The sequence below is a fragment of the Ruditapes philippinarum genome, unplaced genomic scaffold (assembly GCF_026571515.1).
Source record: "Ruditapes philippinarum isolate M1 unplaced genomic scaffold, ASM2657151v2 ctg6391_1_1_1_1, whole genome shotgun sequence".
Classification (NCBI taxonomy): Eukaryota; Metazoa; Mollusca; class Bivalvia; order Venerida; family Veneridae; genus Ruditapes; species Ruditapes philippinarum.
Genome location: NW_026859076.1, coordinates 1 through 54,547, shown reverse-complemented (window position 1 = coordinate 54,547; position 54,547 = coordinate 1). Strand labels below are relative to the sequence as shown.

Genomic DNA, 54,547 nt, shown 5'->3' with positions numbered 1-54,547 from the left:
CAAGCAGTGCCACAAGCGACAGTTTACATTATCTACTTATGATAATGTTATTTTATATCATTAATCTTAACTTTTGTTAATGAACTTTGAAACGACCAATTTCTGTATGTATTTCTATATTTTTATAACTTGTGATATTACATAAATAAAGGGCTTTCACAAAAACATCGGGATCTTCTATAATCGCATCTGTATTGTCAAAATCTTCAAGGATTGTCAAGAAAAGAAACATTTCAAAAAGCAAAGTTTATTTACTTTAAAAGCAACCGTAGCAGACAATCATTTCTGTTAGGTCGTCCTTAGATTTTTACTTATTTTGAACAAAGTTATTTACTATATTCCAAACGATAGCAGCGTCACTTAACACATTAACTATACCTGAACATTCTGAAAAAATGTAGTTGCAGAAATGATAAGCAAACATTTCTCTTGAGAGACGTTTTAATTTGAGTTTAACGTATTCTTTAATTTCTTAAGCTAGCGTGATAACAAGGGTTCATATGAGGGTTGTTGAATAAACAAAAATACTATATTTAAACTTTGGAAATCACTGCCAGATAGCTATGAATGAAATTAAAATAAATAATAGGACGACACGAGGTCTATTATTATCTATGCTAATACTGTAGATATTTAGCCGGAAATTTATAATTGTAAATCATCATAATTTGTGATTATGTACTATATATTCCCCTGTCAAAATGAGTAATGAGGTAATTCCATCATTCGAGCGATACAGAAATTGAAAACGAAAAGGATTCATCACAATTAAACCTGCAAAGCCGATAAAATTGTAACTTGAAGTTACTTGTTTGTTTATTAAGGTTATAAATTGACGAGAAATGCATAAATCAAACAAATTGCATATTTCTATGTTATATCTCAGTCAACCTTTTTGAAAAAATAAAACTTCAAATTTTACAAAACAAAATTGCCCTCATATTACAACTCACGATTGTATGAGCTTTAAACGTCTTCCATAGCTATCAGCATGATTTGCACATATTTTATTTGAGTGTAAGTAGATATCAAATACAGACAATAAAGTTAGACTCTTATAGAAAACTAATCAACATATTCAAATTTTAAATATTTTATGTGTATAAATTAATCAAAGATGAATTTTTCTAAATATACATTTTTTACTTTTCAAGTCAGACCTTACATTATTACATCATTACATCATTACTTCAATCATTAAGTTTACATAAATATTTCAAAAATCCAAAATATTTTTTTCCTTCTTTTTAAATTTTGTATCAAAATATAATAAATTATTATTTTGTATCGACATATAAAGAAGGGAAATAATAATCACAATCTGAGTGACATTAGATATAACATAAACAACTATAAAATATTAACAAAGACGTGGAAACAACCTGAAAGTATTTAGTTCTACACTAATTTTAATACTAAAATAAAAAAAGTGATACCCAAGTGTCATATCATCACTTTACTAGCATTTGTAATGCTAGGATTATATGTTTTTAAAATGTATAAATATAATGATGAAAGTATAATTTCAATTCAAATATGTTAATAAAATAATACAGATGAAAGATATAACCACATTTTCAATTTTGTTAATATTCACGATAATTAAATCATTAATCAATACCAAACAATACATAATTATGCAAACATATTTTTCCAGATTGGAATGGAACATTCAGAACCTTTTTGTATGGGATTATTGAAACTGTTTGTGTCCGGGTTACTTTTCACAACGTTTCAATAAAATTGACATACGTATCTTCATCTTAAGTACTGTAGGAAATTGCTCAATTCACATCATAAAGCGATAACAATAGCTCGTTTAACGCAACAGGAAAACTTAACTGGGAGAAATTCAACTGAAATGGGAACCTCAAATACCATCGAGCATGTTTGTACATGTTAGGTCTGTTTAAACTATTATTGAGCATCATTTATTCACAATTTACAGATGAAAATATTTGTTCATCAGCTTAAATTACAAGATGTTAATAAATTGTTAGTTAGTTCAATATCAAATACTAAAATACTACACTAATTACAGTAATTTCAATTATAAAAACTAATCAATAAATAAATTTTCATACGAAACAAAGAGAATGATAAAATAAAAGTTCAATTTTGAGCCAGACAAGGAACACGGAAGTAACAGATGCGATTTATTTAATAAATCAGGTAACAAATATGCATTATCCGAAATTGAAAAGTGATTAAAAAAAACAACAACGTTAATGAATATACTATGAAAAGAAGATGAACCAAAACAGATGTTTCATGTATAAAGTACATTTGCATTACTCAATATATACCGGTCAATGCTATATTTGGAAATATGTGTATATTTCTAAAGTTAATATTTGCAAACACACCATAGGATTAAATTCACATATGAGACACGTAATAGTACATCTTCGTTTTATGAAACAAAAAAGTATGACGAAGCGAAAATTCAAAGCACCTTTCTTCTATTCCAAACAGATTATTGTTTTACAAAATTTTTAATGACAATCAGTAAAACACAACATTCTTTTCAACTATCCTGCATATGCCACGTATATTCGTCAGTTTCACGAAGTCCATGTTTGGCCTCGAGATTGATGTTCTTATGTTTAAAGCGAAATAAGTCAGTATATAGCCTCGAGATAAGGATAAAGTCACATTTGCCCTAGAAAGAAGTGCATATTAGACCATACATATCCATGAGATGGATCCATATGTGACAAAAAAATGAATTCATGTATAGTCAGGAGATGGGTCAGTGTACGACCATGAGATGGGTATATGTATGACTGTTAGAAAAGTCAATGTAGGACCTTGAGATGGGTTTATGTATGACCGTTAGATAAGTTCATATACAGCCATGGGACGGGTCTGTGTGTGGCCGATAATTAAGTTCATGTAGGACCATGAGATGGCTCTATGTATGAACAGAAGATAAATCTAAGTCCATGTATGGTCAAGAGACAGGTCTATGTATTGCCGTTAGATAAGTCATGTACGACCATGAGATGGCTTTATATATGAACGCAAGACAATTTATGTTCAACCAATAAATGAGTCTATGCATGACCGAAAGATACGTCCATGTATGACCATGAGAAGGACCTATGTATGACCTTAGGATAAGCGCATGTACGACCATACGAAGGGTCCATGTATGATCAGAAAACGGGTCTATTTATGATAAGTATATATGTCCATATATTTCTTATTTCGCCCGTCGATAAGAACTATTATTCGTGGTTTGTGGAAGGTATCGAACACAACTTATCAAAGTGTCTAGAAAGAACAACCAAATCCGAGTTAATATGAAAATTGCGTTTTCTCTCCTTCGCAGTTAGTCTAGGCAAAACTAGCCTATTCGCCACACCAGCATAGCTCGTCCTTCGCAAAGATTGTATAGGCAATTGTCTCTCTGAAAAGTAAGACCGAAAACTTAATGATCCTAAATTCAATAAAACGCACAGCAATATGTTAAAGATTAAATAATTAAGCATATATTTTTAATTGAAGAAACTAAGATCCACTGATGCTATCAAACTTTAAATAAACCTGTTTGCTATTTTTGAATAAAGATGTTAAACCAATGCGATTAGTATGATAAAAACATTGCAAATTATTAGATAATTATACATTTAAACAGAGAGCAAACGAACAAGTTATAAATGTATGTATAAATTTATTGCTAAGTAAGCACGTTTTATGAAGCATACTAATAAGAATAAAACAACGAATAGGCAGATGCTTGTGGTATTGTCATACTGAGTGTATTTCTTAAAGGTATTTGTCTTTGTAACATGTCTTTTTAAAAGTAAATTTGGACTCGAGGATGAATAATTTACTTTTCTAATCCGAACACTTGTCTGTGACGAGAGGGCTTAAATGTATTAACATTAAAAAATTACCATAACTTATATAAATGATTATCATAATATCATATCAAAATTTTCTGTGGAAAAAGATAAAGTACATGTACGCAACCCTCACGTGTACTTCCTTTAAAATGACTATTCAAGAACTTTACTTTTTAAATTGCAACACGCCATCCAATGTTGTTTAAAATGTAGTTGCCCTTAATATGTTATTTATTGAATTCTTACTTTAAATAATAGGTAAAATGATAGGAGACACACCTAATGGCACCTTTGGTCGCTCCGGTTTCAAAAGAGAGCCAATATCTATCTTTGATACAATACGGGGTCGGTTAAAACGTCTTCTTTGAAAACCTGAACCATAAAAAGAGCTTGATCTTGATATATATTTATTTGACCGACTTTGTACAAATATTTTCTTTTCGTAGTCAACAGCATCTTGTTCATCTGTTCTGCACTTGACACCTATAATTCAAAGAATATAGTGTTAACATTCATCTAAGTTTTGATGTGATTTTCTTTCCTTTAAATTTAGGTAACGATGCTTATTCTTTTCAAAACAAACTGTTAGATTGTCTTTTAACATTATCATCATGAACAAAGTTGTTGAAAAAATATCCTTTTGAAATAATGTTAATGTACATCTAAATGTCTAATTACTATCATTAAAGGAAGATGATCCTGAATTCCAACTGTGTATGCCTTCGTCTTCAGTTTCTTGTATTTCAGGAACTCCATTGATAGACGTTGCTTCTTCAGATATAGATGAAAATCCACTCTCAGCTTCCCTAGAAGATTCATTACTTATCTGTCTGTGAAAAATAAAAAACATTTACTAGTTAAATAATAGTCACGAAATAATTCTTATACGGACATATGCATTTGTTTGATTTTAAGTTGCGCTGACGCTGTATATACGGTGACTATCCAGCACTACGGGTGAGGAAAGATCTCGGGAGCCCCTTAGTGTATTATTTCAGACACAAAAGGGCACCTAAGTAGAACCACCAACCTTTGAGCTAGCTGCATTGCTTCATTACATGTTAGATTCCTAAGCTCTGATGGGATTCGTACCAATGACATGTGAGGCATGTCATTAGTTGTCGGCTTCTTTAACCACTTCGTCCCGGAGGGACCTAACAAAACAGATAAAGTAGTTCTGTGTAGCAATATCGCATATTTGATTGCTATGCTGCTGCTTGTGATGTCAGAGCAGGTACCCGATGTAACTTAATATATCATATACATGTTGACTCATTTATAAATAAAATATCAGTCGTTAAGAAATCAAAAGCATACCTTTGAAATGTTTTATAGGGTTTTTCGTCCCTGAGTTCAAAGTTTTTCAAACTTGGTTCCGTCTTGTCTTCATAAATATCTAGCGAAACATAATGCGCTCCATCTAAATCAAAGCACTTTATGTCTTGACCTACAACTTTGAAAACAATTTTTCGTCACATTATTTTTAGATCAAACGTTCGTTATCAAATATAGAAAAAGAAAACAATACGTATTTGTATTGACACTTTCGAAAGTCTTTTTCCTAATATTATGCACATGAATATTGTTTTGGTATGTATGACATAAACAAATTAACAAATGTCAGCAGATATCAATATTTGTAGATATACTTACATTTAAAGTCTGTCAAGTCAAAGTGTATTTCCATCTGGCTATGAAATACGCATTTTTCTTCATATGTTTGATGTGACAGTCTAGGACATTTATACTCTTTTGATAGAGAGCCTGAAATACAAATATTTGTTTGAGAACTATAGTCTTAATTGTGGTCATATTAGCCATTACAAGAGTGTGCTCAATCAAGATTTATTCTAATAAAACACCGAGTGATGTTTTAAAATTCATTAAAAAAATATTTGTTCAAAAACCGATATTAACATTGAGTATTAAATTTCAAGTACCTGCTTTTATTTCATCGACGATGCGTTCATAACCACTTCTTCGCATTGCTATCAGCACTTCATCCATAGTGTCAACGGACAATCTATTAATAAAATACTGTGCTCGTTCTCGGCGACTTGTCACTTCTTCAAAATCATCAAAACGTAATTTTCGTGCTGTCACAATAGATATCCTTTGTTTCAAATGAAGAGGATCAATTTCTTCAACAATATGATCGTTCATAATATTAACAGCTTGGAGATCTAGATCAAATAATACAAAGTCATTTAAAAAGAAAAAAAGATAAGTATTCAAAAAAGATATTGAACCGTAGAACATGAATTTTAAAAGTCATGAGAAATTTTAAAATGAATATTGCAATAAAAGATTGTAAAATGTTAACTTAAGATAAATAGAAAAAAAAAATAAAAGTTCAGTAACTTACCTCTTCCCGAATTCTCTGCTGTGTTTTCCCAGACACAATCACACCCCAAATGTTTTTTGTGATTCTTTTAGCTTATTTAAAAACCACGGATACGTTTTTCCTCTCTAAGAAACGGGAAAAAAACCGACCCTTTCTTCTCCAACCTTGATTCAAAAAGTTCAGTTTATTAACTTGTTTGAAGGTGTTTGCTTCTTTTTTGAAAAACGACCAAAAATTAAAAATCTTATTCAAACTCAGTCCATAAGATAATCTTCGTGCTTCCATAGACTTCTTTGTTCTAACGGCATCATCCTTGATTTGGTCACTAAAATGATTGAACTATTCCAGATTAAATGTTTTTACATACTTTGAATATTTCTGTCATTAATAAAAGTATTTAACATTTTTTATTTCGTTAGTTAAACAAAAAATATAGAAAAAAAACTATGTAAATGTACGAGGGCATACAAAAGAGACCCGGCTATTAATCTGTATAGAAGCTCCGTTTATAAATTCTTTCATAATCAGATAGATGAACAAAAAATCACTTAATTGGTGTAAGACTTAAAAGGAATACGTCTCCGTAGTGCAGTTATTGTCTGAGACATAGTGTTCAGTTTGAAATAGTATTTATTGATTTTAGTTTTACTGATCATTGTTACATCATTCTTGCTTAGATGATATACGAGGGCAATGGCATAAGAGTCATTTCCCCTTTCAAAAGTTATCAATTTAACGGATGTTCATAGTAATTGCCATAAATCATAAGTAAGAATATTTATATATAAGAATTACAAGAACAATAAGAGATCATAAACCAACCTAGTAATATTGTCTTGATAACATTAGGACTCATAGAACTCTGTATGTGTTTTTGTAAGATACAAAAATATATTTTCGGAGTATCCCTTTGAAGAAGGTAATCCAATAGATAGCCGATCCCCTTTTTTTAGGGACTGATCGCCACATGGCAATACTCAACTGTCATACCCAGGTAGTTTAAGTTGGCACATTTTTTCCAAACATCATCAATATCTTGTATGTTTCTTGAATCAGATTTGTAGTTAAGAGTATGCTTGTTCCGATTTAGTGTGCAAGACAGTCTGAAAAAGCAATTGATTTAATAGTTTTTTATTTAGAGATATCAAAATTTCAAAATATTACATTATCAATATCAACATAGTTTTTGGTGATGAATTTGCTATATCACAAGATCGTTGATATTACCTTAAAAACTGTAACATACCAGATGAACGTCTTTACAATTGACAAAAATAGAGCAGATCACATCTACCATATCTATTCTGTACATGAAAAATAAGCTGCTAAAATCTTTACTTACCATGTTCTTGTTTGCGCACTTTTATTTTTCCCCTTTATATACAAGAATTTTTATTTGCATCTTATGTCCCTTCGCCATTCTCATTTTTTCAAGTCTTCTTTATCAAGAAGTGAATTATCCATTGCTTTGCCTGCCATCTTCACATGCTTTTTGATAATTTCGAGAAAAAGTGAGTCAGAACCTTTCGTCCTATTGGATTCAACTGAGGCAATTTTTAATTTTTAAACAAAACTGCATCTACATTTCCTCGATCATGTTTCGAGCCAGTTTTCATATTTAGATTGGTCGGAGTAGAAATTACGGACACAGTTGCGTTCTATCTGCCGAAAATCACAATTTCCTCTTTTTCCTTTAAGATGACATCTCACTTGCACCAATGAATCAAGCTTTACTAGCGGCACTAAAGTGAGGATAAAATTGCAAAATACTGTTATAAATGTAAAATGTATGTACAGTGATGTAGATGTATTTACAAAGAACAACATTCATGCAAAGCAAAAAACAAGAGATATCATTAAAAATATGATTAAAATTACCGTTTGAAGGGTTCCGATGTGATTTATTCTCGTATTCTTCAAATACTTTCGGATAAACATTGATCATTGGCAGAATAAGCTTTCTAAGACGAATCTCATTATTTGCAGAGCTGAACGCCAGTTTCACTTTATTCATATAAAATGAAATCCTGTCCCTCCTAAATGGATGTTGTGATATGTCCTCATGTTCGTCAAAAGTTATAGCCCCCTCAGATATAAGATCATCAATGAAATTTTTAGGGTCAACGTTTTCAAAAATACCACTCTCCATTTCGTGAATGAAACCTTTCAATTGTGCATTTGGAATAGTGACTCTTACATTTAGTTCTGTAACAATATCAACAGATAGAAAAGTAATGAACGGGTTACAAAAAATACATGTATATGACTTTTTTATGCAACAAAACTTCACAACAAAATAGATACTTTTTTCTCCAAAAGTATAATTATATGATATATTTAATATTTTATGAACTACATTATGATACACAAACAAAAGAGTGATGAAAAGACAGGGGAAAAAACATCTCGATAAATTAAATATTTCCTTTGGAACAATGCTTATTTCGAAACCTGAAAAAGGTTCTGTTATTTTGTCTACTACATAGCTTTGGTTGGTGCGTATAAGAGACTTCTCAAAATGCTTCAAAATCTGATCGTTGTTCCATTTTGCAATATTATACACATGCTTCACAAGAATATCAACCCTCCTTCTTCTGTTTGTAGCTGCATTACACTTCTCCAATATTTCGTCGTCTATTGCTTCCAATTCATACAGATAGTCTTCAACTTCCTTTGGATCTATCTCAGACTTGAGAAATTTGTAGTGAACGCAGAGTGCCTCGATTGTAATTTTCTGAGAGGAAGATATGTAAGTTTGAATATAGAAATCAACCCTAGATTCAATTTGAAATGTATTGTTTTATTTAAAAAACGCAAAAGTCTTCACCAGGTATATCTGTTTACAGGAATTGTTTTAAATGAAACAGGCAAAGAAACATAGCAATGAAAGTTTAGTCGTTAGGACTTGAAGATAAAAAGTAACTGCCGTTGTATAAGCGTATATGTTAAATGTTTTTATTCCATCTTTGCATGATCAATGTTTGGAAGCAGAAACCAAATCAGATACTTCAATGTTAATAAAAATGTCATGAAATGGCAAAAGTAAAGAAGGGTATTGAAACTAACAAAAGAATACCTTCCTATGGATGAATTCAGATTTCATTGTTATATAATAAATTTAATTCAAACTTTTGCGTCTTATATCTACCTACATTCTTTTTGTATGGTGAGTCAAAGGTATTTGAAGAGTCCAGTTCAGACAAATAATCTGAAATAATGATTGGTTATTATGCTATTATTATCATAAACTGTAAAATGCAATGCCATAAACTGTAGACACAATTCTGCTTTTATATCTAAACGATCCTTTACTACGAACTTCTCAATTTATTAAGTAATCAATAATGCATTTTTGTACAGTAAAATTGAAATGAATTAAAAATTCTTCAAATGTCATTTTATAAGTGTTTACTTACCACCATGAGATGTACCATTGCGAGATGAATAACCACTGTCGGCTGAAAAATATGTTATCAAAGCTAATGCTATTTGTAAACATTTAAAGGGTGTAAAGCGGTAGCTAAAATTAATAATTCTATACTACAAAAAATCAAATATTATATGGTTATGTTATTTCTATACCCAGTGAGATTTTTAACCCAAATATCTTTATTTATTATATACCTATAAATTTTCTCCCTAAAATACATACAAATCTTGAAGCGCAAATACGCTTCAACGGATAGAAATTTCCGTGTTATGTTATTGACATATACGGTACCATATATGGAAGTGCCGGACTATTTTTGACGTTCGTTCCGATCTTAGCTTTGTATAACGTTGCATTTGGAAACGGGAACCAAAATTATTACAGGCGTGGCCGGTTTCGCAAAAATTACGTATTCATCCGTTTATCGTGAATTTATTTCTTGACAACTACATTTCATTTTCTGAATAAGACGAAAATGTATGTAATTAAAGAAAAATTATGTTGTAGTAGCTTTCTGAGGCTTTGTATTTTTCTACTCGCAACGTTGGAAAATTGATTGATTGAGAAATTAATTTTCAACCGCTGCTCGTAGCAAAATACAAAGCCTCAGAAAGCTGCTTCAACATAATATTCCGTATGTCTTCGTTTAACGCACATGGACTATATGGGGTATGAGAATACAACGTCCCTGACAATATATTTTACTGCTAATTTCAGAAGATTTTGCGATAATTTCTTTCATTTACTCAATGTAAAATGTTAACCAGTTTACAAAGAAATATTTTACCCATTACATGCTAACAAATATAGCGTTATATACTTGAATTTAATCACTATTGATAGCTTTTATGAGCACGTCTTCTTGAATAACATTACCAAATTAACATTCAGAAGCAGTTGGTTCCGTAAATACCAAATTAAAATCAGATCATCACTTGCGAATAGTAGCGGAGCGCCAGTTATGATATGATCTTATTGAGATTTACACTTCCTCAATAGTGACATGAATAGTAATATATTCGTTCTTTTTTCTAAATGATTTTCAATTATTATTTGTATACATTTGATAACTACAAGGCATTTTAGCTGACTTACGGTGATATTATGTATTACATACCATTGCGATTGTAGCGGTCTGAGCTTGGCGCATAATTTGTGATTTGATGTTGTTGTTCTTGACTAAGAAGTCCTGACTGTACATAAGGCAATCTAAAAGAAGAACGATCGTTTCGTATCATTTCAAATTTAAATCCATACACAATGAAGTATATACATTTAAAAAGGTGATTTGATATGAAAATGGTTAGTATGTTTCTCATACGGTTCCACCGGCTTAATTAATTACTATGTGTACGTACATTTCTAAAAAAGTAAGCATGATTGTAAACGTTTTTTTTCATGTATCTGTTTAAAAGTTTAAAAGCTGACAGTACTTAAATGCTTATTGGACGCTATCCCCAATAATCTTTAAACAAGCTAAACGAAAGAATGTACGATAAAAAAACCCACAAAAAAAACAAAACAAAAACATGATCCAGTACAAGTTAGTAACATGGAGAGGTCAACTGTTGGATGAAGGCATAAAGGGATAAATTTATAAACGTTGTGTCTGAAGGTTTCCAATATAAACATTGTATCTTTATGTTACTGCATACACTTTTATTAAGAAACTAAATTATTTCAATCGGCCAGAAATACTCAAATTTGTAATATCTTACGCTTACATTGCCGTTAAATCTCTTACACTTTCCATTGTGACCTTCACATCAGTCTTTACCAGACATCATCTATTGTAACAAAACAAATAAGATTAATGTTAAACGGCATGAGCGTTCATTTTTAATAAGAAACTAATTGTTTTCTGGAATGCGACGTGTTTTATCGACTTATCTGTAACTTCTGCCTTTCTTTCTAATTTTGGAAAACATTACAACAAGATATACGTGTCATCTGATAATAGCCTTTAAATGTAAAATTAACTAAAACGAATCTTTTCTTCATATTAAACATTAGAACAAAGAATTTATATCAAACAGTTTTGTAAGGTATTAAGAAAATGTTTTATGTGTAGAAAAGCAAATTGTTGAGATATTATAAGTAGAAACCGATGTAGACAATTTCTAAAGTAATAACAAGTGGATAAAAATGCTCTAATTAAAAATAAAATCACACATACGTTTTTTAATTTTAACGTTACATATTAAGTATATATCAATTTTTCCTTTTCATTCTTCACAAAAGACAAAACCATCATGAATAATCCGTATAAATAGAAATAAACAGAGAATAGATATGATAAATGATAAGGGAACTTCCCATATAAATACGCGAGTGTGTTTGTTATTGTAACCGTTGGTTGCATTACATAAGCAGAACACTTCAAATTTTAAACTCACTTCAAATCATTGTAAATCAAACGCAACAATTTTGGGTGCAGTATTATCAGTGCAGACAACTTATCTATGTTAAACTAATGAAAATGTATTTATTCATATATTGTGTAAACAAAAGAATCACGAACACCTATAATAATTGACTTAAAAGTGGCAATGTTTATATAGGTTCCAATGTACAGGCTTTGTCCTACTTGTTACAAGTTAGTGTTTAGGTTAGTTAAGAATTTCTCCATCGTTTAAAATATGTATGATATCTTTTAAAAAAAGTCGAAGTGTAATGAACAAATGCAAATATTGTAAAACTCTTTGTGACTTGTAAAGCATGTATCCACTTTCATTTTCATATATCAAAGGCAAGTACAATAGTAAAATCAAACAAAGACCACAATATATCAAACAGGATTTTATTGTCTAATAATCCCGTAATAGGTACTATACCATGAAGTAAAGGTTTTCACTAAAATACAAAATAAAGATATAAATGCAAGAAATGTAATAATAAATTTTTTATGAATAATTACAGTAAAGAAGTAAAGAACAGTTAGCAATCTTACTAATCAATAACGTAATATAAGTATGGCTTTTGTAAAACAATTCTATAACTTTCATTATGAATTACAGAAAATTAATCCAAAGTGTTTTAAGGAAATGAAAGAGAATTTGGGGAAATATTGTGAATTTGGAAAATGTACAATCTTTAGATAACATTTATTATAATATTTTGAAAATGTATCAGTAAAGACTATACCTACTTTACTAGAACAATTCCAGCTTACAAAAAGAAATTTCATTTTGGTATCTTTCATGAAAAGGAATCTGCACACTTCATAAAATTTGTAGTAGACTGTTTTGACAACAATGTAAATAAACAATTAAGTATGTTATTATGTTACGTTATCTTTACTTTTACTGATAAGATTTTTATTACCTCCTTTTTACTTTGTAAATGACGAAATGTTGTTTATAGCTATATAAACGCACGTCAGCATCGAATTATAACACATAAATATAAACATTGGCATTTGTTATCTCCAGACTGACAATGTAGCCAATGTTTTTAAAACTTTGAATTGACCTCTTTAATGTAAAAACTGAGATGTGATATCCTCAGGTTTTATTGAAGTATCATTTACAACCGCCTGTTGTTTGTTGGCCTTCCTCCAATGCAATGACTTCTGCAAAATAAGAATGTTGTTTTAAATTATTCAAAACTTGGACTTTAGCAATAAGTAGCATCTCAATCACATATTACCTACCCACTGAGATGGTAGTAGTCTCATCAAAGACATTGTTTATAAAGCATAATTGCACTTGAAGGATGCGTTCACAAGCTACGATAGTCGTTTAAATTCTGCAAATTAAAGTACACACAGTCTTATTTAGCAATCCGTTTACTTATCACATGGTGAAATGGCAAAATGAGTGAAATTCTTAACTATTCATTGTTGATAAAATGCTAGTAGACCGGTGATTTAAATGTCTTATAAATATATTAACGTTTAATATGACATAGCAACCTTTCACATGTGGAATTTTAGCTTTTGACAAGGCGGCATGTAAACTAGCAACCTTATTTACCAGATTGGCTCCCTTTCAGGTCTTGTACGACTTGAAAAGACAATTTGCTTTTTTAGGGACCGGTAAAATTGTTACAAAAATATACAAGTCATTTTTCGATACATAAAAGTTTGTAGAGAAGGAATAATTTTGATAAAAATTGGGAATCTTTTAGATACATTCTTTAAATATACTTTCTTCAAAAGGGGTTTAAGAACGTAATATACATATACCATTTCTAATCTTTACAACGACTTTTCTTCATTTTTAAAACCATCCTTCCTTGTAGTTTGGCGGTCGCCTTTTATCTGCAATATACAAACAAGTAGAGATTTTGATGCTAAAGCATCAAGTCGCCGGATAGAAATATGATTGTATTATCATAAATTAAAGAAAATATCAGTTTAATGGTTCGAGTATAAAGAAAAGAGGAACAATAAGTTGAGTAAAATTTATTCATAAACACGTTTTCATTTACTTGCCACAATTATATATTTCTTGCTGAGAGTTTTATGCAATAAATTTATGCTATGTTATAATAAAACATCATTTTTGAAGCAAACTTGCTTAGCAATTTTGTCAAGAAACTGTTATCATTATTTAATAAGCTAGTATTGTTTGACAATATTTACTCGAGACTCAATAATTTTCGGGAGCTGTTTCGTTTGCTTACATAACTTTTTATGATTAATGTTAACGATTTTATTGTAAGTATAATTACATGTATAATTATATCAATTGATACTGCTCGATGGCCTTGTGGTAAGTATGACGAAGTTGTAACCTACATGTACATGTAGTAGGCGCAAGTTCGAATCTCGGACAAATCCTGTAGTTTTCATAAATTGAATTTTATAATATCTTTTAACTTTATGAAACATAAGTTGATAAATCGTGTGTTTCATTTCTAGCACTTTTTTATTTCATAATTTTGATAAACGGTCAAGTTTTGCAAAATACAAAAAGTATTATAAAGAAAAACATAAAAAATCAATTTAATCAGGTACGTATATTAACGTACCTGATTTTAATGAACCTATACAGTCTTCAATTTGAAACTAACTTAAAATCTAACACCTTGTCATCGAGGCTTGTAAAGCAAATGATATGATTATAATTCTACTTGTAATTCTACTTTATACATATACCGTTGTACCATACATTTGAATTCCGTATGGTTTTCTTCAGCATCCGATAATTACCGACAAATTATTACCGATCATCGAATATTTGCAAAGTGACTATGAAAATATATATGCTTAATTATTGCATAAAACAATGCAATTCTACTGTAAAAGTGGTGTCTGCATAAAAAAATTATTATTATGCACTATCGAAAAAAATATATTATTTGGCTGAAATGAATATTCCTGTCGTTACATACGATATAGTTAACGTTTAATTGCCTTTCAGTGGGATAAACTATCAACACAAAGATGGTTTATTTGTTTTCTGTTTGTATCCAATACGAATCCGGCCCCTACTGTTATACCGAGATTTTTCATACAAAATTACTTTGATTTGCACTTTATCAGCTAGTTACCTGTGTGTCTATCTTATCAGCCATTTGTTACTATTAATAGTTTTTATAACAATAACATACAACGTGTAGTCACGTGATTCTGGGAGAAACTGTTTATAATAAATAAGATAAAAAAATAGAATAGGCCTCAAAAGATACAAACAACCAGATAATTTAAAAGTGTCATTTTAAATATCATGCATGATTATTCATAAAATAGCAACGCTTGACACTTTAAAAAAGTAAAAGCATCCCTAAATTCAATGACTGGTCCATAGGGATACGTCGTTAATTCATTTTATAAAAATTGTAATGTTGCTTTTTACGATGTCAATATTTGAATATTTCATTTCATTGAGCAACGTTATTGTATGTTTGAATTTTTGAGATTACTGAAAACAATTGTAGTCTTTAATTGTTCAGTAATTATTATGCTTTTATTTACAGAAAGTAATGCCTTCTCCTACCATAGGTATAATATTAAACTGTTACAAATATAGTCGCCGGTTTCTACCGGCGACTAATCAAAGCAAAATACACAAAGTCGAATCAAGGAAAAAGATCGCTTAGATAAACGGAAGTGAAAAAGATGTAAAGTACTTGTGATTCAGAAAATAAATTCCTTTTCTACTATTCAATTCAATACACCCTTGATTAAGATGTTTTAGGCCACCAGACCATGCACCAACAATGTTCAACACTCATGATTAATAATAATAATCTTTATTCACAAAAGGTTACAAACCCATGAGTGTCATGGTATACAATCAATAATTTTATATTAAATATAGGTCAATGGTGACATATAACAATGACATATAATAGTCTCTAACAGACATGTAATATTTTAGTTTAAGGTACACATTTTATGTAACAATTCTTAATAGAATTAATTGTGTTGCATGCACAAAGCTTTTAAACACTAAAAATAAAAAATAAATAAGATAAATTGCATTATGTTCTAACCGGAAGGAACTTAATATTAAAAATATATAGAGGATATTTGTTTGTTTCAGTGTAAGATCGAAAAATATTTCACCGAGTGAACACCAGATGCAATATTTTCCACGAGTGGCGTAGCCACGAGTGAAAATATAATAGCTGGGGTTCACGAGTGAAATATTATTTGATCTTACATGTAAAACAAACAAATTTTCTGTTTATTTCATGATTTTTTAACGATTTTTACACCATTTTACTGATTTTTGCCGCGTAACGTCATGCTCTTATCTTCACGACGTCATCAAATAATGACGTCACAATGTTGAAGCAAAATATAATTCCATGATTATTTTTAGATTTTAGATGTTTTTCAGCACAACGTTCGTAAATATTTACGAACTACAGTTATCACGTACATTTTTTATTATGATTGACTACATTTCCGCTGAAAAAAACATTCATTAATGATAAATATTTTATTTTTACGCCAAATATAGTTCGGCTACTGTGAAATTATATTTGGTATTCATTACTGTGAAATTATCAGAATATAATTAACCGTTATAATTCAGTAATCTCTTGCAAAACATGTAATAAATATATATATATCGTGATCTTTATTTTTTTAAGATGTTGAACTTTATCGTAACATAATTTTTTCATTCTGACGCTTCGAAATTTGTGAAGTTAGCAGCCTAGCAGGATAGTACAAACATGAAAATCGTCGGAAATGAATCGGTAGCAAATAATTAGACCATTCCACGTGTTATTTTAGTATCGCGTACTTTATTTTTTTAAATAATTAACTTTTTCTTTATTTTTACACTTCGAATTTTGTGAAGTTAGCAGCCTAGCAGCCTGGCAGCCTAGCAGCCTAAAGAAAACAAAGGATAATACAAACATGAAAACCGTCGGAAATGAGTCGGTAGCACATACTTAGACTATTCCACGTCTCTTTTCAGTATCGCGAACTTTATTTTTTTCAATATTTAACTATGTTCGTGAAGTTGGCAGCCTAGCAGTCTAGCAGCCTGAAGTTGGCAGCCTAGCAGCCTGGCAGCGTAGCAGCCTGGCAGCGTAGCAGTCTGGCAGCCTAGCAGCCTAAAGAAAACTAAGAATAGTACAAACATGAAATCGTCGGAAATACATTAGTAGCACTTCTTTAGATCATTCCACGCCTTTTTCAATATCGTGATCTTTATTTTTTTAAGATGTTGAACTTTATCTTAACATAATTGTTTTATTCTGACGCTTCGAAATTTGTGAAGTTAGCAGCCTAGCAGGATAGTACAAACATGAAAACCGTCGGAAATGAATCGGTAGCAAATACTTAGACCATTCCACGTCTTATTTCAGTATCGCGTACTTCATTTTTTTTTTAAATAATTAACTTTGTTTTTTTTTATTTTGACACTTCGAAATTTGTGAAGTTAGCAGCCTAGCAGCCTGGCAGCCTGGCAGCCAAGCAGCCTTGCAGCCTAGCAACATAAAGAAAATTAAGGATAATACAAACATGTAAACCGTCGGAAATGAATCGGTATCAAATACTTAGACCATTCCACGTCTTATTTTAGCATCGCGATCTTTATTTTCTTAAATATTGCAACAAAGTGAATGATAATTCACGAATTCGAAAACCTAGCTAAACGCCGTTTTCCGGTACTTTCTGTACATAGCTCTGGGGAATTCACCTAATGGAGTGTAATAGCAAACTCGTTGTTTTCGGCCTTTTTTCAATTCAAATTGAAATAAAACAGTTATTTCTTTTAATTATAAGAAAATAATTAAATATCATTGTATGAATAATTCCATACAAAAAATAAAGTAAATACACAAGTTTATGCAGAAAATAACCTTATTTATTATGGAAGATTCCACTACGTCTGTTTGAATTTTATTGATTTTCATTATAAATATTTTTTTTTTTGAATACTTTGCAATAGATATGAAAGGAATATTGATAATTTTCAAAAACATCATTTTTTTTCACCTTAAATGGTTAAATAATGGTAGAAAAATAGAAATATCACGTAACTCACTTCTTATGTACTTCATTTGGTGTAATTCCCCAGAGCTAAAACGGTAACTTACCGGAAAACGGTGTTTAGCTAGGTTTTCGAAAAGGTCAATTAAAGAAGTTCAGGGGGACAGCAAACACCTCACACTGATTACCTCCATTGGCAGAATTGTAATCTCTGTACTGATAAAACTGATAAGGGGAGATCACTAATGTATAATGATAGAAACGATTACAGGTAATAATAAAAAGGAATCAATTAATTAACGCACGAACGGGCACCCAAGTAGAACAGCTGACGTTCCGTAGCTGGATAGCTTCCGCACATTAAAGAAATCCAAGTCCCTTGCGATTTTCGAACCCACGGCGATGATGGGTAAGTGACTCAAAGTCAACGTCCTTAACCACTCCGCCACGGTCAAACAGGGTCCAACCGTGAGGGTCATTTGGTTTTCATAGACTTGTATAGTAAAAATGACAAAGCCAAGAGTTTAGATATTTTGCTGGGAAGAGCTTAATATAAAGTTGCTAGAACTTGTTGCCCAACACATTTGGTTTTTGTTATATACTCATCATTTGTATAATACTTGACATGTATTTGATCCAATAAAATATGTTTAAACAAGATATTTTGCATGTATAACCATTTTATGGACCTTCGTTGCAGTTTTATAAATCATGATCCTGGGCTCAAAATTTACACTGCTATAGGATCACCTAGTTGAAATATTAGCTTGCATAGGAAAATACATTTTCGTCTACTTTTGTGTTACTGCAAAGCCTAAAGGTTAGATATTTGGTATGTAGTATTGCCTAGTAGACAGCAACACAATTTATATAAGAATATCGTACAGAGTCTTCTCTGAAAGTGTAATGCCAAAATCTTAAATAAATGGTGTGAAGCATCAGATTGTGGTCATCTGGAAAAGCTATACAAATCATGCCCCTGCAGTTTAAACTAGAAATGTGTCCATAGGACACGGGTGCCCCAACCGCGCCACTGTTCTGTCAATCGTATGACTCTAGGTCAAATATTTTTTGAAAACTAAAAATATTTTACTAAGTAAAGGGCAAGAACTTTACAAATACTGACAAACCCCAAGGTGCATAAGTACACATGCATGGTGACTAACATTCTTGTAAACTTTCAGGCCTACAAGTGAAATACTTTTTGAGCTATGCATGAACAAGTTGAAAATTGCAAATTTATACTTCTGTAAGTCAAAGGCAATAACTCTAACAAAACTGAAAAAAAATCCACATGCAAAGTCCCAGGTGCATAGCTTCACAGTGTTTTGAATCATTATTCCTGTAATGCAGTGATGTTGGTCATTATTCCTGTAAAGTTGGTTGATTCTAACTCAAGCACACAAGGAACAAATAACAACATAATAACATTACTAAGTCAAGGGAAATAACTCTACAAGCGAAACCCCAGGTGCAGAACTACATATGCTGATCAACCTTTCCGTAAGGTTCAATGACTATGTCAAATCCTTTTTGAGTTACATGCGACACAAGTTGAAAATTGCAAAATTTTACTAAGTCAAGGGCAAGTTTCATGACTCTAGGTCAAATACTTTTTGAGTTACATGCGACACAAGTTGAAAATTGCAAATTTTTTACTAAGTCAAGGGTAATATCTCTAAACATACCTGATTAATCCACTCGAAACACCCAGGTGCACAACTACACATGCTGATCAACATTCCTGTAAAGTTTCATGACTCTAGGTCAAATACTTTTTGAGTTACATGCGACACAAGTTGAAAATTGCTAAATTTTACTAAGTCAAGGGCAAAAACTCTAAAAATACTAAATAAATACAGACGAAAATACCCAGGCGCACAACTACACATGCTGATCAACATTCCTGTAAAGTTTCATGACTCTAGGTCAAATACTTTTTGAGTTACATGCGACACAAGTTGAAAATTGCAAATTTTTTACTAAGTCAAGGGTAATAACTCTAAACATACTGAATAAATCCACTCGATAATACCAAGGTGCACAACTGCACATGCTGATCAACATTCCAAAGTTTCATGACTCTAGATCAAATACTTTTTGAGTTACGTGCGACACAAAAGAGAACGGACGGACTGACAGACGGAAGGACAGACAAGGGTAAATCTAAATGCCCGCCACTAAAGTGGGGGCACAAAAATTGATCCACCCTGTGATCAGTTAGTTTATATACTGACTTGTATGGTAAAATGCATTAAAATCTTCTTTAACAGTACACCACCAAGCGTTTAGATACTTTGCATGCAACATTACCTTGTGATCTTCCACACAAGTAACATGTATATAAAAGCAAAATTGACCTTGGTGTCATATAGCTTATATAGACTCGTGTAGGAAATACATTTATGTTTGCTTAGTTTAGCTTAGCTATTTGTCATAAAGCATTTAAGTAGCAAACATGTACTAACATAATTTTTAATGTTACTATCATGGTTTGGTAAAAATGACAAACAAAATAGGACCTCATTACTTATATTGTGACCTTTCCAAGCAATGTATTGCAGGTGAGCGATCCAGAGCCATCGTTACCCTCTTGTTATGTATACTGTATACTTCAATCATCATTATTAGTGTCATCAACGTCATCAACGTGATCATCATCATCATCATCATTATATTGATTTTTAATATTAATACTTAGAACAAGACCAAAGTTTACGGAACATATCCCCGACAAGATCCAAACACACAATTCCACCATTAAATCACCTAGTAGAGCACCAAATAGAAACTGTTACACGTGAACGTGGAAAAAAAAAGTGGAACAGAGGGGTGCAAATGTAAGATCAGCTTTTTCTATTCAATTTAAATTTATTTATTCACTCAGATCATGCAAACATGACAATGAAATTACAACTGACAACCAAAGCAAAGTGAGACAATTTCATGAGTCTGAAAGGTGCAGTTTATAAAAGAGGGGATTGAATGGGAATGAGAAAGATGTGTCAAATATTTAAAGGTATGAAATTCCTTCCAAAAACGAAGATACAAATAATGTGACAAAAAAGAACAAAAGACAACAAAACAAAATAAAAATAAAATAATTATATCTAAAATGACACCAATCTAAAGAGTTCACTGTAAACAATGCGTTAGAGACGGACACTGGATAGGTACCACTTTTGAAAGGTCAGTAGCTATATCTGTACGGGTAAAAAATCCAAACGCTCACTTTTTGTCCTCTTTGTTCCTAAAACAACCATAAAAAGTAAAGCGATGTTTTATATATTGCCACAGTAACACTCCGTCGTCCCCTTACGATGCTCGATGCTCATCCAAAATGTGAAAGAGCTCTCTTATAGACAGTCCGTGTCGTTGATAACTAAAAAGTAAACCTTATAGATAGATGATATATCAATTAAGACGCAATTATATGCAGTTCCGTTTGAAGTTGTATAAGAAGCAAAAAACGAACACATTGTGTTGTGAAGACCGTGTAGATGTATTTTCTGGAAAGATATTTACATTTTGGGTATTTACACGAACAATATTCAACTAAATACTGTTGAATTTGACAATTTGGTTGTAAATACATTAAAGGGTGTTATTAGCACAATGTTTATTGTTAAATATGTCGAAAACAAAAACGCACACTTTAATGATTCCTTGTATTTATTGGTAACTTGTTAATACAAACACTTTTTATTTATTCTATTTATGGGCAATGTTATACCGTTACTTAACGATTAATATTTGCTTTATTTTGTAAAATCTGAAAGTTGTATAGTCTTTTTTGGCAAATGAGTATAAAAGTATAAATATTCGTTATTAAAGTCTTTATCCATCAGTAAAGCATAGGAGTCAATATAAGGCATTCAGCAATTTGTTACTTTCAGGCAACCCCGGTCAAGTATACCTTCAATAATTATAACATTCCCCCTATATTATAAAAGTCAGTTTCAAATGTATAAAACAATAACAAAGAAGCTCACTTCAGCTACATTTATTTCATTACATGAAAGACAGAATACAGAATACCAATAAAACAATTGTTATTATCATAGCAAATATTGACGATAAATAGCTATTTGTTTTAAAAATCCGTACTTTTGTGTAAAGTATCAGAAGCATTACATATCCTGATCATTAATTCAAATAGCAGTAATGTATTTAATGGCATTCACTCCAATGTCATTACTACTTTGACTTGACATCTAAGATTTTATTGTTACACATTAAGAATTAATGCATTTCCACTGAGAATATAAAATGGTCAATCGTAACGAATAAACATTGCTTAGGTTGTTATGATTTAGATATTGAAGACGAATACTATTTCATTCGCATATGTAAAAAGAAAAATACTTTCCATTATATGCACCAATTAGTCTATTAATTAATATCAATTATATATAGCCTCTTTCTTATTTTCAAAATCCAAAAAATCTATATCAAATGCATATAATACTCCATTTAGCTTTGTTTTCATTGAATTTTCGAGTTTTAAAAAAAACCTATCAAATTTCATTGTTCTTGAAGTAACAAAGTTCTGACAAAATGTTCAAAATTGGTGGTCGTTAAACATTGTTAAGCACAACCATCGTACACAGCTACGAGTATAAAACCTGCATTTGACTCGGTTTGTGCCTCATTCAATACAGTTTTGACAGTTTTGATGTATAAACAATAACCTCATTATAGCATCCATCCAGCCCAATGTGCATATAAGGCATATATTGAAAGCCTTTAATAAATCATATAATACATGAATATATAAAATTTACGACATATACAAGTATAATATGCAATTGTTCTAATTATAATGAAAATAATATTTACTAAACTAAAAGAAAGAAAGTGTAATCATACATATATCGAGCGAAGCATATCTTTTTTATAATATTGTATCATACATGTTTCAAATAGTCATCTGTTCAGTACAGAATGCATTATGAAACTAGCAAAATTATATTTCATGTACTTATTTTACAAATATTTTAAGGGAAAACAATAATTTGTAAGATCATAATTATATATAAGAACAACATTTCATAAAATCTTTCATGATTATACAAAAATGTATAAAAGCATCATTTCATACTTTCATATGGATTATTAATTACATATAAAACATCTGTTCAAACAGTTATAAATAGTAACAAGAGGGCCATGATGGCCCTGAGGTCGCTCACCTGTATATAGGCCCCCGGAGCGGGGCCAGTTTAAACCCCAGGACTTTTATTTGAACAAACTTGGAAGACACCCATTAGAAGATGTTTCACGATGTTAAGTTTTTACTACACACATATAATGAAAAACAACGATCTACCCCCCACCTCCCCCTTCTACCCCCCCCCCCCCGCAGGGCCAATTTTAATCCAAGGGCTTTATTTGAACAAACTTGGTAGACACCAATAAGAGGATGTTTCATGCTAAACATCTAAGCTCTAGCTCATTGGGTTTTTTAAAAGAAGATTTTTAAGTTTTTACTATACACTTATAGTTAAAATCAATGACACCCCTGGGGCGGGCCAGTTTTGACCCCAGGGCTTTTATTTTAACAAACTTTGTAGACACTTACTAGAAGATGTTTCATGCTTAATATCTAAACTCTAGCTATTTGGGTTTTTTCAAAGAAGATTTTTAAGTTTTTGCTATACACATATAAGGAAAATCAATGACCCCCGGGGCGGGGCCAATTTTGACCCTTGGGCTTTTATTTGAACAAACTTGGTAGACACCCATTAGAACATGTTTCATGCTAAAGATCTTAGCTCTAGCTCTTTGAGTTCTTTAAAAGTAGATTTTTTAAGTTTATACTATATGCCTATAGGGAAAATCAATGACCCCCTGGGGCGGGGCCAATTTTGACCCTTGGGCTTTTATTTGAACAAACTTGGTAGACACTCATTAGAAGATGTTTCATGCTAAATATCTTAGCTCTAGCTCTTTGGGTTCTTTAAAAGAAGATTTTGTAAGTTTTTACTATATGCATATAGGGAAAATCAAAGACCCCCTGTGGCGGGCCAATTTTGACCCCAGGGTTTTTATTTGAACAAACTTGGTAGACACTCACTAGAAGATATTTCATGCTTAATATCTAAGCTCTAGCTATTTGTTTTTGTTTTCAAAAATTTTTTTTAAGTTTTATCTATACACATATAAGGAAAATCAATGACCCCCAGGGCGGGGCCAATTTTGACCCCAGGGCTTTTATTTGAACAAACTTGGTAGACACCCATAAGAATATGTTTCATGCTAAAGATCTTAGCTCTAGCTCTTTGAGTTCTTTTAAAGAAGATTTATATGCATATGGGGAAAATCAATGACCCCCTGGGGCGAGGCCAATTTTGACCACAGGGCATTTATTTGAACAAACTTGGTAGACACTTATTAGAAGATGTTTCATGCTAAATATCTTAGCTCAAGCTCTTTGGGTTCTTTAAAAGAAGATTTTTTAAGTTTTTACTATATGCATATAGGGAAAGGGGCGGGGCCAATTTTGACCCCAGGGCTTTTATTTGAACAAACTTGGTAGACACTTATTAGAAGATGTTTCATGCCAAATATCTAAGCTCTAGCTCTAAGGGTTTTTTAAAAGAAGATTTTTTAAGTTTTTTCTTTCGGTTGCCATGGCAACAAGAGTTCTGCATGGAATTAAATTCTTTGAACATGTTTTAAAGGTGACCACCAAAGGAACATTCCTGTGAAGTTTGGATGAAATTGGCTTAGTGGTTTATGAGGAGATGTCATTTAAAGTAAAAGTTTACAGACGGACGGACGGACGACGGACGGACGCCGGACGAAAAGCGATCACAAAAGCTCACCCTGTCACTTTGTGACAGGTGAGCTAAAACGTATCATCAATGTATAAATGTGTGTTTTTGCAGAATTTTGTAATTGACACAATGTATAAATTCACAAGTATGTATAAATTTACAAAACACAACATGAAATAAAAACAAACTTTAATATGCATGCAAGTTTTCATAAAATCTTATTGCAAAAAGATGTAAATTATACAAACAAGTTAGGCGAAAACGCTTACGTGAAATGCAAAAATAAATAAAAAATACATTATATATTTGTATTAATGAATATGATAAAAATAAAATAAATGAATAATCATGCATCTTTAATTTTTGGATTCTTTATCATTATCTGTTTTCTGAAATTTATTAAATTTATTCAGGAAAAAATACAATAACATTTCGTCTATATAGAAGGTCTATTAAAATGTAATTTTGTATGTTTTGATTAAGGAATAAGTAATAGGGAACATAGATCATTCAGTAGTGAAAAATCATTTTGTGTGTTTATTGCCAAACACGAATCAAAAAAATAAAATAAACACAAAATGGAAGTGTTTTTTTTTACACCCTGTTGGTTTAATGAATTTGATATGCTAATTTTTGTTCAGGTTTGTATGAAACGTTTACATGCGATAAATAATCGTTTAATGAGTTTAAATGATCTGAAATAAAACAAAATCTTCCTCTCCACTTCTTTTGTAAGTGGGTTCATAGTTCTTAGAATATCACTTGATATGGCAATGATGAGGATGAAGTATCTACTAGATTAGAAGTGAGTATTTCTTTCCATTTTAATATCATTAACCCTTAAATTAGACAAAAGACGGTCAACACTCGTATTAGAATGAAATTGAGATATTACTATTAAAGGGATGTTGCACTTTTTTTATTACCCCTCATCTACAGACTCAATCAAACCGAGGCTAGAAATTTCATGCAATTTTGTTTTGATTAATTGCTTCCGATAATTGCTTCCGAGAGATAGCCCTATTCCGGATTTTAATTAATCAAGGATGATAATATCCGTCAAATCTTGGATTTGGCGCAAAACTTCTTCTTTATCCAGTGAAATGACAAGGTAAGAATTTACCTGTATTCAATGAATCTTGTTGGTGACGAATGTTTAAAATTTTCAGTAGCTGTAGATGGTGCACCAAATTGAAAACATTTTTTATTATCAGCTGTTTTGATAACTAAAAATGACTAAAACATTTTTGTGAAAGGTTATAATAGAAGATCTGTAATACCGTAAAAATAATGTTGAGGGTATTCAGTATAATACATGAAAACAAACTTAAAAATAAAAATTATAAAATTAATTATAGAGCAATATATAATTATTCATCATATATACATGTATGTTTATACTAAAACACTTTAAAACTCTAGAAACTTTCTGTTTCCCGGAAATATTTCATAAGAATATACAAATGATGTATTTCTATTGTTTTTATCAATATTTTAAATACATATTAAAATGTGCCCATTGTAGACCAGTCTACTTTGAGTTTGTAAATAAACTAACAAGGAAATATTAGCATTTTGTAATCATGTATGCTTATAGTGGTTCTTCATGAAAAAGTGTAACAACAATCATTTATTTTATGCTTTTCAGTGGATTACTGATTTATCCGTGAAAATTATATTTGATAATTTCACAGTGAAAATTATAAAAATATAATTTCACTTTTTTCAATGACGAAACTACTTTTTTAAGATTTTCCCCATGTGGTACCTCAATTTTATTTTTACCGACAATTCTGACAATGTCAGGCTGTTAAAAGAAATAGCAAAGCTGAAATAGATAAATAACTTAAATGTCAAAAGTAACACAGAGAGAAAACTTACTTCTATTCCTTCAAATTCCAATCACCAAATTTTGTCTCTAAATTTTTTTTGTTTCGTTTTTTCAGTCTGAAAAATACATTCCTTCCCCATGCAAAACGGGCTCTTGATGACATTTGGGCATATTAAAGTATCCTACGAGCAATAACTGCCGTATGCTTTATGAAAAATTGAAAAGCATTGACAGCCATCACTCGTAAAATAAGTTAAAACAACCCAGCGTTCTTTCAGCAAGCTTCCATTTTTTCCATTTTCCTAGCTCCTTTACTGAATGTTTTCACTTCTGTCAACACTTGTTTTTTGTCTGTTACAATCCTCAAATAAGTTTTCTTTCTTTTAAAAAGGTGTATGACTAACAAATCCAAATTATATCCTTCTGAATCTTACACAATTATTTTCCTCCCATGAAATACACAACTTTAAAAAATGGCTGCCGTTTACATTTTAGAAAGCCAGGTCTAATATAAATTCGCAGTAAGTAACAGAAATATGGATGGATGGTTGGAATTTTCTCCTGCAAGAATTGTTTGTTTTTATGATTAAAACAGGCGATCATTCATATTTTTTTAATAAAATGAATAAATATCACCGTCATTTAACCTTGATTGGCGGACTTATTTTTCAGCTCAAGACTTCTTGTTTTAAATGAGAAATTCCGTCTAAATGGGGCTCTCAATGGGGGAAACAGATTTTAATATTAACGTTAAAATTATGGAAATTTCGTTTTAACTTGTTTTTAAGCATAAAATAAAAAGAAAATTTGTCTGTTTGTTGTGTAAGATGTAATTTTATTTCATCTCGTGAACTTTAAAAACAGTATTCTCACTCGTGGCTACGCCACTCGTGAGAATACTGTTTTTAAAGCTCACTCGATGAAATAAAATTTCATCTTACACACAAACAAACAAATATCCTCTATATATTCACGGGCCTTTTTAAAAGATGCAACGTACTAGCCTTTGAACATTTTATCCATGGAAATCTTTTGTGAGGCAAACCAATGGATAGAAAATACAAGTGACGCTCATAATCTACACATGGACTTCTATCAACATGCAAGTATTTATCGGCAATCATATTCATCTCACTGAGTGACCGGTTACCGCATACAATGTATTATCAACAAAGCGGCTATGAATAATGGACGGATGAAATGATGTAAAACAATCGGTAGGGGTCTAAAATTGAGAGATGCAAAGTCAAAACAAGTTTGAAGCCATCTCAGACTCGGGGGTTAAACTGATATTCTTCCAATTTGCTTGTATTGCAATAAGGCTCAGTTATGAAATTTCAATTTCTGTTATTTTGTTGTACACAGATAAGCATATAAGTGAAAATCATTTTCATATTTCACTCTGCTTTTAAAGCTAAGCTCAAACATCTGGCAACATGCACTATATATGCTCGTTTGTTATTTATTGTGTATATAATCAATATTTCATGCTTCTGTAAGTGGTATATCACGCTCCCGATCATTAGGTCGGCTTGAAATTGAACGTTCTTCGTGTAGAGTATTCAAAGTGCATTTATCATCAAAATATTTAGCAAGAGCTGCCTCAGAGCGTGACTTTACAAATGATGGAATACTGACCAGATGTTTTGCTGCTTCTGTAGTATCACTATTACTTCTACCGTACCTTAATTTCCGTCGGTTGGTATCAAGTGATACTGCATCTATGTTGGTTGTATCTGTAAAGAAAAGATTGTTTTTCGTATTGACTGCACATTGTTTTGATATGATTCATCATTTCCACTTTGCTTTACTTTATTCAGTAATTAAATATCATACTGATACGTTTATTTGTTTTCAAAAATTTCATCAATTTCTATTCTCATTGTTTAATAATACGTTAACATGATTGCAATTTAAACAAATCCAAACCTCATCTTATTCATCAGGGTAGTTAAAGTTAACACTAAAGTTTTAAATCCCGTCAGGGACTTTATAGTCTTTCATGTGAGGAAGCTATCCATATAGCTTACGGAACGTCGGTGGTTCTACTCAGGTGTCCGATCATACCTGTTATAATGCACGGAGAGTCTTCCTCCACCAGTTAAACTGGAGAGTCGTCATATGACCTTTTCTGTAAAGGTGCAAGCCGTTAAACCCAACAAAAATTCTAAACGAATTAAAATCTCTATAAAACAACTGGGACGAGGCCAATTTCGACCACAAGAGAATAACTGACACAAATTTAGTAATGATTCTCTTGAGGAGGCTAGTAATAGTTACTACACGTTAAATTGTCTAATTCCAGAGAGCATATCTAAAGATGTCAAAGATAGCCGACAGGCAAAAATCCATCCCAATAAGATCATTTTTATACTGAAATCAATCTAAATACATGTTCAGTTAAGATCTGCTTTGTTCAAGGTTTCCATCAGCAAGTTACACCAGTACACAAATTACCTCAAAAGCCATATAATAACATCGAGAATAATATGTTCGTTCGCTCCCCCCCCCACCCCAAATGAAAAGAAAAAAAAACAACATAGTTATGTGGTAAAAAGCACGTTGTACTCAACTTTAGTTACTATATTACCTTAACTAAACAAGAAAATGACTCATACGATCAATTTCAAATACACAGTGTATAGCAAAAACGGACAGCGTGGTTGTAACTTTGTTGTTTTTTCCATACAGAAATTTATATTGCTGAAAAATATTTTTCGTTTTTTTTTTGTGGAAACTGAAGCACATTTTGGCTAAAAGAAAGTAGTACATGTATTTGTCTTGTGTAACCCATAATTTTGTGCTAGATTATTACAATTCATCTGATTAAAGAATGATATACACTTCACAAATGAAGTGTTTATACATAATATCTGGTTCATAAATTGAATGTGGTTTCATTTTCTTTTGGTTCTTCATACAAGGTTATAAAGTAGAGACTTAAAATTTAAATTTTAATTATTCTACCGATCATCTATGCGTATGTTTAACCGAGTGATAGTAGCCAGCCCTTATACGGCTAACACTACAAACACTTTTCCATGAGTGATACATTTACTAACCTAAATTCTTTTGTGTTTTTTATAATCCGTTCATGCTTTATATTGCGTTAAGTGTGCACTAATTAAGAAATATGATTGAGTGTTTTACTGCAATTTTTTTTAATAAAATGCAAATTAGTTCTAAAATTTTATCAAAAAAGCTGACTGTGATTCGCCCTTGAAAATCTCGACAAAATAAAATGCACAAAATTATCTCGGTATTCACTTTTAAATAAGGAAAATAAAGGAAAGTAGGATTTCTTTCCTACACAGATGCTTTTCGGTATTTTCCCTAAATCCCAAAACACATACTCGACGTAAAATTGTTCAAATGAAATAAGAGATCATAGTTGCTTCGGTGTTTAATATATCTCAAACGATTCCTTTGCAGTGTGATTAAATTATCTTTTTTAATTATTACCCTTTTTAGTTTAAAGGGTTTGCCTTTTTAACTTTTAAGTTTTGACTGTTCCTCATGGCAACAATTGTTCTATATTCTTATTATTTTAATAGTTTATTGCAGTAGATTTTAACATTTTCATTTTTCAAATACCATTTTGCATGAAATTATCAAATTCCATTTGCAGTTTGTATTACACAGTTTCAAATTTGTTTTGACATAACTTTATCTCTTTACATTTCTTAAACGATGTTTCAGCAAAGCTATTCGGACATCTACGGTAAACACTGTGAAAAAGCGCTTCAACTACTTTACATTTAGCAGTTGTAAAATCAACAACAAATCACACTTAATTCATTATTTTACAAAAAAGCAGCAGCGTGTAAATCAAAAACATATAGATCAAGGAAAAAGTTAAAATTATAGCGTAACTTACTTGGTTTTGCTGGTTTTTGAGATGACTCTTTCAAAACACTAGATGTCACTTTGCCATGCCTTGAACAAGTCACACTGCGTCCATCTTAAATTTAGACATTAACTTTAAATATTTAAAGTGTTCAGACGATACAGAAAAGAACTATATACATATTCCAGCATATATACATAACAGAACACAAATCATTTTCAATGAATTACTTGTCATTTTGACTACTTTGAAATAATAGCTATTTATGTCACAATATTTTGACAATGACTTTTAAAATCATATTTATATAATAAAAGACAGGAGATAAAGTGACGGTAAAAACACATACCTTAGGCTTCTAAATGTTAAAGTGATATGTTGTGTCAGGGTAAAAAATTAGTTTAAAACTCTTAAAGACCAGACAAAGTTGTAGAATTTATGGACCTAACAAACGCGCATGAAACCGCTTATAAAGTTTTGATCCAAAAACATAATTTAAGGGACTTGAATTTACATGCACTTTCAGTGATAATCGCCTAATGGTAACATTTTCCCCAGATATTTTACAGGACGCAGAACATGAAGTGATTGCAATTTGGTTTAGACGCACAAAACAGTTGCAAATTTGACCAAATGACGACAGTGTCATAGAAATGTAAAACCCTCTTACGAATTATGTTTAGATAATGGGGTTGTTTTGTTATTCTGGAATAAATTGAGTTTTTCTATGGATTAATCCAATGTATATGAAACACTGGTCTGGCTGTAGTTTCAACTTCCTTATGTTCGATTTGGCAAAAAATTGAATAATAAACTATGTGATGGAGCTCATTTATGAAAATCTGGTAAAGGGGTGGCCTCTCGGTAAGACGAACTATATTTAAGACAATACTGCAGTCCTTGTAATTCGCATGTTCCAAACACAACCATATTTTGTTTCAAGCGTGCTTTGTTCGCAAACTTGAATGTATACGACTCGAATGTTTGTTGCTAATTTTCTCTTATTCATTATTGACCCAAATATAAAACGTTTACAATTATAGTGTAAGGAGGTAAGTTTGATAAATATGAGGTATTACCTAGGCAACTCTATACGTTTATGTACGGAATATTTTATAAGAGAAAAATGCATTCTGAAAAACACCATAATTATAAAATTAATGAATAATAGAATAGATTCTTTTGGTGGAAAATATGCAGTATGAGTACAAAATTATGAACAACACAACAAATAATTATTTTCAAACAAGATATTAAAATGCAACAAAATAGAAATGTGAATATTTGATAAAATGATATTATAAATAAACTTTAACTTAAAATCCATGACAGAAATAAAACGTATGATGCGTTTTGGTATATCTGTGCATAAGAAATGCATTTCAAATTTGATAGTGAGAAGTTCTGAAATATTTATATCTTGGACATTTTTTGAGAAATGTACCTTAAGAAAAATGTAAATAAAAAAAATGAAAAGTGAAAACGGGGGCAAAACTGTGCAAACTAATTACATGGCTATCTGCCCTTTATAAATGTATTTCAATTTCAAAATTGTATGGTATTCAAGGTTTTGACAGTCTTTGAAAAATTGAATTAAGAAAAAAGACAGATAAGTTAAAAGGGGCATAACTTTGTAAAATGAATTTTAGGATAATCTACCCTTCCGAAAGGATGTCATATTTTGAAATTGAACAAAGTTTGAAGTGAATAACTTTTTCTCTTTAGAAAATAGAGCTAAACAGGTTAACCATGGAAAAAAATCTAAGATAAAAAAGCCTACTTTGCAAATTTTGTTATAATTTTAGGGTTATCTGCCTTTTTGGCATTTATGTCATTCTTTTCTCAAATAATGAACATCATTTCGTAAATATCAAAAACTTCGTTAAAATCTGAAGCTAGGAAACTGAATCTATCTTAAAATTTGTGTCATATACATTTCAAAACTAAATACAATCGTAATCCAAAATTTAAAAGATACTAACACACCACTCACCTTGGCATAATGCGACAGAACGATTTATAAGTTATTGACTAGGTAGATATTTAGTCAAATTTGTAACAATTAAGCTGGCTTGACACAAAGTATCAACCACTTCACATCCAGGATTTTGATTAACTTATAAACTAGGCGTGCGTGCGATCACATACGGACGCACACACACGCATGCATACGTACATTCACCCACCCTTACATAAATATATACAAAGTACGACACCATATCACCATCAACAATTATAATAGGTAGCTGAGGATAAAGTATGTGTATGGTCGATAAAAATCATATTACGTATATAACGAGATATGGAGATATGGAATAGCCTATCGTACGCCAATGACACATGACGAATTTGATCATACAGCTGCATAACTACATATAGAAAAGATTTTACATAATTAACATACTTAATCTGAATTCATTCAAAATTTGTATAAGTAACCAATAACATATTGTTTCTTTACATTACCTCTGCGTACTGTTTCAAGTGATGTTTGCCCCTGAGCCTTACTATGCTTGCAAAGTGATTCTCTTTCTGTAATACCACAATATTATATATAGTTTGATTATCTCATTCAATTCCTTATTCATATTTGTGAAGATACAACATTTTATTTTGCATCATTTTTGGTTCGAGACATGTCTAAAAAAATACAGGTATTAAAGAAAGATGCTAAACAATTCCTTCAAAAAGTTTGATTATTAAAATATTTAATATTATTGTAATTGACTAGAGTCAAAAGTCTGTAATATACAGATTCTCTAGAACATTTCTTTAAAGATATCTCACATTTGATAGAATCTGTGTGCTATTTCCTGGGATTGGTTGAATGAAAAAATTTACCTGTCTGTGGTTAACAATTGCCAAAAGAAAAGGAAAAACAAATCTTGTATACTTATGAACAATTACCCTCAATGTGTTTCATGATTTCTATGCAATACTCCTACTTTTTATATCAAATATAGAATTATGGAAGAAAACATATGAAGTGAAAATAAATCAATGTGTTAAACACTTATGGAAAGAAAATATACTTTATAACCTTTTTTAACACTTTGTTTAAATTGTTTAAAATTTAAAGGTCTTTGCTCATCATTGAAGACGGGAAATTTTTTCCTTGCCCCCTTCAAAGGCCATTTTGATCTGAAAGTGTAAAATAAAATATGCTTTAAATTTGGGAAAGTTGGGGTTTTTTTTATTTTTTTTATTCATTTTTTTAAAATTGGGTTTTTTATGTAAATTTTGTTTATTAAAAAATAATTAATTATACTTGCCCCATCAAATGATGCGAATTAGGGTTTGCCAAATGACTCCCTTTTACTAATCATAAGAAATGACAAAATGAAAGAAAGTATTTAAATGAATACTCGTTAGATATTTAAGATTAAATCAATGTGTTAAAACTACAAATGCAATACTGAAACGTGTATTGACGAAATTATGTTTTAAAGTTTCATATCACCTTGATATAGTCTATTTTTCCTCCTGACATTTCTCCTTTCATTAACTGGACTATTGTCTAGAACGTCAGTAGTTACTTTATTATTCAACAAAACGTTAAAGGCCAGCGGACTTGTATAGCATTATAAAATTATCAAGATATGATAAAAGTTGTGTGATTCCTTCCTTTAGATAAAATGCAGTGTCATCTTAAACATAACACTTTTAATTTTAATTGTTATTTGTCTTCAATTTAATATACATGCTATCAAGGATGCAAGGATACACAAATTGGTGAAACGTGAAATCAGGCCAGAAAATCATCAACTGGTCAAAACTTTATTGTAATTGATTAAAACGTAAGGATTCCATGAGTTTTAATAAATTGAATATCAACCACGAAAATGTGGATCTTGATAAAGAAAAATGAGGTAAGTTTTTCTTCTAAAAACTATACTAAACTCACCATTCAATTTCGTTTAAGTGGTGAAAAATTAAACGCACGGCGGACAAAGGCTAATCACGATACACCGCATGTAATATGCCTATAGTTGGTTATAAATATTGAAACTGTTCTTAATCATTCGCACGCACGAACGAGAGATAATTGGTGGCCTCGCCTCAGAAGCTGCAAACGGAAAAAAGTGCTAAGTTTAGTTGAAATTGTGCCAGTTTGTCATGTTAGATGCCACAAAAACGTTTTTGATTGGAGTTTACGTCGCACCAACACAGCAGAAGTCAGTTGACGACTATCAAGTTTTAGTTGTGCAGGAAGACCTGAGGTGGGCATTCTGTGCATTACGGAATTGAGTAGAACAACTGACGTTCCGTAAACTAACTGGATAGCTCTCTCATATGAAAGAATCCGAAGACACTTGCGCGGCTAGAACCTACAGCGGTGAAAGGCAAGTAACTTGAAGCCAACGACTTTAACCACTCGGCCATGGACGCCCATGCCACACAAACTATTTCAAATAGATGTGTGTATCCATTTAGGACATTAATGCTGTCACATTTGAAATAATTGAACATACTTATGCATTTATTTTTATGAAAGTAAAGCGCTATATTATTACAAAATTAATAGAAAAACAAGAGGGCTATGATGGCCCTGAAAATGCTCACCTGTATATAAAAACTCTCCGTGACAAGAAACAAGTTATATTGTAAACTATAAACAAAAGCACTCCTGTAAAGTTTTGATGAAATTGGCTTAGATGTTTATGAGGAGATGTCGTTTATAAAGTAAAAGTTAAAGGAAGCCGGACGGCTGGACGCCGGACTAAAAGCGATCACAAAAGCTTAATAGCTTTTAGGTCTTTTTAGTTTTAGAAAAAAATAACCTGGACTTTGTTGGGTTTTTTTTTTTTGGGGGGGGGAGGGTGAAAGGTGGTTGGGGTCAGTAAAAAAAACATTTATAACAAAAGTCACCCCAGACATGTGACATTTTTACTCAAGCGACTTGACTTTTGTAGACATCAACAGGCGTTGCTACTTTTTATATCAAAGCTCTCTGGTTTTTATTTCAGAAGATATACATTGATTGAGTTAAGAACCACCAATGATTTGTAAGCTAGCTGGTAAGCTTACTCACATGGAAGAATTCAAAGTCCTTGGCCGAATTCAAACCCACAGCGGCGAAAGGCAAGTGGTTTGAAGTCAATAACCTTAACCACTAAGCCATTGGACGTATTTACTTGTGTTTTTACAGGAAAATTGTTGTTAAATGAAAACAATGAGTTATGAATACACAACAGATGAACTATGTTTGTGTATTGTTGAAAGTTCTCTTTTTACACACGCAAAGGTGACTGTTTTCATATCATGTAATGGCACTTATCCATCCGTGCCTGTCTATTCATCTGTTAGCCATATTGATGTATGCTAAAAAACTTTATAACTATTATGTATTAGGTGTGCCATCACCATACTTGGCAGGGAGGATAATCAAAGCCAGTAGATGATCCCATTTTATTTAAAGGTTATAAAGTAAAAGGTCAAGGCCACAGTGTAAAATCATTGTCTCTCAATATCTAGTTAAATCAGAGCCTGAAAACACTTTTGCCAGTAAGGATTCCATAGGAATGACTGCTTATATTCGAAGCATTTGGCTCACTTGCTTTTGAGAACATACAACAAATACACAAACAGTGTACCATAATGATTGATTGTGCTTACCTAAATTGTACGGCCACAGTTTGTTTTGGAATGCAAAAAGTAAACCATACCATGCCGAACATAACATTTCAGTAAGACAAACCGATCAAGGGAATAGATGGTAAAAATGACATCTATAGTTATCTAAAGTTGCCGTTGTCAGCAATAAAAATCAACAAAAACAGTGATTAATAAACTCTAATACCCCTACCCTAATTTTTGTCAATTTAGGCAATTTGCCAGAAAGGTTTACCCATAAACTCAGTCGAGAAAAATTGTTAACACAGTTATATAACTTGACAAAGTCATGACCTTTCGTTCTTGTCAGAATTCTTTGTTTTGGTTTTTAAGTTTGGTAATGGCAGAATATCAGGCGATTGCAATGTAAATCGTATGAATTGTATTTATATTTGATACATGATCAAACTAAAGCTACCACTGGAGTGATGAATATCCCCAGCTGAACTCTATGACATATGATATATTAATATGATATGTAGATCTAGCGCAATTTATCATAATTCATGAAAGAAAACATTTAAGATTGAAAAAAAGTCATTTGAAAAGAATAAAATTTATAGATCTACTGCAGACAAAAGTTGTTCGAATTTTGACCTTCAAGGGTGACCTTGACCTTGCACAGTGACAGCATGGGTTTCACATTGCCTTGTAGATGTGAACATTGGAGCCCAGTTTAAAAAACAAAATCCTTCCAGGAGTATAGGATTTATAGATCAAACACCGTAGAGATGGACAGACTGACTGACCAAACTACAGACTGACCAACCAAGCGCCATGACAGTGATTCTAGTACAGCGCCCACCACATAATGTGGTTGAAAATAATTACCAATAGTTATATATACCTTCATAAGATGGATCGTAGCAATGTTGAGGATCTAAACGGTCTGCTAGTTCTGTGCAGCCAACATTTTCATGCCGGAGCGCTAGTACGAGCTGTCGAAATCCCTCTGGTCGCCTTTCAAGATGACTATGTAGTACTTGAGCCGCATAACTTCTTGACACAGATTTTTGTGCAGTATCTACTCTTTCCTAAAATACATAAAAAATCATTTTTGAATAATATTAACTATGATAAACTTGAAAGTTACTCTGACTGTAAATTTGCAGGAAAAATTAATCTTTCAAAATACATGCCAATAAACTGATTGGAAATTGTTTAATATTTTTTCTTGTCCTTCAGGATAATTGATTCTATCTATTTTAAGTCTTGTAAATTGAGTACTGCTCAAGTCGGTGCTAAAGGGCATGAGGGATGTTGCACTTTTTCATTATCAGTGATTTTTATTTCAATTTTCGAATCAACCTGTGGCTTTTTGAATTTTTAATTTCAATTCAATTTAACATGCATAGTACAAATCAGAGTCTATCTATAGGGACAGATAACTTGTCTTTTAGTCAATTAAATTTATCAACTAGCTGATATAAGTAAGGTGCTATAAAGTCATGGTTCTGATGAGAAAGTGCACAGGGAGGAAATATTAGCATTTTTAGGGGAATATGTACATGTACCTATTTTGGGCTAGGGGAAACAGCATTTATTTAACTGTAAACTACAGGGACAAATAACTGATTATCCCCTATGTACAGACTCAATGAAACCAAGTCTGATTGGTCTGCAATTTTTCATGTTATTTTGTTGTGATAAATGCTTCCAAGGGATCGCACTTTTATCCGGATTTTATCTATCATCTGCATTAATGTTTTCTTTAGTTTTAAGTTACACTCTGACACTGTGAAACTTATATTTTGACTTTTCATTTCTACTGGTGGAGGAAGCCCTAAGGTGCATTTTACAATGTGCATGTAGAATCACCAATCTTCTGTAAGCTTGTGTGACAGCTTGCTCACATGAAAGAACCCAAACCAAAAGTGGTCTGGGGCAAGTGAATTGAAGTCTGTAAACTCATAAACATGGCTTCCCTTCTTATATTTGGACTCTGACAGTTTGTCTGTGATATGCAGACATCATAAACTGTGATCCCCTTTCAAATTATCAATACATTATCAATTTATTTTGTTGTGCCCCCACTTTGGGGGGGGGGAGAATTTAGATTTACCCTTGTCCGCCCATACGTCCATTAGTTCGTCCGTCCTTCCGTTCTATTTTGTGTCCCCCGTAACTCAAAAAGTATTTGACCTAGAGTCATGAAACTTTACAGGAATGTTGATCAGCATGTACAATTGTGCACCTGGGTGTTTTCGTGTGGATTTATTTAGTATTTTTAGAGCTTTTGCCCTTGACTTAGTAAAAATTTGCAATTTTCAACTTGTGTCGCATGTAACTCAAAAAGGATTTGACCTAGTCATGAAACTTTACAGGAATGTTGATCAGCATGTATAGTTGTGCACCTTGGGTTTAGCTTGTGGATTTATCCAGTATTTGTAGAGTTATTGCCCCTGACTTATTAAAAACCGTTTCATTTGTTCTTTGAGTGCTTGAGTTAGATATATTATTATTATTATTATCATTATTATTATTATTATATAATATATATATAATAAAATATGGTGTGACAAACTAACACACTGGTCATTATATAATGCATACTTTAGAGTGTAATAAAAATGTAATCATAGGCAATAAGGAGACCATTACGTTAGTAACCCAGTGATTGCTGGTTGGATTGTCTTGTAAGGCTTTCTGGGTGGCAATTGATCTCGGACATCGAGTCTAATTGTCACATGCCTCACCACTTTCTCAGAAGTCGTGTGTGATAAGTAGTATATATATAATTATAATTATGCTATGTATTTTGTGGATACCATTATTCATATAATTATAACTATTTCAGAGAGAAACTGAACTTCATCTTTAAAACAAGTTGAGGTATGAGACCCTAGTGGGCCCTTTAAGGAACTATAGAATTGACAACATAGGTAGGTCAGTTATAGACCTTAAAGGACACCTGCAAACAAAATTTAAACAAAGTTTACTGTATGGTTAACGAGTAATGGAAATTTTCTTTAACTAAAATTTGGCTATTAAAAGGGCTCTTTTCCATAAATAATCTATTATATAATCATGCGGAAAACTGTTTTTCTATTGAAAAATGTTTAGAAACAAATAATAGCATTCAGCTAACAAATGACACAAGCAAAATTATTGTTTCTACTCAAAATGTTTGAAATATGTATAAAAATGTTACCCTACCCTGCCCATTTTAAATGGTTGTTTGAACATTTTCCTACTTGGAGGGCCTTATTCAAAATATCTTTAAATTTTTATATTTTTACCTAAAAGATATTTAATTTTTTTAAAATCTTGTCAAATATAAAACACTTTTACCATCAAGTTTTTATTTTATTGGTTTTTGAAAATTTCAGGTACCATATTTGTAATAAATTTGGCATAATTCAGCCAATAAATACCGATATCAATTACATAATTAAAATGAAACATTTTTTTCTTTCTAAGAGGGATCTTAGAAACGCATAAATAATGTTCAAAGAAAAGAAAAGGATGAAAAAAAACAGTTGCATCCTCAATGCAGTTGACAGTAGTTCTAGCCTTTTTTAATACTCTTCAAAGTGGAGGTAATGCATTAGTTGGGTCATATCTTAAACTGGTGTAAACATGTAAATTATTCCCATTATATATACCCTACTACTTTTGGACAAACATGGCAAATATGTAAGCAGCTGCTGTGGGTCCACTTGTTCCACAAAGTCTGGTAAATTGCTTAAAAAAATCTCTCTGTGTTTTTTCTCCATTGTTCGGTCTGAAATTTAAAAATAATATCTTTAAAGTATAAAGCTATAATACAACCAATTAAACAAGAGCCACCTCTATAAACAACAAAGTTATGACAATTAGAGTAAACCTCAATAATTTGGCCCTGATGGTCAAGGTCATATCAGAACAAGCAAATTCGTTGAACTTATATCCCCAAGCCAAGTACTAGTTATTACTTAGAATTACTAACACAATATCTGGGGATATATATATATATATATATATATATCACGGCAGCAACAATATAACTAGAGGGCCATAATATCCCTAGATCGCTCCCCTGGCCTATCAACCGCATCCAAGCAATGTCTAAGTCAAGCATCCTTGCAAAGTTTGATGACAATTGAGTAAAAAATGTGACCTCAAGTGTGTTAATTAGGTTTTTCCATATTTGGGCAGTGTGACCTAGCTTTTGACCGGAGACGACCCATTTTTTTAACTTGACCTAGAAGTCATCAAATGAACCTTCCTGACCGATTTCCAGGAAATTTGGATCAAACTACAGCCACTAAAGTGTTAACAAGCTTTTTCTATTTTTAGCTCCTTTGACCTAGTCTTTGGCCGGAGATGACCCATCTTCGAACTTGACCTACCAATCATCAAAACAACCTTCTTCACACTTTTCCAGAATATTTGAATCAAAACTGCAGCCAAGCTTTTTCATTTTTTAGCTCCTGTGACCTAGTTTTTGACCGAGATGACCTATATTCGACTTTAACCTAGAAATCATCCAAACAACCTATCTGACTTATCAAAACATCAGCCACTAGAGTGTTCTTTTTTAGCTCCTGTGACCTACTTTTTGACCGGAGATGACCCATCTTTGAACTTGACCTAGAAGTTATCAAAGCAATTTTTTCAAGAATATTTGGATCAAAACTGCAGCAACTAGAGTGTAAACAAGAGCTCCTGCGACCTAGTTTTAAATCAGAGATGACCCATCTTCGAACTTGACCTAGAAGTTTTCATAAAAAAAACCTTTCTGACAATATTTCAGAATATTTGGATCAAAACTGCAGGCACTAGCGTGTTAACAAGCTTTTTCTATCTTTAGCTCCTGTGACTTAGTTTTTGACCGGAGTTAACCCATCTTCGATCTTGATCTAGAAATCATCAAAACAACCTTCCTGACAAACTTAAAGAATATTTGGATCAAAACTGCAGCCACTAGAGTGTTAACAAGCTTTTTCTATTTTTAGCTCCTGTGACTTAGTTTTTGACTGGAGATGACCAATCTTCGAACTTGACCTAGACATCATTAAAACAACTTTTCTGACAAATTTTCAGAATATTAGGACCAAAACTGCAGCCGCTAGAGTGATAACAAGCTTTTTCTATTTTTAGCTCCTGTGGCCTAGTGTTTGACCCGAGATAACCCATCTTCAAACTCGATCTGTATTTTATTGAGACAAACATTATGACAAGGTTTGATGATGATCCAATCAAAACTGTGACTGCTAGACTGTTAACAACCAAATTGTTGACGACGAACGACTCACGACGACGGACGCCGGGAATAACCCCATAACTATACCTCACCTTGACAACTTCGTGGTCAGATGAACAAATAACAATTATAACTAAACAGTCTCACAAATATATCACGGATAACTCTTTTTTTTGAAAAGACATCTATTCCATGCGTTCGTTACCTAATAACCATACTCCAATTCAGAATTTCGATAGCCGGTTTAGGATGAAATATATGTATGGCCGATAAACAAAGGATGATCACAACATGAGTTAAGTATTTCAAAAGATAAGAGAAAAAGAAGAAAACTAATGGATATCGACTTGCGTGCGACAATGACGCATGATGAATTTGAAAATCAAATACGTATGTGCTTCTGGGCCTCTCTATACAGCTGGTAAGCTAATTAGATATAGAAAAGGTAACAAACATGTATAATTATCCGGGATTAAGTGAATTCATTAAATAATTTCACAAGAAACCAATAAAATATTGTTTCTTTACATTACCTTTGCGTACTGTTTCAAGTGATGTTTGCCCCTGAGCCTTACTATGCTTGCAAAGTGATTCTCTATCTGTAATACCACAATATTATATATAGTTTGATTATCTCATTCAATTCCTTACTCATATTAGTGAAGTTACAACATTTTATATTGCATCATTTTGATTCCAGACATGTCTGAAAAAATACAGGTGTTAAAGAAAGATGCTAAACAATACCTTCAAAAAAGTTTGATTATTGAAATATTTAATACCATAATATTGTAATTGACTAAAGTCAAACGTCTGTAATATATATACATTCTCTAGAATATTTCTTTAAAGATATCTTACATTTGATACAATCTGTGTGCTATTTCCTGGGATTGGTTGAATGAAAAAATTTACCTGTCTGTGGTTAACAATTGCCAAAAAAAAAGGAAAACGAATCTTGTATACTTATGAACAATTACCCTCAATGTGTTTCATGATTTCTATGCTACTTTTCATATCAAATATATAATAGGGAAGAAAACATATGGAGTGAAAATAAATCAATGTGTTAAACACTTAAGTCTTATGGAAAGAAAACATACTTTATTACCTTTTTTAACACTTTGTTTAATTTGTCTAAAATTTAAAGGTCTTTGCTCATCATATGAAGTCGGACTTTCGAGAATATTTGTCCCTGTCCCTTCGAAGACCATTTGATCTGAATAGTGTGAGTAAAATATGCATTAATTGGAAGTTCGGGTTTTATATATTCATTATAATTAGGTTTTTATGTAATATATTTGTTTATTCCAAAATTAATTAATCTATACTTGTCTCCATCAAATGATGCGAATTATGTTTGCCAAATGTACTCACATTTTACTAATCATAAGAAATGACAAAATGAAAGAAAGTATTTAAATGAATACTCGTTAGATATTTAAGATTAAATCAATGTGTTAAAACTACAAATGCAATACTGAAACGTGTATTGACGAAATTATGTTTTAAAGTTTCATATCACCTTGATATAGTCTATTTTTCCTCATGACATTTCTCCTTTCATTAACTGGACTATTGTCTAGAACGTCAGTAGTTACTTTATTATTCAACAAAACGTTAAAGGCCAGCGGACTTGTATAGCATTATAAAATTATCAAGATATGATAAAAGTTGTGTGATTCCTTCCTTTAGATAAAATGCAGTGTCATCTTAAACATAACACTTTTAATTGCCATTTGTCTTTAATTTAATATACATGCTATCAAGGATGCAAGGATACAAAAATTGATCAAACGTATAATCAGGCTAGAAAATCATCAACTGGTCAAAACTTTATTGTAATTGGTTAAAATGTTAGGATTCCAGGAGTTTTAATAAATTAAAGATCAACCACGAAAATGTGGATCTTGAAAAAGAAAAATGAGGTAAGTTTTTTCTTCTAAAATCTATCCTAAACTCATCACTCAATTTCGTTTAAGTGAAAAATTAAACGCAGGCTAATCACGATACACCGCCTGTAATATGCTTATAGTTGGTTATAAAAATTGAAACAATCATTCGCACGCACGAACGAGAGATAATTGGTGGCCTCGCCTCAGAAGCTGCATACGGAAAAAAATCCTAAGTTTAGTTTAAATTGTGCCAGTTCGTCATAAAATACAGATGTAAAATGCCACAAAAACGTTTTTGATTGGATTTAACGTGGGCATTCTGTTAGGCACAAACGAAATTGAGTAGAACAACTGACGTTACGTAAACTAACTGGGTAGCTCTCTCATATGAAAGAATCCGAAGACACTTGCGCGGCTAGAACCTACAGCGGTGAAAGGCAAATAACTTGAAGCCAACAACTTTAACCACTCGGTCATGGACGCCCATGCCACATAAACTTTTACAACTAGATGTGTTTATCCATTAAGGACAATAATGCTGTCACAGTGGAAATAATTGAACATACTGATGCATTCTTTTTTTATAAAAGTAAAGCGCTATATTATTACATAATAAATTGAAAACAAGACGGCCATGAAATTGCCCACCTGTATATAAAAACTCTCCGTTACAAGACGCAAGTTATATTGTAAACTATAAACAAAAGCATTCCTGTGAAGGAGATGTCGTTTATAAAGTAAAAGTTAAAGGAAGCCGGACGGCTGGACGCCGGACTAAAAGCGATCACAAAAGCTCACCGTGTCACTATGTGACAGGTGAGCTAAAAAAATCATAGCTTTTAGGTCTTTTAGTTTTAGAAGAAAAGAAATTCGGCTTTATTTTTTTTTTTTTTTTGAGGGGGGGGGGTGTTTGGGTCAGTAAAATAACATTTATAACAAAAGTCACCCCCAAGCATGTGACATTTTTTACTCATGCGACTTGACTTTTGTAGACATCAACAGGCGTTGCTACTTTTTATATCAAAGCTCTCTGGTTTTTATTTCATAAGATATGCATTATCTAAAGGTCATAAAGTAAAAGGTCAAGGCCACAGTGTAAAATCATTGTCTCTCAATATCTAGTTATATCAGAGCCTGAAAACACTTTCGCCAGTAATGATTCCATTGACATGACTGCTTATATTCGTAGCATTTGGCTCACTTGCTTTTGAGAACATACAACAAATACACAATATACCATTGTCTGATGGTGTTTACCTAAATTGTACGGCCAAAGTTTGATTTGGAATGCAAAAAGTAAATCATACCATGCCGAACATTACATTTCAGTAAGACAAACCAATCAAGGGAGTTAATGGTAAAACATGACATCTATAGTTATCTAAAGTTGCCGTTGTCAGAAATAAAAATCAACAAAAACAGTGATTGATAAACTCATATACCCCTACCCTGATTCTTGTCAATTAAGGCAATTTGCCAGAAAGGTTTACCCATAAACTCATTCGAGAAAAATTGCAAACACAGTTATATAACTTGACAAAGTCATGACCTTTCGTTCTTGTCAGAAAATATGTAAATAGATCTAGCGCAATTAATCATAATTTATGAAAGAAAGTCAGTTGAAAAGAATAAGAATCTGTAGATCTACTGCAGACAAATTTTTTTCGAATTATGTCCTAAAAGGGTGACCTTGACCTTGCACAGTGGCAGCATGGATTTTCACATTGCCTTGTAGAGGTGAACATTGGAGCCCAGTTTGAAAAACAAAATCCTTCCAGGAGTATAGGATTTATAGATCAAACGCCATAGAGATGGACAGATTAACTGACCAAACTACAGGCTGACAAACCAAGCGCCATGACAGTGATTCTAGTACAGCGCCCACCACATAATGTGGTTGAAAATAATTACCAATAGTTATATATACCTTCATAAGATGGATCGTAGCAATGTTGAGGATCTAAACGGTCTGCTAGTTCTGTGCAGCCAACATTTTCATGCCGGAGCGCTAGTACGAGCTGTCGAAATCCCTCTGGTCGCCTTTCAAGATGACTATGTAGTACTTGAGCTGCATAACTTCTTGACACAGATTTTTGTGCAGTATCTACTGTTTCCTAAAGTACATAGAAAATAATTTTTCAATAACATTAACTATGATAAATGTGCTTATAAAACAAAACTTGAAAGTTACTCTTACTTGCAGGAAAAATTGATATTTCAAAATGTATGCCCATAAACCGATTTGAAATGTGTAATGGTTTTCCTTGTCCTTCAGGATAAATGATTCTAGCTCTTTTACGTATTGTAAAATGAATACTGCTCAAGGGCATGAGGGATGTTGCACTTTTTCATTATCTCTGATTTTTTTTTCAATTTTCGAATCAACCTGTGGCTTTCTGAATTTTTAATTTCAATTCAATTTAACATGCATGGTACAAAGCGGAGTCTATCAATAGGGACAGATAGCTTGACTTTTAGTCAATTAAATTTATCAACTAGCTCATATAAGGCAGGTGCTGTTAAGTAATGATTCTGGTGAGAAAGTGCACAGGGGGGGGGAATATTAGCATTTTTAGGGACAAATGTACATGTAACTACTTTGGGCTAGGGAAAACAGCATTTATGTGACTGTAAACTACAGGGAAAATCACTGATTATCCCCTATGTACAGACTCAATGAAACCAAGTCTGATTATTCTGCAATTTTTCATGTTATTTTGTTGTGATTAATGCTTCCAAGCGATCTCATTTTATCCGGATTTTTATCTATCATCTGCAATAATGTTTATTTGTTTGTATTCTTACTTTTAAGTTACAATCTGACACTGTGAATGTTATATATTGACTTTCCATTTCTACTGGTGGAGGAAGCCCTAAGGTGCATTTTACAATGTGCATGTAGAACCACCAATCTTCTGTAAGCTAGTGTGACAGCTTGCTCACATGAAAGAACCAAAACCAAGAATGTTCTGAGGCAAGTGAATTGAAGTCTATAAACTCAACCTCTTGGCCAATGTATGCTCCTTCAGGCAACTATTTTTTAGTTTGAAGTTATTATATTGATGAAGGATGTAACTGTGTAACATTAAACGAAAAATAACCTATACAATACAGTAAAAGAAATGGCTTTTTATCACCAATCAAAGGTGGAAATTGTCAATAAACATGGCCTCCCTTTTTATATTTGGTCTCTGACAGTTTGTCTGTGACATGCATACATCATAAACTGTGATCCCTTTCAAAATATCAATTACCTTTGTTGTGTCCCCACTTTGGGGGGGGGGGGGTGAGAGAGAATTAAGATTTACCCTTGTCCGTCCCGACGTCCATCCGTCCTTCCGTTCTCTTTTGTGTCCCACGTAACTTAAAAAGTATTTCACCTAGAGTCATGAAACTTTACAGGAATGTTGATCAGCATGTGCAAGAGTTATTGCCCTTGACTTAGTAAAAATTTGCAATTTTCAACTTGTGTCGCATGTAACTCAAAACTGATTTGACTTAGAGTCATGAAACTTGTAATTTTGTTGTGATTAATGCTTCCGAGGGATCACTTTGTTTCCAGATTTTTATACTTCACAACAGCAGTCAAGTGCTGTGTGGCAGCTGTAAAAAATTGCCCCGTACTTCACTTCAGTGTTGTTATATTTTTCTGGCCCCTTGGGATATTGATGCCAACTATTAAGGGGAAAGATCCCGCTCAAGCCGGTGCAGGGGGGGGGAGGGGTTGTCACATTTTTCAATCCCTCTTTAAAAGCCAATCAAACCGATCTGCAATTCTCTTGTAATTTTGTTGTGATAATGTTTCCGAGGGATACTTTTTTTCCAAATTTTTTTTAAAAATGAATGTTGCGCATTTTTGTTGGGCCTTTGGGGTTTTTCGTGGGGATTTTTATTTCCCCTTGACAAGTAAAAATTTGAAATTTTTTAAAATTTAACCAAAAAAAGTATTTGACCTAGATTTAAAAACCTTACGGGAAGTTCTCGCATGTAATTTGGGAACCGGGTTTACTTTGGATTTGTTCGTTTATAAGATTTTTTGCTCTTGATTTATAAAAAATTGAAAATTTTCAATTTGTTTTGCAATTACTCAAAAAGTTTTTAACCTGGGGTTTGGAATTTTTAAAGGGAATTTTTATCATATTTTGTTGGCCTTTGGGTTTTCGTTTGTAAATTTTTCATTTTGAGAGTTTTTTGCCTTTGACTTTTTCAATTTTTTTTTTTTATTTTAAAGTGCTTATTTGAAAAACCAACTAACAAGAATAAGATAAACTACTAAAAAGCTATCACCGGGACTTGAAATGTTGTTATAGTTATTGCCCTTGATTTACGTTGTAAAAGTTTTTGCAATTTTTTAAAACTTTTTTCATGCATAGCTCAAAAAATTTTTTGGGGCCCGAAAGTTTACAAGAATTTGTCGCATGTTACTAACCCCTTGGGTTGTTTGGGGTTTTTAACAGTATTTGTAAATTTCTTGTCCAAACCACAAAATTTTTAATTTTTCAATTTGGGCATATTACCCCAATAAATATTTTCCCTGATCAAAATGGGAAAAAGTGGCGTGGGGGCCTCGTGTCCAGGGAATTTTCTATTTTTCCTTTTTGTTTTTTTTTAAAAGACACATTTTTTTATTAAAAATGGCAAATCAGTTTTCATCAAATGACAAAAAAGGTTTTATTGAAAGTTGTATTACCCTTTTTGACACATCGGGGTATTCGGGAATTTTAAATTTTATCCCTTTTTTTTAAATGTTGAGTTTTGAGTTTCCCTTTTTGACTTGTTTAATATTTTTTTCTTAGTGTTCAAAGGGGATGATGGCTGTTGCATTTTACTTCGTCTATCAACTTTTTTAATTAAAGGGGTTTTTTTTTTAACTAAAACTTTGGCTTTAAAGGGTTTTTTCCCAAAAAAAATTTTAAAATAGAAAAAAAGTTTCATTGAAAAAATTTTGAAAACAAAAAATACATTTACAACAAAAACACAAGCAAAATATTTTTTTACCAAAAGTTTAAATAAAAATTAAAAAACCCCACCCTGCCCATTTAAATGGGTTTTAAAAATTTTCCCACTTGGGGGCCTATTCAAAAAAACTTTTAATTTTTTTAAACAATATTTTAAAGGTTTTTTTTTAAATTTTCAAAATTTTTTTTTATTTATGGTTGACTTGCCAAAATAAAAATACTTTTAAACCATTTGTTTTTATGTTATTGGGCTTGAAAATATCAGGTACCATAGGTAATAAATTGGCACATTCGGGCCAATAAATACCCATAATAATTAATAAATTTAAATAAAAATTTTTTTTTTTTCCAAAGTGATTTTGAAACGCATAAATAAGTTCAAAAAAAAAAAAAAGGAAAAAAAATTGTTCTTTTGGGTTTGAACCCGGCCTCATTTCAGAGTTGACAAAGCCTACCTTTTTTGAAACCTGCAAAGTGGGGAAAGCAAAAAGGTTAAAATTTAAAACATGGTGTAAACATGTAAATTTTTTATTCCAATCATACATACCCAACAACTTTTGGACAAACAAGAAAAAAAAAATATGGGGGTAAAAAAGGCCAGCTGCTTGGTGGGTTTCCCCCAAACCCTTTGTTCCACAAAGTATGGTAAATTGCTTAAAAAAAATCTCTCTGTGTTTTTTCTCCATTGTTCGGTCTGAAATTTAAAAAATAATATCTTAAAAGTTATAAAGCTATAATACAACCAATTAAACAAAGAAGCCACCCTTAAAACAACAAAGTTAATGACAATTAGAGTAAGACACTCAATAATTTTGGCCCTGATTGGTAAGGTCAATCAAGAACAAGCAAAATTCGTTGAACTTATATGCCCAAAGCCAAGTACTAGTTATTACTAACAATTTAATAACACAATAACTGGAGGCATAATATCATGGCATAAAACAATGTAAACCAAGAAGGGCCATTGATGGCCCTAGTTCGCTATCCCCTTGACCCATCCAACCGCATCTAAGCAATGTCTTAGACAAGCATGCCTGGGCCCAAGTTTGATGGCAATTTGAGTACAAAATGGGGGGCCTTAATGTTTTAAAAAGGGTTTTTAAAAACAATTTGGGCATGTGCCCTATTTTTTAAACTGGAAAAAGACCCAAAATTCAAATTTGCCCCTAGAAGTCATCAAAAAAAAACCCTTTTCTGACCGTTTCCCGGGAAAATTTTGGGATCAAAAACTGCAGCCAATAAGTTTTTTAACAAGTTTTTCAAATTTTTTTTCCCCTTTGGACTTATTTTTGGGTCGGGGAGATCCCCCTTTTCAAACCCTTGACCAAAAAACATCGAAAAAACAACCCCCCTGAAAAATTTTTCCTAAATGGGAAAAAAACTGCGGGCCAAAACTAAAAAATTTTTAAAAATTTTTTCTTTTTTTAGCTCCTGTACCAATTTAGACAAAATAACCATCTTAAAATTTGACCAAAGAAACATCAAAAAAACCCTTCCTGACTTTTTCCAAGAATAGGGCAAAATTAAACATTGAGTGTTAAAAAAATTTTTTTTTCTATTTTTAGCTCCGTACCTTTTTTTTCACCAAAAAACACATTTTCCCAACTTAAACCTAGAAATCGTCAAAAAAAAATTCCCCCTGACAACCCAAAAATTTATTTGGACAATAATTGGCCCCACTAGAGTTAAAAACTTTTTTTCTTTTTTTAGCTTCTGTGACTTATTTTTTTTGGCCCGGAGAGGACCATTTTTAAAAAATTTCCCCCCTAAAATCATGAAAAAAAACCCTTTCCTTGGAAAAATTTTCCCAAAAAATAGCAAATCAAAACTGCATTTTTAAAGTTAAAAAAGCTTTTTTTCTTTTTTGTTTCGGGTGATTTATTTTTTGCCCGGGGAAAAGACCACCCAAATTTAACCTAGAAATCTTTAAAAAACAATTCCTTTGAAAAACCCCCCCAAAAAATAGGAACAAAACCAAACCAACTAAATTTTCACAACCTTTTTCCCCTTAATTTTTTATTTCCCTGTGACGTATTTTTTGCCCGGGAAAGATGACCAATATTAAAATTGCCCTTTGAAAATTATAAAAAAATTTCCTGAAAAATTTTAAAAATTTTTTGGAAAACCAAAACAACAGCCAAAGAGTGTAAACAACCTTTTTTCTTTTTTTAAAGCTTTTGTGACTTGGTTTTTGACCGGAAGCCCCACTTAAAACCCCAAACCCCCTAAAAATTATAAAAAAATAAATTCCCTGACAGTTTTTAAAAAAATTTTTTGGGATCAAAACGGCGGGCCAAAAAGGGGTTTTAACACGTTTTTTCCTAGGTTAGCCCGTCCCCCTTTTTATAAACCCGAGATAACCAATCCAAATTTCAAATCTTTTTTCATTAAAAACAAACTTCTGACAAATTTTTATGAAAAACCAATAAACTAAAAACCCCAAGGGGAAAAACCCCCAATATTTAACAAAAAAACCCGAAAATACGCCGAGGGACGCCCAAACTACCCCATCACAAAACCCTCACCTTGACCACTTCTTTTGTAGGAGATTTTAAGCAATCATAACTAAAATCACAGTTTTACACAAATTTTAACGAAGCATAATGTTTAAATTTACAGTTGTGACAAAAAACGTATAAACCGATTTTGTTAAAATTGGCGTGCGGCCTACGGAATACTTAAACGCAGCACCCGAAAAACAAAAAACATACATACATACAGATAAAAAATTAAAGACATAAAAAAATTTTTACCAAACAAAAATTTTAAAAAAAAAAATTAATATATTGTAAGACTACAGTCAAATTTGAAAAAAAACATACACATATTTAGAATATATTTTCAAAAAATTTGCTTTAATAAAATTTGTTATATTTAGGGGTTTGGGTTTATTAACAATTGAAAAAAAAATTAACAAAAGCTAAAAAAGAGGAAAACAAATATTTTAATTTATGAACAATTAACCAAATGTCTTTCAAAACTTTTTACTTTTCTTTTTTGATAAGAATAGGGAAGAAAAAAAATGAATTTTAAAATCATAAAAAAATAAAAATTTAAAAAAATATGGTAAAAATTTGGGTTTAAATTAAAGTGTTAAAAGACAATTTTTTAAATTTTATTTTTTCACAAATTTTTAAAAAATTTCCCAAAACCAAAAAACGTAAAAATGGGCAAAAAAAAATTTTCCGTAAGAAACAAAACAGACGAAAATTTGCTCGAAGAATCTTTTTTTTTAATTTCAAATCCTTAAAATTATAGTTTTTTTTCCCTCACTATATCAAAATTACACATAAAAATAAAAGGATACCCCCCTTTGAAAAAAGGGAAATAGGGCCGGGCAAAACCCTTATTGAATTTGGAAAAAATGAAAAAGTTTTAAAGGGAGAAATTTACATAAAAGGAAGCCAAAAAATTTTCATTCTCTAGTTATAAATAAACCTTTTAAATTTTTAAGACAGTGGGTTTCAAACATTTTCTCAGTTTTGGTCGAAAAAAGGTTTTAACTCCAAGACAATAACCTTTGCTTAGGATAAACAATAGGGATCACATTGTACATCATAACTCAACACCAACGGGAAGGACGGAACTGTAAATTTCTTTATCCTATCAAGATAATCAGGGCAAGTTTTTGAGCTTCATTTCGACAAAAAATCAAAAGGCAAACAAACTTACTTGTTTCGGTTTTTGGGTAAAGGGGTTTTTAGTATTTTCAACATTTTTAGGGGATTGCAGGGACCTTATTTTTGACTTTTAGCCCAAAACACTACAAATTTAAATTAAAACCAAAACATTCACAGGCAAACTGTTTTTTTAGTTATTTTTTGGGACAAAGAATAGGTGACCTACATATTGCAAGGGACGGGAATTTAAACCCAAAGGCCTAACTGTTTTTCCCTTTCAAAAAAGGGAAAAGCTAAAGATACTAAACAAAAATACAACCTAGTCAAAACCTTTTGGACGTAAGGGGAAAAAACAGAATTCTTTCAGGGAAAGCTAAAAAGCTGAATCCACAGTTGAACTTTTTTTAAAATTTTTCCTTTGAATTTTACGTGATCTCGCTTGTTAACAGTTTTGGGACAGAATTTTAGTAAAATAATAAAAAAATATCATAAAAACAAGAAACCCGCCTTTTAGCTTCGCAAAAAAAACCTTAAGGGGGACACATAATTTTTGCGCGACGACAACGACCGTACGTTCATGATAGTCGACTTGACGATTTAAATAAATGAAAAAGGTAATTTTTAGACGTTCGATACTTGGGGTCTAACAACGCAAGAATAACAAAAATTTGTTGGTTGGTGAAAAAATTTAATTTTGTATTCATATGTAAAGGTAATAATTACAGAAATTTAAAAACTGTTCAAAAATAAAATGCACTAAAAAAGAAAAATTTTGTTTTTTATAGGCTTGGCTGATTTTTTCTTTTTTTTCCCCTTATATCTTTAGTTAAATAAAACACTGGGAACATTACAAAACCCAAGGGTTTTTGCCCTGAAAAATTTTTCGACTGAAAGATTTTTTTTAACCTTTCGAAACAAAAAAAAGTCACCGGGGGCAAAAAATTAATGGAGGAACGGACACAACGACTTTTATGCCCAAAAGCTTACACTATAAAAAGAATTTTTGTGCCTTTTTATGTTCATTTATCATACGCGTTTCACAAATTCCGACATTGACCGAACCCGTTGGAATTTCGTTTTCGAAAGTAATTGTTTATTTTGAATACTTTTGCCTTTTAAAATGGCCTTAAAAAATTTTTCCCCTTGGAAAGCAACCGAATGGTGGGCCCTCAGTTAAAAAATTATAATAATTAAATTAATATACGTATATCCGCCTTTTGAACCCTGTTTTATTTCAAATACATTATTTGCAAAAGGCGGCATTTTAATTTGGATACAGTTTAAAAAACAACCCAAAGAATTGAAGCATTTTTTGTGCTCATCTGCAAAATAGGGGTCCATTTAGCACATATTTTCCCCCTTTTTAAAAAAAAGGGTTTTAAAATGGTTTTTAGCTGCCCCAATATAAAACCCAAAGGGGGTATCTTTCACTGGTATTTTTTTCTTTTAGAAGTAACAATCTTTTACAAACGTTGCTTTTTTGGCTGGGAATACTTCACCCCGAATTTAACCCCCAATTTTAATTTTAAAAACCAAGAATAATTTAGAAAAACACATTTTATTTTAATCCCTATACAAAAAAAATAGACGGTCTTCACAAAGATTTAAAAAAAGTCACAAGTTTTTTTAAAGACAGTAATTTTTTAATGGGATCCAGAACTTCAAACCCCATTTTTGTATTGCAAAAATTGCGAAAGAGCCATTATAGCGACAAAAACATTACAGCCAAAGTGAAAGTTAATAAAAACAACGTGTATATCACCCGAACCCTTTATTTCCTCTGTTTTTTGAATTGAACAATAAACGCTTAGATTCTTTAAACTGAAAACCCTTTTTATACATTTTTTCCTTTTTCTCATTTCAAAAATTGATCGTTTAAACCCCATTGAATGGGACTGCCCGAAAAACTAAGCTATTTTTTTGGAAAAAATTTTTTGTGGGAATGACCTTTAAAGTTTTCAAAAAAAGAACTTTTAATTTCACTCCCAGATAAAAGAATCCGAAAAATTTTTGAACATCAAAACGTAACAAAATGACCTAGGGGATACATGCCCAAGAAAAGATATAGAAAAACTCCCCAAATTTTTAAAACCCGACAAAAATTTTTACGAGCCTAAAACCCTTTTTTTATCAAAATTACAAAATTTCCACTAAAAAAAAATGTTAACATTAACATTTAAAATTTTATAATTAGCAAAAAATAAACAAGAAAAAGGGAGATAGCTTTTTGCTTTTTTTCATTATTAACACAAAAGTTTTTTAACCCCTTTTTAAATTTTTAAAACCCGAAATTTTAGAGAAATTTATAGACACCTGGTTAATGGTGGGGGACACTGGGGGCATCGGAAAACCCTCGCACGAAGTCATTGTGTTAGAAACCAAAAGTAAAGTCGTCCGATCCCAAAATAAACCCTTTTTAGAACTTTTAAAGAGCCCTACACTTGCCGGACTAAAAAAAAAAGTTGACGTGATGATAAAATTTTAAGGCATAATAAAAAAAATTTTTGTTTAACTTTTGTTGTAATTTAACTTCTATCAAATCTACATAACGTATTGACCATACAAATCTCTAATTTGCTTAAAATTTTTATTTAACACTTCATTTAACAACATTTATGAAAAAAAAAACCAAGCCCGTGACTTTTCAGTTAGAAATAAGGGAAAAAGTTTAAAGATTTTCAAGCAGTATAAGCTTTTAATTTTAAAATTTGGGAAAATGTGTTTCGATCTAAAAAAAAAAATCTAGAACCATAGGCGTTCCCCCCTATTTAAAAAACATGTTTAAAATTTTTT

At 31.7% G+C, this 54,547-nt stretch overlaps 3 protein-coding genes across 4 annotated transcripts; all 3 read right to left on the bottom strand.

Moving 5' to 3' along the window:
• Positions 1–978: 978 nt before the first annotated feature.
• LOC132755112 (uncharacterized) lies at positions 979–6,030 on the bottom strand. Its single transcript, XM_060745908.1, has 6 exons — positions 5,792–6,030; positions 5,505–5,615; positions 5,169–5,304; positions 4,530–4,681; positions 4,131–4,334; positions 979–3,412 (listed from the first exon to the last, which is right to left on the bottom strand). Exons 1-6 carry the CDS (start codon positions 6,012–6,014, stop codon positions 3,231–3,233), a joined length of 1,008 nt encoding a protein of 335 aa, XP_060601891.1. The 5' UTR covers positions 6,015–6,030; the 3' UTR covers positions 979–3,230.
• Positions 6,031–7,788: 1,758 nt separating this feature from the next.
• On the bottom strand, positions 7,789–12,875 carry LOC132755113 (uncharacterized). 2 transcript variants are annotated; one of them, XM_060745911.1, is made up of 8 exons: positions 12,774–12,875; positions 11,350–11,412; positions 10,743–10,834; positions 9,612–9,653; positions 9,348–9,403; positions 8,647–8,929; positions 8,074–8,400; positions 7,789–7,937 (listed from the first exon to the last, which is right to left on the bottom strand). In XM_060745911.1, exons 2-8 carry the CDS (start codon positions 11,376–11,378, stop codon positions 7,789–7,791), a joined length of 978 nt encoding a protein of 325 aa, XP_060601894.1. In that variant the 5' UTR covers positions 11,379–11,412; positions 12,774–12,875. The 2 variants fall into 2 exon arrangements, with proteins under 2 accessions (XP_060601894.1, XP_060601893.1); XM_060745910.1 differs by lacking the exon at positions 12,774–12,875 and adding an exon at positions 11,802–11,917.
• Positions 12,876–27,606: 14,731 nt separating this feature from the next.
• Positions 27,607–42,277, bottom strand: LOC132755114 (uncharacterized). Its single transcript, XM_060745912.1, has 7 exons — positions 42,262–42,277; positions 41,815–41,880; positions 39,702–39,820; positions 36,944–37,130; positions 32,950–33,015; positions 30,514–30,597; positions 27,607–28,372 (listed from the first exon to the last, which is right to left on the bottom strand). Exons 1-7 carry the CDS (start codon positions 42,275–42,277, stop codon positions 28,122–28,124), a joined length of 789 nt encoding a protein of 262 aa, XP_060601895.1. The 3' UTR covers positions 27,607–28,121.
• Positions 42,278–54,547: the final 12,270 nt, after the last annotated feature.

Coding starts and splice junctions, on each gene's coding strand:
- LOC132755114 (XM_060745912.1), bottom strand. Junction 37,131..39,701: donor GTTTGTCCAAAAGTAGTAGG/GTATATATAATG, acceptor TATGTATTTTAG/GAAAGAGTAGATACTGCACA. Junction 28,373..30,513: donor TCAAAAACCAGCAAAACCAA/GTAAGTTACGCT, acceptor TTTTCTTTACAG/ATACAACCAACATAGATGCA.
- LOC132755112 (XM_060745908.1), bottom strand. CDS start 6,014: ATGAACGATCATATTGTTGAAGAAATTGATCCTCTTCATTTGAAACAA. Junction 5,305..5,504: donor TGACTTGACAGACTTTAAAT/GTAAGTATATCT, acceptor TTGTTTTCAAAG/TTGTAGGTCAAGACATAAAG. Junction 4,682..5,168: donor CCCTATAAAACATTTCAAAG/GTATGCTTTTGA, acceptor TATTTTTCACAG/ACAGATAAGTAATGAATCTT.
- LOC132755113 (XM_060745911.1), bottom strand. CDS start 11,378: ATGGAAAGTGTAAGAGATTTAACGGCAAT. Junction 9,654..10,742: donor AGACCGCTACAATCGCAATG/GTATGTAATACA, acceptor CATATTTTTCAG/CCGACAGTGGTTATTCATCT. Junction 8,930..9,347: donor ACTCACCATACAAAAAGAAT/GTAGGTAGATAT, acceptor TCTTCCTCTCAG/AAAATTACAATCGAGGCACT.